Source organism: Anastrepha ludens, chromosome X, assembly GCF_028408465.1.
Source record: "Anastrepha ludens isolate Willacy chromosome X, idAnaLude1.1, whole genome shotgun sequence".
NCBI lineage: Eukaryota > Metazoa > Arthropoda > Insecta > Diptera > Tephritidae > Anastrepha > Anastrepha ludens.
Genome location: NC_071503.1, coordinates 9,297,981 through 9,370,069, shown reverse-complemented (window position 1 = coordinate 9,370,069; position 72,089 = coordinate 9,297,981). Strand labels below are relative to the sequence as shown.

Sequence of the window (72,089 nt, the reverse complement as noted above, 5' to 3'; positions counted from 1 at the left end):
AATTTGGTTTTGAAAAAATTTCATGCTTTCGAAATTTTTTTATTTTACTTTATTTCTTCAAAATTTTTGAAAACAATTTTTTTTATAATTTTTGAAAAACCCCCCTTTGAAAAAAACTTTTAGGATTATAGTCAAATACTTACAAATATCTACGCCTTCACAAATAGCAACAATAAACAAATTTCCTCAAAACCAAAAAATTTACTTGTTTTCTAAAAAAATACTAAACAAACAACGTAATAAATTTAGAATTTTGTGTTCACTTGTGTTCACGAAAAAATAGTATTGTTTTTATTGTATTAACTGAAAACCAAAATGTTGCAAAAAATCAAAACAAAACTAAATTATTTTTTTGTGTTCATTTGGTCCATATGTTCCATAAAAAGTTGATATGGTAAATAATATGCAGGGTCTGATACACGCAAATTTCCATTGACCATTATAGTGACACAATTATCGATCACCAATTCCAACAGGATTTCAAAAACAGAGTTGGAATGAGTTGTTGTGTGGTATACTTCTGAAAAAAATGAGAAATAAACAAAATAAATCTAAAAATTCGAATTCTAACTTTATCTTGTGTATAATCTTATTACCTTTGAATTTTTCCAATGAAGCACCATTCATTTTAAATTTTCCAAGAATTTTTTTTATCATTTCGCGTTTCTTTCCTTTTTCATTCGATTCCAACATTTGTTCATAGCCGAAAACATCGTTTGCAAACGCATTCATTTCCATATAGAATTGGTCAAGGAAAGCATTGCTAAATTGAATTGAAGCATTATTTTCATTCGAATCATTTGAAATTTCTGTATTCGACTCTTTAATTACAATACGACATAAATCGTTTCACAATAACGAAAAATTCAAAAAAAGTTATACACATAAAATGAATGTCGATTCGAAACTTACTATAATCTAAGAATCGAGCAAGTTTTATTTTGTAAAATATTTTGATTTTTTCTTTTTTTATATGAAGAAAATATTTAAAAAAAATTTTTTTTTTTGCTAAAAACCTTCCCCTAGTGGATCCCTATAATATGAAAAAAGAACGAATAAAATTGACCTCGTTTCGGCCCAAAAAATTGCGTACAAACGAACATCATTTCATTTTTATATATATAGATAAACTTATATCCTCTAGAAATCGTAAGAATACGAACTGGAACTTGTATAAGGATATACTATCAAAAACACCAATGATACCCCGGACTTGAAAAAGGGCTTGAATTGTTTGCAACTGCTCGAGTTAAAGCCTTCAAAAGATCCTGGTCCCCAACACGTAATAGACGCAAGGTGAAGCCTCCTTGGTGGAACAAGGAATTAGGAGCACAAAGGCGTAGAGTCCATGAATTCTGTATTATATAGCCAAAGTTGCTGGCAATGAATTCTGTTGGAAGGAGTATAAGGATCTATCGAAAGTATACATGAATGAAATACGTAGAGCCAAGAGAGAATCTTGGAAGTACTTCTGTAGCAGCATGGAAGACACTAATGAAGTGGCTACACTTAGGAAACTGTCCAAGAACCCGTCTATTCCAAGAACAATACCAAAAATTAATGGGGAGTGGGCTGACAGCTGCGAGGACTCTCTTGAAGACCTAGTCAGCACACATTTTCCTGGGTGTCCGGACACTATAGATCTCAAACCTACAAGAGATATTATGCACGACATCTCGACGAACGTAATTACGACCAACAAGATAGAATGGGCTATGCAAAGTTTGTTCACTTCCTTCCGTGGTTTGTTTTTTTGATTGGTTTGAAGACATTTCTAGTTTTTTGGGCCCCAACTCATAAGTCGTTATCCATATCCTGATGCGTAGTCACTTGTAAATGATTCCATGGTTATCTTTGCGAGCAGGGAGGCCATGCGAGGGTTGACAAAAGCTCCTTATGAGAGCTTAAGTTCAGAGCCGAATCAGTGTTAACTAGGAATGTTACATCTAGACCTACGCCGACACTTAATGGCGACAGGACATGGAGCGTTCTTAGAGACTTGCCATCATTTTAACGGGGCGGGGGCAACTGGATTATTAGCCTGAATGCCGTTTCAGCTAGATATCACTCCGCTTACTAGGGAAACAGAATAATACAGTCGTCAGCTCGTGGCAGTATGTCCTAACGTATTCCAGTATTCCATGATTAAGACCTTACTGGGGTCGGTCTTAATGTAGATCGTATTAAATTAACAGCCGCCCCTAACATGGAGGACAGACGCTGACCAGGGAGCCGCCCAATATGAGTCAGTCGCTTCTGGATTTTTGTATTTTTCACCATGCCTTTGCATGATGAGGGGGACACTTATTTTATTAAAGGCGGTGTCGTTTCGCCTTTGTCACAGGAACCTCTTCGGATTTGCTAGCTTTTAGACCGCTTCCTCCGTTTCTGCCGCTCATTGTCGGGGGCTGCTTATTTGTTAGAACTTATTCGCAACTAACCTGCTACTACAGGCCGTCCGGCTATCCGCAACCTGCCGACCCCCACGGTAGCTTAGAGCCCAGCTTAGTCGCCCGATCCTATGGGAGCGCGACCTCCGTTTCCTTTCGTTTTCATAGTAGACATTCGTATTCGTAGGTTTTTTATGACGCATTCCATAATAGCCCTGATTACAATTCACAAAAGCTGCCTAAGGAACTCAGCGCACATTCATAGGCACAGAATTCTGCCAAAAATTATGAATAATGAAGCGTTAACAACATTGCTCTACAATTTGCTTAAAGAACTTTTTAGGTCTTTACCAAGAAGTAGTACATTATTTTATTATTCGATATGTGAAGTTTAGCGGCCGCCGTAGCCGAATGGGTTGGTGCGTGACTACCTTTCGGAATTCACAGAGAGAACGTAGGTTCGAATCTCGGTGAAACACTAGAATTAAGAAAAACATTTTTCTAATAGCGGTCGCCCCTTGGCAGGCTATATATATATATGTGAATTTTAGTGTTCAATAGGAATAATAGTAATACATTTTAGAAATAAAAAGTGCATATTGATTGAAAAATTTAAATTTAAAAATTTGAGGCTTTGGTCTCTGTTGTTATAAACAAGTTTTAGCGATTTCTTCAATATTAAATATTTGGCACCATCGACTTCATCCAAAGGCTGAATGTATGTACAGTAACCTCCATGTAAGCCGCACTGTAGTTTCAGAGTAAGTTTCTAACTTTGCTGTTATATACATGCATATGTTTGTGTGCACTTTTTATCAATTGGACACCCCCATACGTAACTGAATATATTAATTTCATTATTAACTATTTACTATCAGAGAACAAAAAATAATTGTTTCGATGTCAATGTCCTGGGCAGAACTTTTTTATGAGCTACTTGTTGCTGTTTTCTGCACATTACTGTATGCTCATGCGCTCACTTGACGAACAGCAGCCGCGGCTGTCGAGGATTTAGGAGACATAATTACATACATACATACATATATGGCTGCAAACATATTATATACGGAGCCGCGACCATTCGGCACGACAAAAATTCATGATTTCTGTAGGAAATATTCCAGTATTAACTATTTTGATTTGATTCATTCAATCTTAGATGTAAAGTTTTGTCATCGTTGAGAAAAATTGGCATATGGGCTGCTCGTTTTATGAATAAAAGTATTTTGCTCTTAGAAATATAAGCTCCCACTCATCAATCAATTTGTTTATGTAGTGCTGCTTCAGTCCCATGGCAACTGGAATCATGGCCGCTACGGCTGCGCCTATTAATGCATTTTGTTCTTGTGGTCGCTAGGTATAGTATTTTAGCTTTGGACGACATACGCATTTATAAGAATGAAGTGAGTGCCCGGTGTGTGCGCTTATACAGTGAGTCAATAAAGTTTAAGTACACCTTGTTATTTCTTACAAACACTAAGAATTATCATAGTTATGTTAAAGAAAACTTCATGCAATATCTTTGTATCATTAAAAGAGTACATTGTTGTCATGAAAACCGGTTTTTTTGTTGTTCCCGTTATACATTTTAGATGCATACGTAAAATAACCCTCAATGAGCGCTAAAATTACGCAAAAAAAGTTTAAGTACAACACGCAAATATGTATTGTTGCGTTGTTGTTTTTGTAAAAATAACGTATTTAAATTTGTTTGGGTTTTAGCAAACAAGTGTAGAAATGCGTTTGAAGCATTTTATTATTGATAATTTGTACATTTGTATACAGGCGCTAGTTCAAAGTGGACGAAATGGGAAAAGGTAAAGAAATATCGATGGAAATAAGAAAACTGATCATCAAATTGTATTTGGAAAAAAAATTATTGCGTGAAATTGGAAGAATTGTTAGAAAAACACATTCTAGCGTACAAAATATTATTAACTTTCACAACAGCAATGGAAATGTGCAAAAGAAACCACGTTCTGGTCGTCCAAAAAAAATTTCCGAACGGGAAGAGAGATATATTTTGAATGCCATCAAAGCTGATCCCAAAAAATCTGTTCCAAAAATACGTGATGAATTGCTACAAGGAACTGCAACAAGCGTCAAACCTCAGACCATTAGAAATGTACTTCATAAAGCTGGTTACAATGGAAGAGTTCCACGTAGAAAACCTCTAATAGCGCCTATTAATAAAAAAACGTTTGGATTTTGCAAAGGAGCACTTAGAAAAGCCAGATTCCTTTTGGGATAACGTATTATTTAGCGATGAATCTAAATATAATATTTATGGACCGGATGGAGCGACAAAAATATGGAGAAAGGCTAATGAGGAGATGCAAATAAAAAATTTAATACCGACTGTCAAACACGGTGGCGGTAACATAATGATTTGGGGGTGTATGGGGGCAGCTGGTGTGGGTAAAATGGTCTTTATTGAAACTACTATGGATACGCATTCATATCTAAGCATTTTACGCAGCAACCTTAAGCAAAGTGCAACGCAATTGGGGCTCGATGAAAATACATTTCTTTTTCAGCAGGATAACGACCCCAAGCACACGTCATATTTAGTTAAGGAATGGCTCCTTTACAACTGCAAACAACTGCATACTCCCCCACAATCACCGGACCTAAATCCCATTGAACATGTCTGAGATTTGTTAGAAAAAAGAATTCGGAAACATAATATAACCTCAAAGGGATCGCTTAAAAATGCGTTATCAGAGGAGTGGGGCAAAATCGCAGAAAATGACACTAAAAGGTTAGTGAGAAGCATGCGTAGACGCTTACAATTGATGCTTTAAAACACGAAATCGAAGTTGCCATTCATGAAATTGGAGCCCAAACAATCGAAAATGTGCTTAAAAATTGGGTTGATCGAATGGCCTACTGTAAAGCCAGTCGTGGCAGTCATTTGAACGGTATTATTTTTCATTCATAAATGACAATGTTCAATCTTCCATAGAAAAAAAAAATTTTTGAAATAATATTGATTCGTTTGTTTTTTATTGCCGATTCAAAAAGCAAATTTTAAATGTCCCATCCTATACAAAAACCAAAATATAACAGTAAAATAAACAAGCAACACTACAATTCGACATACATACATGCATTGCGTTGTCAATTAATTCTTTGCAAAATGCAAACACAACTTGAAGTAAAACTGCGAATTTTTGTTGATATAAGACAAAGGAGTACACCTTGACATGGCAGAAAATACCAGAGTGTGCAGAAACGTGCGATTATATCGTAACACGCGATTATTTGCGCTCAAAATAAAAGTACCGTTAGCTAGCTTATATATATACTAGCGTACCCTCGCCCACTTCGCTAGGCGAAAAATTCAATGATTTGCTGAAAGAGAATAAAATTAATACGAAACAAAGCAAATTCTTTGATACAATTTCATTCGAACTTTATTGTAACACTTTTTGGTAGATAACGTTTTTGGTTTTTCCATCTTTCGTGTAAATGAATAATGACGATGGTTTGCTTACTCGTGAGCAAGCTACATACAATTGTCCATGAGAAAAAATTGGGTATTCTAAATTAATACCGCACATTTGTAGAGACTGTCCTTGCGCCTTATTAATTGTCATAGCGAAGGCAAGGCGAATAGGGAACTGCAAACGTTTGAAATTGAATGGTAAATCCGTCTGAATCAGTGGAATTCTGGGTATCAAAAGTCTTCTCCTTTGTACCTCCCTTTCAAAATTGTTGATTCGATAATGTTACCCATTAGCTTCTTCACAGCGAGTCTGGTACCGTTGCAAGGTCGTGGCACATTAATGTTGCGCAGCATAATAATCGGTGCTCCAATTTTTAATCGTAAATTATGAGGTGGTAGACCTGGCAAATCGAGTGAGTTTCTTTCTCTTTCGCTGAGCCAATCATGGTTTTTGTAATGTTGAACTATGTTTGGAAATACACTCTGTGTCAATGCCTCTTTAGACTGTGCAAAAGTGCAGAAATTGTTAGGCAATGTTATCATTCCTGTTGTTTTTGAAAAAAAGGTTTATTTTTTTGGTTAAAAAGTTTTTTTTTAAGTTTTGAAAAACACTTCGCTCTAACAAATTTCTTCTCAGTTAATTGCTGAAAATTAAATATTTTGAAAAAACTATTTTTTTTTAATTTAACGTTTTTGAGAAAATTTTGTTCTTGAAAAAATTTCATACTTTTGTAAAAGTTTAAATTGATTTGTTAAAAAAGATTTCTTTCCGCTCTGAAAAACACCCCCTCGAAAAAATGTATTCCCTATTAATAGTGGAATATGAAATGCTTTGAAAACACCATTTTTTTTTTAAATTTTGTTTGGTTTTCAGAAAATTTTGTTTTGAAAAAATTTCATACCTTTGAAAAAGTTTTATTTTATTTTATTTGTTTAAAATTTTTGAAATTTTTTTTTTTGTAATTTTAGAAAAACACCTCTTCGAAGAAATTTCTTTTATCTTTTTGAGGAAAATTTGGTTTTGAAAAAATTTCATGCTTTCGAAATTTTTTTATTTTACTTTATTTCTTCAAAATTTTTGAAAACAATTTTTTTTATAATTTTTGAAAAACCCCCCTTTGAAAAAAACTTTTAGGATTATAGTCAAATACTTACAAATATCTACGCCTTCACAAATAGCAACAATAAACAAATTTCCTCAAAACCAAAAAATTTACTTGTTTTCTAAAAAAATACTAAACAAACAACGTAATAAATTTAGAATTTTGTGTTCACTTGTGTTCACGAAAAAATAGTATTGTTTTTATTGTATTAACTGAAAACCAAAATGTTGCAAAAAATCAAAACAAAACTAAATTATTTTTTTGTGTTCATTTGGTCCATATGTTCCATAAAAAGTTGATATGGTAAATAATATGCAGGGTCTGATACACGCAAATTTCCATTGACCATTATAGTGACACAATTATCGATCACCAATTCCAACAGGATTTCAAAAACAGAGTTGGAATGAGTTGTTGTGTGGTATACTTCTGAAAAAAATGAGAAATAAACAAAATAAATCTAAAAATTCAAATTCTAACTTTATCTTGTGTATAATCTTATTACCTTTGAATTTTTCCAATGAAGCACCATTCATTTTAAATTTTCCAAGAATTTTTTTTATCATTTCGCGTTTCTTTCCTTTTTCATTCGATTCCAACATTTGTTCATAGCCGAAAACATCGTTTGCAAACGCATTCATTTCCATATAGAATTGGTCAAGGAAAGCATTGCTAAATTGAATTGAAGCATTATTTTCATTCGAATCATTTGAAATTTCTGTATTCGACTCTTTAATTACAATACGACATAAATCGTTTCACAATAACGAAAAATTCAAAAAAAGTTATACACATAAAATGAATGTCGATTCGAAACTTACTATAATCTAAGAATCGAGCAAGTTTTATTTTGTAAAATATTTTGATTTTTTCTTTTTTTATATGAAGAAAATATTTAAAAAAAATTTTTTTTTTTGCTAAAAACCTTCCCCTAGTGGATCCCTATAATATGAAAAAAGAACGAATAAAATTGACCTCGTTTCGGCCCAAAAAATTGCGTACAAACGAACATCATTTCATTTTTATATATATAGATAAACTTATATCCTCTAGAAATCGTAAGAATACGAACTGGAACTTGTATAAGGATATACTATCAAAAACACCAATGATACCCCGGACTTGAAAAAGGGCTTGAATTGTTTGCAACTGCTCGAGTTAAAGCCTTCAAAAGATCCTGGTCCCCAACACGTAATAGACGCAAGGTGAAGCCTCCTTGGTGGAACAAGGAATTAGGAGCACAAAGGCGTAGAGTCCATGAATTCTGTATTATATAGCCAAAGTTGCTGGCAATGAATTCTGTTGGAAGGAGTATAAGGATCTATCGAAAGTATACATGAATGAAATACGTAGAGCCAAGAGAGAATCTTGGAAGTACTTCTGTAGCAGCATGGAAGACACTAATGAAGTGGCTACACTTAGGAAACTGTCCAAGAACCCGTCTATTCCAAGAACAATACCAAAAATTAATGGGGAGTGGGCTGACAGCTGCGAGGACTCTCTTGAAGACCTAGTCAGCACACATTTTCCTGGGTGTCCGGACACTATAGATCTCAAACCTACAAGAGATATTATGCACGACATCTCGACGAACGTAATTACGACCAACAAGATAGAATGGGCTATGCAAAGTTTGTTCACTTCCTTCCGTGGTTTGTTTTTTTGATTGGTTTGAAGACATTTCTAGTTTTTTGGGCCCCAACTCATAAGTCGTTATCCATATCCTGATGCGTAGTCACTTGTAAATGATTCCATGGTTATCTTTGCGAGCAGGGAGGCCATGCGAGGGTTGACAAAAGCTCCTTATGAGAGCTTAAGTTCAGAGCCGAATCAGTGTTAACTAGGAATGTTACATCTAGACCTACGCCGACACTTAATGGCGACAGGATATGGAGCGTTCTTAGAGACTTGCCATCATTTTAACGGGGCGGGGGCAACTGGATTATTAGCCTGAATGCCGTTTCAGCTAGATATCACTCCGCTTACTAGGGAAACAGAATAATACAGTCGTCAGCTCGTGGCAGTATGTCCTAACGTATTCCAGTATTCCATGATTAAGACCTTACTGGGGTCGGTCTTAATGTAGATCGTATTAAATTAACAGCCGCCCCTAACATGGAGGACAGACGCTGACCAGGGAGCCGCCCAATATGAGTCAGTCGCTTCTGGATTTTTGTATTTTTCACCATGCCTTTGCATGATGAGGGGGACACTTATTTTATTAAAGGCGGTGTCGTTTCGCCTTTGTCACAGGAACCTCTTCGGATTTGCTAGCTTTTAGACCGCTTCCTCCGTTTCTGCCGCTCATTGTCGGGGGCTGCTTATTTGTTAGAACTTATTCGCAACTAACCTGCTACTACAGGCCGTCCGGCTATCCGCAACCTGCCGACCCCCACGGTAGCTTAGAGCCCAGCTTAGTCGCCCGATCCTATGGGAGCGCGACCTCCGTTTCCTTTCGTTTTCATAGTAGACATTCGTATTCGTAGGTTTTTTATGACGCATTCCATAATAGCCCTGATTACAATTCACAAAAGCTGCCTAAGGAACTCAGCGCACATTCATAGGCACAGAATTCTGCCAAAAATTATGAATAATGAAGCGTTAACAACATTGCTCTACAATTTGCTTAAAGAACTTTTTAGGTCTTTACCAAGAAGTAGTACATTATTTTATTATTCGATATGTGAAGTTTAGCGGCCGCCGTAGCCGAATGGGTTGGTGCGTGACTACCTTTCGGAATTCACAGAGAGAACGTAGGTTCGAATCTCGGTGAAACACCAGAATTAAGAAAAACATTTTTCTAATAGCGGTCGCCCCTTGGCAGGCTATATATATATATGTGAATTTTAGTGTTCAATAGGAATAATAGTAATACATTTTAGAAATAAAAAGTGCATATTGATTGAAAAATTTAAATTTAAAAATTTGAGGCTTTGGTCTCTGTTGTTATAAACAAGTTTTAGCGATTTCTTCAATATTAAATATTTGGCACCATCGACTTCATCCAAAGGCTGAATGTATGTACAGTAACCTCCATGTAAGCCGCACTGTAGTTTCAGAGTAAGTTTCTAACTTTGCTGTTATATACATGCATATGTTTGTGTGCACTTTTTATCAATTGGACACCCCCATACGTAACTGAATATATTAATTTCATTATTAACTATTTACTATCAGAGAACAAAAAATAATTGTTTCGATGTCAATGTCCTGGGCAGAACTTTTTTATGAGCTACTTGTTGCTGTTTTCTGCACATTACTGTATGCTCATGCGCTCACTTGACGAACAGCAGCCGCGGCTGTCGAGGATTTAGGAGACATAATTACATACATACATACATATATGGCTGCAAACATATTATATACGGAGCCGCGACCATTCGGCACGACAAAAATTCATGATTTCTGTAGGAAATATTCCAGTATTAACTATTTTGATTTGATTCATTCAATCTTAGATGTAAAGTTTTGTCATCGTTGAGAAAAATTGGCATATGGGCTGCTCGTTTTATGAATAAAAGTATTTTGCTCTTAGAAATATAAGCTCCCACTCATCAATCAATTTGTTTATGTAGTGCTGTACAATATTTGAAACTGTTCAGCGCCGCCGTGACTATTTTCGACTGTTCAGTCCCATGGCAACTGGAATCAAGGCCGCTACGGCTGCGCCTATTAATGCATTTTGTTCTTGTGGTCGCTAGGTATAGTATTTTAGCTTTGGACGACATACGCATTTATAAGAATGAAGTGAGTGCCCGGTGTGTGCGCTTATACAGTGAGTCAATAAAGTTTAAGTACACCTTGTTATTTCTTACAAACACTAAGAATTATCATAGTTATGTTAAAGAAAACTTCATGCAATATCTTTGTATCATTAAAAGAGTACATTGTTGTCATGAAAACCGGTTTTTTTGTTGTTCCCGTTATACATTTTAGATGCATACGTAAAATAACCCTCAATGAGCGCTAAAATTACGCAAAAAAAGTTTAAGTACAACACGCAAATACAGTGGCTCACAGCTTATTTCGTGTGCCCGTTTATCAAAATAAAAAAGTTTAATATTTTTGTATAAACTTTATTTAGAAAAAAAACTTAAACGTACATTCAAAGATAAATTATTTCTTGTTACAAACATACATAAATAAACTTAAATTATTTCTTCTTAAGTAATATATTTACAGCAAAATCAAAATTATAAGTAAATCCACGTCACACCTTATTTCGTGTGCTTAACCAAACTAGAAAAAACATGATTTTTTTTTTTAAATTTATTAAGTTTTTACTAATCTAATATTTTGTAGAGGTAGCCTTTTTGTTTTAATATAGCTTTTAACCGGGATTGCATGGAGCTAACAAGTTTTCCAGTGTATTCAGGAGATATTTTCTCCCACTCCACTTGCAATGCTGTTTTTAGATCTTGTTTGTTGCTTATGTTATGTTTTCTAATTTTTTGATCCAGAATATTCCATAAATTATCAATTACAATGAGAACAGGTGATTGTGCTGGCGTTTTTACCACATGAGGGCAATTCCATATAAGCCACCGTTGCACTAATTCCGACTTATGCTTCGGATCATTGCCCTGATAGAACCTGAACCTGTCCCGAATGCCTAATTTTTCAGCACTTTGTAGTAAATTATTTTTTAATAAATTCAAATAAACTGTTTCATCCATAATTTCGTCGATAAAAACCAAGTTTCCGACACCAGCTGTTGACATGCAGCCCCAAACCATTACATGGCCCCCACCGTGTTTTACTGTACCACGCAGATTCTTCGGGTCCAGCTCCGCGTTGGGCTTACGCCAAACGAAAGACTTTCCATCGGAACCAAAGAGGTTGAATTTGCTTTCGTCGGCGAAAATAACGTTATTCCAAAATGTTTGGTCTTTATTAACATGGTTTTCGGCAAACTCCACCCTTAATCTTCTGTTACGCTCATTAACAAACGGTTTGTTTCGAGCTGTACGACCGTGGAAATCAGCTTTGCGCAGAATTCTTCTTATTGTTTCAGGATTACATGACTTACCAAGTACTTTTTCAACCTCTTTTGTCAAAGCTGGCGCACTAACTCGTGGGTCTTTTTTAATTTTTCTTAATATCCACCTTTCATCAGCTTCTGTAAAAATTTTGTTTGGAGCTTGGCGGCCTTTGTCAACCACTCTTTTTTCACGAGAAAAGCGTTGAATAATGTACTGTACTGTGGAAGTACTCAAATTTACAATTTGAGCAATTTTTATCTTCGACTTTCCATTTTTGTAATGCGTAATCACTAGTTCGCGCCTTTCAATCGACGTACGACGACCCATCACGGTATTTTTAAATTAAGCTGGACAACCGACTACTTTCAATGTGTAAACTAAATAAGGATATAATCTAATATACTATGCAAAACAAATTTCTTATAATTGCTAACCGGTTTACTGGCGCCGATAACGGTAAAAGTGAACACACGAAATAAGCTGTGACGTCAATTTACCTAGTATTCTGTTTTTGTTGTAAATATTCTACTAAAGAAGAAAAAATTTGAATGCATTTATACATGTTTGTAATTAGAAATAATTTATCTTTGATTGTGCATTTAAATTTTTTTTTAAATAAATCAAATAAAAATAATTTTACAATTCTTTAGTTTAACATACAGCCACACGAAATCAGCTGTGAGCCACTGTATGTATTGTTGCGTTGTTGTTTTTGTAAAAATAACGTATTTAAATTTGTTTGGGTTTTAGCAAACAAGTGTAGAAATGCGTTTGAAGCATTTTATTATTGATAATTTGTACATTTGTATACAGGCGCTAGTTCAAAGTGGACGAAATGGGAAAAGGTAAAGAAATATCGATGGAAATAAGAAAACTGATCATCAAATTGTATTTGGAAAAAAAATTATTGCGTGAAATTGGAAGAATTGTTAGAAAAACACATTCTAGCGTACAAAATATTATTAACTTTCATAACAGCAATGGAAATGTGCAAAAGAAACCACGTTCTGGTCGTCCAAAAAAAATTTCCGAACGGGAAGAGAGATATATTTTGAATGCCATCAAAGCTGATCCCAAAAAATCTGTTCCAAAAATACGTGATGAATTGCTACAAGGAACTGCAACAAGCGTCAAACCTCAGACCATTAGAAATGTACTTCATAAAGCTGGTTACAATGGAAGAGTTCCACGTAGAAAACCTCTAATAGCGCCTATTAATAAAAAAACGTTTGGATTTTGCAAAGGAGCACTTAGAAAAGCCAGATTCCTTTTGGGATAACGTATTATTTAGCGATGAATCTAAATATAATATGTATGGACCGGATGGAGCGACAAAAATATGGAGAAAGGCTAATGAGGAGATGCAAATAAAAAATTTAATACCGACTGTCAAACACGGTGGCGGTAACATAATGATTTGGGGGTGTATGGGGGCAGCTGGTGTGGGTAAAATGGTCTTTATTGAAACTACTATGGATACGCATTCATATCTAAGCATTTTACGCAGCAACCTTAAGCAAAGTGCAACGCAATTGGGGCTCGATGAAAATACATTTCTTTTTCAGCAGGATAACGACCCCAAGCACACGTCATATTTAGTTAAGGAATGGCTCCTTTACAACTGCAAACAACTGCATACTCCCCCACAATCACCGGACCTAAATCCCATTGAACATGTCTGAGATTTGTTAGAAAAAAGAATTCGGAAACATAATATAACCTCAAAGGGATCGCTTAAAAATGCGTTATCAGAGGAGTGGGGCAAAATCGCAGAAAATGACACTAAAAGGTTAGTGAGAAGCATGCGTAGACGCTTACAATTGATGCTTTAAAACACGAAATCGAAGTTGCCATTCATGAAATTGGAGCCCAAACAATCGAAAATGTGCTTAAAAATTGGGTTGATCGAATGGCCTACTGTAAAGCCAGTCGTGGCAGTCATTTGAACGGTATTATTTTTCATTCATAAATGACAATGTTCAATCTTCCATAGAAAAAAAAAAATTTTGAAATAATATTGATTCGTTTGTTTTATATTGCCGATTCAAAAAGCAAATTTTAAATGTCCCATCCTATACAAAAACCAAAATATAACAGTAAAATAAACAAGCAACACTACAATTCGACATACATACATGCATTGCGTTGTCAATTAATTCTTTGCAAAATGCAAACACAACTTGAAGTAAAACTGCGAATTTTTGTTGATATAAGACAAAGGAGTACACCTTGACATGGCAGAAAATACCAGAGTGTGCAGAAACGTGCGATTATATCGTAACACGCGATTATTTGCGCTCAAAATAAAAGTACCGTTAGCTAGCTTATATATATACTAGCGTACCCTCGCCCACTTCGCTAGGCGAAAAATTCAATGATTTGCTGAAAGAGAATAAAATTAATACGAAACAAAGCAAATTCTTTGATACAATTTCCTTCGAACTTTATTGTAACACTTTTTGGTAGATAACGTTTTTGGTTTTTCCATCTTTCGCGTAAATGAATAATGACGATGGTTTGCTTACTCGTGAGCAAGCTACATACAATTGTCCATGAGAAAAAATTGGGTATTCTAAATTAATACCGCACATTTGTAGAGACTGTCCTTGCGCCTTATTAATTGTCATAGCGAAGGCAAGGCGAATAGGGAACTGCAAACGTTTCTTTCTCTTTCGCTGAGCCAATCATGGTTTTTGTAATGTTGAACTATGTTTGGAAATACACTCTGTGTCAATGCCTCTTTAGACTGTGCAAAAGTGCAGAAATTGTTAGGCAATGTTATCATTCCTGTTGTTTTGAAAAAAAAATTTATTTTTTTGGTTAAAAAGTGTTTTTTTAAGTTTTGAAAAACACTTCGCTCTAACAAATTTCTTCTCAGTTAATTGCTGAAAATTAAATATTTTGAAAAAACTATTTTTTTTTAATTTAACGTTTTTGAGAAAATTTTGTTCTTGAAAAAATTTCATACTTTTGTAAAAGTTTAAATTGATTTGTTAAAAAAGATTTTTTTCCGCTCTGAAAAACACCCCCTCGAAAAAATATATTCTCTATTAATAGTGGAATATGAAATGCTTTGAAAACACCATTTTTTTTTTAAATTTTGTTTGGTTTTCAGAAAATTTTGTTTTGAAAAAATTTCATACCTTTGAAAAAGTTTTATTTTATTTTATTTGTTTAAAATTTTTGAAATTTTTTTTTTTGTAATTTTAGAAAAACACCTCTTCGAAGAAATTTCTTTTATCTTTTTGAGGAAAATTTGGTTTTGAAAAAATTTCATGCTTTCGAAATTTTTTTATTTTACTTTATTTCTTCAAAATTTTTGAAAACAATTTTTTTTATAATTTTTGAAAAACCCCCCTTTGAAAAAAACTTTTAGGATTATAGTCAAATACTTACAAATATCTACGCCTTCACAAATAGCAACAATAAACAAATTTCCTCAAAACCAAAAAATTTACTTGTTTTCTAAAAAAATACTAAACAAACAACGTAATAAATTTAGAATTTTGTGTTCACTTGTGTTCACGAAAAAATAGTATTGTTTTTATTGTATTAACTGAAAACCAAAATGTTGCAAAAAATCAAAACAAAACTAAATTATTTTTTTGTGTTCATTTGGTCCATATGTTCCATAAAAAGTTGATATGGTAAATAATATGCAGGGTCTGATACACGCAAATTTCCATTGACCATTATAGTGACACAATTATCGATCACCAATTCCAACAGGATTTCAAAATCAGAGTTGGAATGAGTTGTTGTGTGGTATACTTCTGAAAAAATGAGAAATAAACAAAATAAATCTAAAAATTCAAATTCTAACTTTATCTTGTGTATAATCTTATTACCTTTGAATTTTTCCAATGAAGCACCATTCATTTTAAATTTTCCAAGAATTTTTTTTATCATTTCGCGTTTCTTTCCTTTTTCATTCGATTCCAACATTTGTTCATAGCCGAAAACATCGTTTGCAAACGCATTCATTTCCATATAGGATTGGTCAAGGAAAGCATTGCTAAATTGAATTGAAGCATTATTTTCATTCGAATCATTTGAAATTTCTGTATTCGACTCTTTAATTACAATACGACACAAATCGTTTCACAATAACGAAAGATTCAAAAAAAGTTGTACACATAAAATGAATGTCGATTCGAAACTTACTATAATCTAAGAATCGAGCAAGTTTTATTTTGTACAATATTTTGATTTTTTCTTTTTTTATATGAAGAAAATATTAAAAAAAATTTTTTTTTGCTAAAAACCTTCCCCTAGTGGATCCCTATAATATGAAAAAAAGAACGAATAAAATTGACCTCGTTTCGGCCCAAAAAATTGCGTACAAACGAACATCATTTCATTTTTATATATATAGATAAACTTATATCCTCTAGAAATCGTAAGAATACGAACTGGAACTTGTATAAGGATATACTATCAAAAACACCAATGATACCCCGGACTTGAAAAAGGGCTTGAATTGTTTGCAACTGCTCGAGTTAAAGCCTTCAAAAGATCCTGGTCCCCAACACGTAATAGACGCAAGGTGAAGCCTCCTTGGTGGAACAAGGAATTAGGAGCACAAAGGCGTAGAGTCCATGAATTCTGTATTATATAGCCAAAGTTGCTGGCAATGAATTCTGTTGGAAGGAGTATAAGGATCTATCGAAAGTATACATGAATGAAATACGTAGAGCCAAGAGAGAATCTTGGAAGTACTTCTGTAGCAGCATGGAAGACACTAATGAAGTGGCTACACTTAGGAAACTGTTCAAGAACCCGTCTATTCCAAGAACAATACCAAAAATTAATGGGGAGTGGGCTGACAGCTGCGAGGACTCTCTTGAAGACCTAGTCAGCACACATTTTCCTGGGTGTCCGGACACTATAGATCTCGAACCTACAAGAGATATTATGCACGACATCTCGACGAACGTAATTACGACCAACAAGATAGAATGGGCTATGCAAAGTTTGTTCACTTCCTTCCGTGGTTTGTTTTTTTGATTGGTTTGAAGACATTTCTAGTTTTTTGGGCCCCAACTCATAAGTCGTTATCCATATCCTGATGCGTAGTCACTTGTAAATGATTCCATGGTTATCTTTGCGAGCAGGGAGGCCATGCGAGGGTTGACAAAAGCTCCTTATGAGAGCTTAAGTTCAGAGCCGAATCAGTGTTAACTAGGAATGTTACATCTAGACCTACGCCGACACTTAATGGCGACAGGACATGGAGCGTTCTTAGAGACTTGCCATCATTTTAACGGGGCGGGGGCAACTGGATTATTAGCCTGAATGCCGTTTCAGCTAGATATCACTCCGCTTACTAGGGAAACAGAATAATACAGTCGTCAGCTCGTGGCAGTATGTCCTAACGTATTCCAGTATTCCATGATTAAGACCTTACTGGGGTCGGTCTTAATGTAGATCGTATTAAATTAACAGCCGCCCCTAACATGGAGGACAGTCGCTGACCAGGGAGCCGCCCAATATGAGTCAGTCGCTTCTGGATTTTTGTATTTTTCACCATGCCTTTGCATGATGAGGGGGACACTTATTTTATTAAAGGCGGTGTCGTTTCGCCTTTGTCACAGGAACCTCTTCGGATTTGCTAGCTTTTAGACCGCTTCCTCCGTTTCTGCCGCTCATTGTCGGGGGCTGCTTATTTGTTAGAACTTATTCGCAACTAACCTGCTACTACAGGCCGTCCGGCTATCCGCAACCTGCCGACCCCCACGGTAGCTTAGAGCCCAGCTTAGTCGCCCGATCCTATGGGAGCGCGACCTCCGTTTCCTTTCGTTTTCATAGTAGACATTCGTATTCGTAGGTTTTTTATGACGCATTCCATAATAGCCCTGATTACAATTCACAAAAGCTGCCTAAGGAACTCAGCGCACATTCATAGGCACAGAATTCTGCCAAAAATTATGAATAATGAAGCGTTAACAACATTGCTCTACAATTTGCTTAAAGAACTTTTTAGGTCTTTACCAAGAAGTAGTACATTATTTTATTATTCGATATGTGAAGTTTAGCGGCCGCCGTAGCCGAATGGGTTGGTGCGTGACTACCTTTCGGAATTCACAGAGAGAACGTAGGTTCGAATCTCGGTGAAACACCAGAATTAAGAAAAACATTTTTCTAATAGCGGTCGCCCCTTGACAGGCTATATATATATATGTGAATTTTAGTGTTCAAAAGGAATAATAGTAATACATTTTAGAAATAAAAAGTGCATATTGATTGAAAAATTTAAATTTAAAAATTTGAGGCTTTGGTCTCTGTTGTTATAAACAAGTTTTAGCGATTTCTTCAATATTAAATATTTGGCACCATCGACTTCATCCAAAGGCTGAATGTATGTACAGTAACCTCCATGTAAGCCGCACTGTAGTTTCAGAGTAAGTTTCTAACTTTGCTGTTATATACATGCATATGTTTGTGTGCACTTTTTATCAATTGGACACCCCCATACGTAACTGAATATATTAATTTCATTATTAACTATTTACTATCAGAGAACAAAAAATAATTGTTTCGATGTCAATGTCCTGGGCAGAACTTTTTTATGAGCTACTTGTTGCTGTTTTCTGCACATTACTGTATGCTCATGCGCTCACTTGACGAACAGCAGCCGCGGCTGTCGAGGATTTAGGAGACATAATTACATACATACATACATATATGGCTGCAAACATATTATATACGGAGCCGCGACCATTCGGCACGACAAAAATTCATGATTTCTGTAGGAAATATTCCAGTATTAACTATTTTGATTTGATTCATTCAATCTTAGATGTAAAGTTTTGTCATCGTTGAGAAAAATTGGCATATGGGCTGCTCGTTTTATGAATAAAAGTATTTTGCTCTAAGAAATATAAGCTCCCACTCATCAATCAATTTGTTTATGTAGTGCTGTACAATATTTGAAACTGTTCAGCGCCGCCGTGACTATTTTCGACTGTTCAGTCCCATGGCAACTGGAATCATGGCCGCTACGGCTGCGCCTATTAATGCATTTTGTTCTTGTGGTCGCTAGGTATAGTATTTTAGCTTTGGACGACATACGCATTTATAAGAATGAAGTGAGTGCCCGGTGTGTGCGCTTATACAGTGAGTCAATAAAGTTTAAGTACACCTTGTTATTTCTTACAAACACTAAGAATTATCATAGTTATGTTAAAGAAAACTTCATGCAATATCTTTGTATCATTAAAAGAGTACATTGTTGTCATGAAAACCGGTTTTTTTGTTGTTCCCGTTATACATTTTAGATGCATACGTAAAATAACCCTCAATGAGCGCTAAAATTACGCAAAAAAAGTTTAAGTACAACACGCAAATATGTATTGTTGCGTTGTTGTTTTTGTAAAAATAACGTATTTAAATTTGTTTGGGTTTTAGCAAACAAGTGTAGAAATGCGTTTGAAGCATTTTATTATTGATAATTTGTACATTTGTATACAGGCGCTAGTTCAAAGTGGACGAAATGGGAAAAGGTAAAGAAATATCGATGGAAATAAGAAAACTGATCATCAAATTGTATTTGGAAAAAAAATTATTGCGTGAAATTGGAAGAATTGTTGGAAAAACACATTCTAGCGTACAAAATATTATTAACTTTCACAACATCAATGGAAATGTGCAAAAGAAACCACGTTCTGGTCGTCCAAAATTCCGAACGGGAAGAGAGATATATTTTGAATGCCATCAAAGCTGATCCCAAAAAATCTGTTCCAAAAATACGTGATGAATTGCTACAAGGAACTGCAACAAGCGTCAAACCTCAGACCATTAGAAATGTACTTCATAAAGCTGGTTACAATGGAAGAGTTCCACGTAGAAAACCTCTAATAGCGCCTATTAATAAAAAAACGTTTGGATTTTGCAAAGCAGCACTTAGAAAAGCCAGATTCCTTTTGGGATAACGTATTATTTAGCGATGAATCTAAATATAATATTTATGGACCGGATGGAGCGACAAAAATATGGAGAAAGGCTAATGAGGAGATGCAAATAAAAAATTTAATACCGACTGTCAAACACGGTGGCGGTAACATAATGATTTGGGGGTGTATGGGGGCAGCTGGTGTGGTTAAAATGGTCTTTATTGAAACTACTATGGATACGCATTCATATCTAAGCATTTTACGCAGCAACCTTAAGCAAAGTGCAACGCAATTGGGGCTCGATGAAAATACATTTCTTTTTCAGCAGGATAACGACCCCAAGCACACGTCATATTTAGTTAAGGAATGGCTCCTTTACAACTGCAAACAACTGCATACTCCCCCACAATCACCGGACCTAAATCCCATTGAACATGTCTGAGATTTGTTAGAAAAAAGAATTCGGAAACATAATATAACCTCAAAGGGATCGCTTAAAAATGCGTTATCAGAGGAGTGGGGCAAAATCGCAGAAAATGACACTAAAAGGTTAGTGAGAAGCATGCGTAGACGCTTACAATTGATGCTTTAAAACACGAAATCGAAGTTGCCATTCATGAAGCTGGAGCCCAAACAATCGAAAATGTGCTTAAAAATTGGGTTAATCGAATGGCCTACTGTAAAGCCAGTCGTGGCAGTCATTTGAACGGTATTATTTTTCATTCATAAATGACAATGTTCAATCTTCCATAGAAAAAAAAAAATTTTGAAATAATATTGATTCGTTTGTTTTTTATTGCCGATTCAAAAAGCAAATTTTAAATGTCCCATCCTATACAAAAACCAAAATATAACAGTAAAATAAACAAGCAACACTACAATTCGACATACATACATGCATTGCGTTGTCAATTAATTCTTTGCAAAATGCAAACACAACTTGAAGTAAAACTGCGAATTTTTGTTGATATAAGACAAAGGAGTACACCTTGACATGGCAGAAAATACCAGAGTGTGCAGAAACGTGCGATTATATCGTAACACGCGATTATTTGCGCTCAAAATAAAAGTACCGTTAGCTAGCTTATATATATACTAGCGTACCCTCGCCCACTTCGCTAGGCGAAAAATTCAAAGATTTGCTGAAAGAGAATAAAATTAATACGAAACAAAGCAAATTCTTTGATACAATTTCATTCGAACTTTATTGTAACACTTTTTGGTAGATAACGTTTTTGGTTTTTCCATCTTTCGCGTAAATGAATAATGACGATGGTTTGCTTACTCGTGAGCAAGCTACATACAATTGTCCATGAGAAAAAATTGGGTATTCTAAATTAATACCGCACATTTGTAGAGACTGTCCTTGCGCCTTATTAATTGTCATAGCGAAGGCAAGGCGAATAGGGAACTGCAAACGTTTGAAATTGAATGGTAAATCCGTCTGAATCAGTGGAATTCTGGGTATCAAAAGTCTTCTCCTTTGTACCTCCCTTTCAAAATTGTTGATTCGATAATGTTACCCATTAGCTTCTTCACAGCGAGTCTGGTACCGTTGCAAGGTCGTGGCACATTAATGTTGCGCAGCATAATAATCGGTGCTCCAATTTTTAATCGTAAATTATGAGGTGGTAGACCTGGCAAATCGAGTGAGTTTCTTTCTCTTTCGCTGAGCCAATCATGGTTTTTGTAATGTTGAACTATGTTTGGAAATACACTCTGTGTCAATGCCTCTTTAGACTGTGCAAAAGTGCAGAAATTGTTAGGCAATGTTATCATTCCTGTTGTTTTGAAAAAAAGGTTTATTTTTTTGGTTAAAAAGTTTTTTTTTAAGTTTTGAAAAACACTTCGCTCTAACAAATTCTTCTCAGTTAATTGCTGAAAATTAAATATTTTGAAAAAACTATTTTTTTTTAATTTAACGTTTTTGAGAAAATTTTGTTCTTGAAAAAATTTCATACTTTTGTAAAAGTTTAAATTGATTTGTTAAAAAAGATTTTTTTCCGCTCTGAAAAACACCCCCTCGAAAAAATGTATTCTCTATTAATAGTGGAATATGAAATGCTTTGAAAACACCTTTTTTTTTTTAAATTTTGTTTGGTTTTCAGAAAATTTTGTTTTGAAAAAATTTCATACCTTTGAAAAAGTTTTATTTTATTTTATTTGTTTAAAATTTTTGAAATTTTTTTTTTTTGTAATTTTAGAAAAACACCTCTTCGAAGAAATTTCTTTTATCTTTTTGAGGAAAATTTGGTTTTGAAAAAATTTCATGCTTTCGAAATTTTTTTATTTTACTTTATTTCTTCAAAATTTTTGAAAACAATTTTTTTTTAAATTTTTGAAAAACCCCCCTTTGAAAAAAACTTTTAGGATTATAGTCAAATACTTACAAATATCTACGCCTTCACAAATAGCAACAATAAACAAATTTCCTCAAAACCAAAAAATTTACTTGTTTTCTAAAAAAATACTAAACAAACAACGTAATAAATTTAGAATTTTGTGTTCACTTGTGTTCACGAAAAAATAGTATTGTTTTTATTGTATTAACTGAAAACCAAAATGTTGCAAAAAATCAAAACAAAACTAAATTATTTTTTTGTGTTCATTTGGTCCATATGTTCCATAAAAAGTTGATATGGTAAATAATATGCAGGGTCTGATACACGCAAATTTCCATTGACCATTATAGTGACACAATTATCGATCACCAATTCCAACAGGATTTCAAAATCAGAGTTGGAATGAGTTGTTGTGTGGTATACTTCTGAAAAAATGAGAAATAAAAAAAATAAATCTAAAAATTCAAATTCTAACTTTATCTTGTGTATGTTCTTATTACCTTTGAATTTTTCCAATGAAGCACCATTCATTTTAAATTTTCCAAGAATTTTTTTTATCATTTCGCGTTTCTTTCCTTTTTCATTCGATTCCAACATTTGTTCATAGCCGAAAACATCGTTTGCAAACGCATTCATTTCCATATAGAATTGGTCAAGGAAAGCATTGCTAAATTGAATTGAAGCATTATTTTCATTCGAATCATTTGAAATTTCTGTATTCGACTCTTTAATTACAATACGACATAAATCGTTTCACAATAACGAAAAATTCAAAAAAAGTTGTACACATAAAATGAATGTCGATTCGAAACTTACTATAATCTAAGAATCGAGCAAGTTTTATTTTGTACAATATTTTGATTTTTTCTTTTTTTATATGAAGAAAATATTTAAAAAAATTTTTTTTTGCTAAAAACCTTCCCCTAGTGGATCCCTATAATATGAAAAAAAGAACGAATAAAATTGACCTCGTTTCGGCCCAAAAAATTGCGTACAAACGAACATCATTTCATTTTTATATATATAGATAAACTTATATCCTCTAGAAATCGTAAGAATACGAACTGGAACTTGTATAAGGATATACTATCAAAAACACCAATGATACCCCGGACTTGAAAAAGGGCTTGAATTGTTTGCAACTGCTCGAGTTAAAGCCTTCAAAAGATCCTGGTCCCCAACACGTAATAGACGCAAGGTGAAGCCTCCTTGGTGGAACAAGGAATTAGGAGCACAAAGGCGTAGAGTCCATGAATTCTGTATTATATAGCCAAAGTTGCTGGCAATGAATTCTGTTGGAAGGAGTATAAGGATCTATCGAAAGTATACATGAATGAAATACGTAGAGCCAAGAGAGAATCTTGGAAGTACTTCTGTAGCAGCATGGAAGACACTAATGAAGTGGCTACACTTAGGAAACTGTCCAAGAACCCGTCTATTCCAAGAACAATACGAAAAATTAATGGGGAGTGGGCTGACAGCTGCGAGGACTCTCTTGAAGACCTAGTCAGCACACATTTTCCTGGGTGTCCGGACACTATAGATCTCAAACCTACAAGAGATATTATGCACGACATCTCGACGAACGTAATTACGACCAACAAGATAGAATGGGCTATGCAAAGTTTGGGCCAATATATATCGCCAGGACTAGATGGAATCTTCCCAGCCATGCTCCAAAAGGTAAGCCATCTTGTGGTACTATGGTTAAGAACGATATTCAGGGGATGCTTGAGTTTCAGCTATGTTCCTGTATTGTGGAGAGAAGCGAGAGTTGTGTTTATTCCAAAAGCTGGGAAAAGCAACCCTCTCTACTGGAAGGAATACAAGCCCATTAGTTCGACCTCATTTCTCCTGAAAACGTTGGAGAAGATTCTAGACACATATATTAGAGACATAATTGACGAAGGATAAAATAGTATAGCGTCACTTAATGTGCAGCGCGCGATATATCTATGGATAAGGCAGCTGTTAGCAAAACTAGTGGCATATGCAGATGACATAGCTATAGTAGTTACGGGAAAGTACCTGGACACCATCAGTAATGTGATGAAAAACACACTTAATCCGGTACACCAATGGACGTCTCGCGTAGGGCTATGGATTAACGCCAGGAAAAACGGACATGGTACTTTTTACCAGGAAGTACAAGGTCCCGATGTGGAACCTTCCGAAGGTAGGCAACAACGAACTACTTCTCAAAGATCATGCAAGGTACCGCGGAGTTATACTAGACAGTAAATTGCTGTGGAAGCACATTGTTGAGGAAAGGGCGAAAAAGGCCAGTAATGCGTTGTAGGCATGTAAATGAATGCTGGGCGTTACTTGGGGTCTATAACCCTCTCTGATGTATTGGTGCAGTAGTTAGACCGATATTGTTATATGGGGCTGAGTATGGTGGACTGCTACAAAAAAACTGACAAACTTAATGCCACAGGAAAGGATTCAACGACTCGCTGCTCTGTACGTAACAGGAGCGATGAAAACCACTCCAGCGGCGGCGCTGAAAATGGTACTCAGCATGCCACCTATTGACCTTATGGCGGAAAACCTGACAGCGAAATCCGCTGGAGGTTAGTTGCTGCTGGGGTATTCACCTGCAGAACCTTCGGACACAGCTCAATAGGAAAGTGGAACTCAGTTTTTACAGACTACATGACTCCGCACTTTAATTGGGGAGAAGTTTTCGCACTACAATTGAAAAGGAGGTATGGCACAAAGGCATGAAGCCTGGCCATAGAACTTTTCACATCTATACAGACGGCTCCAAGACTTTAGACAGAGTGGCAGTGGGTATTTACCACTCAAAACTAGGAATAAGGCAGCCTATCAAGCTGCCAGACCACAGCAGTATTTTCTGCTGTGGAGAAAGCCGCGGAGCTAGCCTACACTAGAACAAGAAGGAACTCAACAATTAATATATACGTGGACAGTTAAGCAGCAATAAAGGCAACAAGCTCATATTGTATTAAGTCCAAAAATGTTCGACGGAGCAGGTAGCCCATAGAAAGGCTAGCCGCAAAAGTAGGCTGCATATCAACTGGGTACCTGCTCATAAAGGCATTATGGGGAACGAAATAGTAGATAAGATAGCAAAAAGTGCTGTTAGACTACCGTTTGAGCAAGAGAACGACATACCAAAAACCCTAAATGTAATATACAATAAAATGGACGGCCACTTGAAAAGGCGTGTGGAAGCAAGGTGGACTAGTCTGACCACATGCAAAACAGCAAAAGTTATGTGTAGAGTTAACTAAAAAAAATTGACTCCATTCGTACTCACACTCTCGCGAAACTTGAGGAAACTTTAGAACACCTTCTGTGCATCTGTCCGGCATAGTTGAAAACGCGTTTAAAATGCCTGGGAGCCTCATTGTTTGAGGGTCTGGAGGACGTCTCAAAAGCGGAGCCCCCAGCTCTGCTTAGATTCGCCAAAAGCGCTGACATCCTACATGATGTCTACTTCCGGTATTCATAGAGGTTGGTCTCCATCTGGTATCTCTAGGGACCAAAAGGTCTATGCGTGGTATATTGCCAACCAGGCTAACCTAACCTAACCTAGCTCCAGCTTATTCATGTTGTGTTTGCATTTTGCAAAGAATTAATTGACAACGCAATATATATATGTCGAATTGTAGTGTTGCTTGTTTATTTTACTGTTATATTTTGGTTTTTGTACATGTTGTACGTAAAACGTTTGACGAATATTGCCGTTAATAATATTGTAAAAAAAGGGCTAATAAAAGACATTTTACATAATAAATCGTAAGTCTAATTACTAAAATTTTTTCATTTTGCAAACAATTTGATGACATACTGTACATATGCGTATGCTAGTAAGCATAGTTTGGCTGGGAGTTGAGAATACAAATACGTACGTACTTATGACAGGGCAGCAAGTGTGCATACGCAAATACAAAAATATACATACATATGTGCATACATATGCAAAAGTGAGTTGTTTTAGCATTTGTTAGGCAGGAATTGGATTATTCGGGTATTTATTCCCCAATTATTGCATGCAGATGGTTGCTTCAGTGCACACATATGTAGGTGTGTAAACCTATATTTATTAAAGATGCAATTGAACTTAGTTTTCCCATATATGCAAACAGGTTTCTTTGAATTTTTCTATTATTTATTTTAAATGTCAAAGTTTTATACTATCGAGAAAATATATACATATGTAATAAAATGTAAATTGAATAAAATGTCGTTTCCCAAAGGAAGAAATAAATGCATATTCAAATGCCGCCGGCAATTTGATTTCATACAGAAGCTTAAAAACTACAGAGCCAGTGTACTTGTACAGAATTCACTGTAATCAGCTCTGGTAAGAACTTCCCGCTGCCAAGTTGGGCGAGGTTACACTTCTTTTTTGACAATTCACAATATTCGTAGCTCGTGAGACTTTTCAATATCATTAGCGTTCTCTGCAACTTAAACCCTAGAATTTAGTCGAAACGGAAAATGTGTAAGGTCTAATTTCGAAGGTGTGTGTAGAAAAAATTGTTTTCAATATACATACATACATATGTGTGTGTAAGTACGAGTGCAACCGTTGAGAAAATAATACGCAGCCCTGTGAATATGCCGAGAACTAATACGAAATTTTTGCAGGCCCAGACACAAGGTTGAATAGAGGATGATAGATTTATCAGGTTTATTAGCTATGGGGAAAAAAATAATTGTGTGAGCAGCTTCGGCTGCCATTTCACAGTGCCTTTCGGCAGCCGATTTCTGCCCGCTCGTTTCACCCGTATTCACACACTCGTCTATGGAGTCGTTGTTCATACGGCAGCGAAGTAACATGGTCGAAGACTGTGTTTTTTTTTCGTATATCACCAATACAATCTCAGTTGGGCACACCCGTAGAAATCTTTTCCCCATGAGGCAGAATAAATGTAACATTGTTACTACAAAAGATAACTCCATATATTAGATATAATGATTATTTAATATACTAGTATTAGTTTAACAATGCTTTACATTTAAACGAAGTTTAAACGGCCGATTCCCCGTGCTTAAGGTGAGTTTAAAAATTCACCACAGGTAAACTAGCAAACTTTGCCTAAATATATTGCTTGATCGTACTGACTTTGAACCTTTTAACACTGTTTTATACTTCGATTGAGGTACCTCCAAAATATATTCACCAAAACTTCGCAATTTTAATCCGGGTATGCAAACATCACAAATAATATTTGGATTTCAAAATATTTTGGCTTATGTCTCAGATACCAGATCTAATGTGGCAATATTATTTTTATCCGATCCGAAAATATAAATGAAGACCCTCGAGCAGCAAATAATTTCTCAGCTCAGTATTTAACAAGTATTATTTTAGCAGCGACCAAAGAGGAAAAAGACTCTCGAAATTTTAAGATATTGTAGTTCCTGAACTTTTAGGTATACTGAACTTTTGAGGCATATGTACATATACACATGTATGTAGACATTCTAAATACGTACCGCTCCTTTTGTTAATATATCACTTGAGCGACGGCGATAGTAATATTGTTGCTGTTGCTGCACCGATTCATATTGATTATCTTTACTACCGCCATCGGCACTTCGGTCATTCTCGTTGGTGACAATACACGGTATATCACTGCCGCCGACTAAATGGCTACTACTGAGGTCAATTCCTCCAACGCTGACACCAAAACTAGGACGGTCGGCCATATTGCTGCCACCCGAATTCGAATTGAAATTAGTACCGAAAACTTCCTCCACATTTAGAGAGGTTAATTCCGTCGGAAATACGTAGAATGTCACTAATAATACCGAATATATGAAAAAATGGAACAGGATGCAGGACCAGATAAGATTTATCTAAAAATTATGATTGGAATACAGAAAAATAGTTAATATGTAAATATTTATAAAGTAATCGTTAAAGATAAAGAAGAACAACAATGTGCAAGTAAAAAGAAGTAGAGATATATTGGTTAATGTTTAATAAGTTCGCGGAACAAGGTTCTTTTAAATGACTCAACATCTACTTAGGATAACAGTAGTTATATCATTCATGCGTAGAAAAAACAATGTTTTGTTTTTCTTTCTTAAAAGAATATAGTCTGGTCTAATGAGAGAATGACATTAATCGATTTTCTGCTTAAGATAGCTACAATAAAGCGCTGGTCTTTGCTATTGGGCCAGACAGTTGTGTAGAAGTGATATAATAAGTTAATTTGCCCTTATCAGGTTTGTCTCCATTCGGCAGGGGTGAGGCTCAAGTAGTTTAACCCTCATTTCGTGGGGGCTAACTTACCACGAACTACGAGGGAAGCTGCATGTGATGATTGGCTAATCATCCATCCGTGGAACGGCGGAAGTGACGGTTATTCAATCACCATGCGGAAATTACCGTACCAACGTCCTCCTGTTATTCCCTACCATGGTATTCTATCAAGTCCTCTGTTTGTCCCCCTATACTTTACATGGCAGTAGATATGAAATTAACTTTCTACTTTCTCACATGGCACGTTGACTATGTCAGGGGAGAGCCGAATGAATGAGAGAGATATACCGATTTCTACACCATACGACGCAACTGAACAAGCTGTGGAGGATGTGGAGATGTCGGAAAATCTCTCAATAGACTCAAACGAATCTCTGATACCGAGTAAGTCTCTGACAACGATTAAACCTGATGCGAATTAGGAGAAGGCTGAAGTTACTGAATGCAGATGTGGGTCTATACGAGAGGCAGATCAAACGGAGAATACAAAAGGCGAAGAAAGCCGAAGCATTAGAACAGACGGTTCTTCTGTAATATTGCAACCTTCCGGAAGCGAAACAGAGTCTGTGCCAGCGACCGCGAAGAAGAGATAGGCAAAGAAGAAGAAAGTCGCAAGTCTGAATTCGGAAATGCCTGCATCCTCGCCCTAATCGGAAGCAGATAAACCTGTACCTGACAAGGCAAAAGCTAAGGGATCTCAAATGTCGAATGACACTACTCCGTCAACGTCTGGCGAATCAATCGCGAGAGTGGCAGCAAAAGCAATGACGGTAGAGATAAGTACCTACCAAAGGCAACAAGACTATCTTTACAGCTATCTTTGAGAGTAGCACGGCACTTCTGTGCCGTAGGCATGCAAAACTGCAAACAAACCCACACATAATACTTATACAAGAACCATGACATACACAAGGAATCTGTGGTCTAGGTGATATGTCGTGGGGACAAATACTTCATTACGGAGGGAATGTGAGACCACGAGCATGTATTCTCATGCCAAAGTAGATCGATGTTAAAAAAACAAACGATGTATGTAAAAATCAAGTACTGAAATAGTGGGAAAGTGTCGGAGATATCATAGTTGCGGCCTACCTACCCTACCACTCTTAACATCTGCCCCATTTGAAAGAGCTAGAAGAAGTAGTCCAATATTCAGAATACAATAATCTGGGGCTAATAATGGGCTGTGACGCAAACTCTCAGAACATAGTATGGGAAAGCAGCAAATGAAATTCCAGAGTTTTCCAGTAACTGGATTTTATTCTGTTGACTGATTTGATTATTCAAAAAATTGGTAACAAACCAATTTTTGTTACCAAAAGAAGACAAAAGATGATTGATTTAATAATTGCCAACAGGTAAGTTGGCAATTAAATCAACCAATGGCTAATCTTGGAAGAAGACTCTCTTTCAGATTATCGTCTTATCGAATTCCGACTGGGAATTGATACTATATCAATACCTTCTGGTAGGAATCTTCGAAAGGTGGACTGGGACAAGTATGGTGAGCTTGGAACAGAGCGGATACCAAACCTGAAAAAACTCAAATCAATAGTTTGAAGATACTAGTATATTGGTAGTCAGAGGAATCGATAAACTTTTCCTTATCTTCCTTTGAAAATTGTAAGTCCCCTGGACCTGGTGGAATATATCCAGCAATACTAAAGAAAGGAGGTAATAGGTAGATTAAGGCCTTGAAAAGGATATTCACAGCCTGTCTTGCACTGGGTCACATACCATCTCAATGACGACGCGTAAGAATAGTATTTATTCCGAAAACAGGAAAAGATGACTTTTCCCTAGCTAAAAGTTTTAGATCAATCAGTTTGACATCATTCTTGTTGAAAAGACTACAACGAGAGGTAGAGAGACATATTCGAGTGGGGGTATTGCCGAGCAGCGCACTTAGTAGAAATCCACATGCTTACCAGAGTGGGAAATCATGTGAATCAGCGTTACACGATCTTGTCAGCAAGATTGAAGCCGAGCTTAAAGCTAACGAGTACACCATGGGCGTGTTCGTGGACTTTGAGGGAGCTTTTGATAATGCCACTTTTGGCTCAATCCTCTGTCTCTCTTGGTCTTTCCGATGAAGTTAAATATCTAGGAGTAATCTTGGATGAGAAGCTGAATTGGGAGACACATGTTTCACTGAAGGTGAATCGCACATTAAGGATTTTTTATCAATGCCGCAGAGCCTTTGGCAAAACCTGGAGTCTGAAACATGCTGTGATCTGGTGGGTATAAACGGCACTTATCAGACTAATAATCACTTATGCTTCTGTGGTTTGGTGGAGACGGACAATTGTTAAGTCAACACTTCGGAAACTATGAAGGCTGCAAACAAGTATATACAATACATATTTATGCATTACGGGTGTCATGAGTGCAACCTCCAGCGATGCCCTAAATGCTATGCTTGATTTACTCCCCTTGGATCTTAAGATACAAAACGAAACAATAAAAACAATGTGTAGGGATTCAGAGAAATCTTTAAGATGCTATCTGAGCAGTATCCACTGTTTTTGGCACCTAAGGACGACTTTATACCCATAGTTTAATTTGGAAAGAAATTTGATGTCAGAGGAATGCGAGAGCAATGGAGCAATCCAGAAAGTATTCAGGGAGGTTTGATGGATATCCTTCACCGATGGGTCCAAGAATGAAGTAGAGTCTGGAACTGGATGGTACTTAAACGATAGTAATAAGTATACTATGGGAGGAATGATAACTGTTTTCCAAACGGAAAGTTTTGGCATTCTGAAAGTAGCAGAATGGATAATTGAGAAAAGAAGGAGTGGGAAACAGATTGGAGATCTTTAGTGACAGTCAGGCTGCGCTAAAGGCTTTGAAAAACGTAAAGCAAACCTCAAAGATTGTTCAAGAATGTAAGAAGAAGCTTAATTCTGTCGCAAGACAGAACAGGTTCGTACTTATGTGGGTTTCAGGACACTGCGGGATTCAAAATTTCCGATGAATTGGCCAACTATGGATCAGCAGTTCATCTACTGGGATCAGAGCCATTAATCGGAATCAATTCTGCAGGAATCTAGAAATGGATCAGCGATTATGGATGCAATTTACATAAAGAGCGATGGTCCGGTCTGGAACACTGGAGAACTGCAAAGTATTTTGTGACAAGCCTGAACAGAAAACTGTCGGACTTTCTTCTAAAACTTGGAAGAAAAGACGTTCGGCTGATGGTCGGCATTATTACGGGACACAATCCATGGAGTTAACATGTGACCACCATTAGAATCATTGAGGGCCCTATATCCCTGTTTTGCTTAGGAACTAAGCATTTTCTCTGTGAGTGTCCCACATTTGCTAGAGCTAGGCTACGCATTTTAGGTTCCGATGTCATGAGAACAAGTAAAATTGGGAGGAGATTTTCAGATTTGTCTTCTTTTCCTCTATTCCTGTTTTCTATCCTTCCTTTCGCTACTTTTCTCCTTGAGTATCTACTTTTCATTTTCCAGAGCTTTAAATACAATGGGCTTTTTAACCTGAGTGTTTTCGGAGTTACCAAATATCTCGGTGCTTCTTGGCTCGAGCTTTCAAATTTCAATTTCAATTTCGATATAATATTGTAAGTTGGTGGTTTTTATGAGGGATTACGATAGTTAACGTTCAACTTAAAAACGATTTGCGGAAAAATACATTAATTTTATTTGGAAAAAACCATGATTTTCATATACTTATAGTGCACTCCATTTCATTTCATATAAACAATTTATATTTACATTGAACATTTTTAGAATAGGAAATAAAAAAATAAATAAATTCGGAAAACTATAGCAAAACGAATAATCGTACTAAAATAGGATGATATGGATGACGTAAAATTTGATAAAAGGTGTTACGCTTTAATGTGCTGCAAGTTTTGAACAACATAAGGAAAACAGACAGCTAAAGAGGAACGCTGGCTGATTTTTAAATTGCAGGAAGAGGTAAACACTTTCAGAGGGTTCAGCAATTTAATTGACAAAACTCATACAATACAACCATATTTAGAACATACAAAAAGTAAGAAATGTAATGATCAAAGAGCGCATGATTTTAAATGAAGTTAAAAACAAACCCTTTGTATAAGCCGTAGAACTTAGTTAAATTGGTAAAGTATCATTGTGTTGAAACAGATCGAAATATCGGAATGTGTCGCGAACTGTGCGGAAGAAGTACTTTATTACTCTGCCACCCCAAGATCTCTTCTGCAAATACTCAGCGGCCTGACCTGAAGACTGTCACACATGGACATTCAACAATATTAGAAGCCTATATGGATATACCCAGTGGTTGTGATTATCTTATGCTGGGTTCCAGGCTACAGAGATATACCAGGGAACTGTAGGGCTACCCATTTTGCAAGAGAAGGTACCTGTATGCCAATCATAAATAATTTTATGGAGGTACCTCTCGCAACTTGTAAGCTTCTTGTTATTGACGAACTAATCAGTTCTGTGAATCAAAGATGAATTAGTGCCAATACCTGTGAAATTGCTAGGCAAACATGACAAAGATTTAGCCGTCTGTCCAAGAATATTATAAAATTGAGTAGACTTCAAATTAGGACCTTAGTAGAGGCCGTCAGAGGACATTGTGTCATAGGAAATCACGCAAGGAGATTAGGCGTTTACATGCGTGATTTCTGTCGTAATTGTAGGAATGTGGAAGAGTTGGAAACAATTCAACATGCCAGGCTCTAGCCAGAAACAAGAAGCTATATTTAAGATCATACTTCTTAATCACTATAGATATTCTATACACTTTAGGTATCAACAACCTTTTACGCTTTGTCCAATGCTCAGGATGGTTTAATCGGGCAGGAAAAATGTAGCTCAATCCGTGCTGCTCACAACGGACCCATTTCGAGGTCTAAGTGGCATCGCTCTCTCTATGTACCAAACGACTGCCAATTTTAACCTAACCTAAAATTAAGAGCGTTCGTATGGAAAACGGCAAAATATAACTAAATAACTACTTTTTGTACTTATAGGGTTTAAAGTATTATATACAGCTGAAAGCAAATATCATATAATTTAAATGGGTCGGATGGAAGGTGATATGTCTGCGGAAAGCCCAATACTGAATTTGAATCGAAGAATAAAAATGGTGTTGGGAAGCATGGGGATGGTTCTGTGATGGTGGGGGGGGGGGGGTGCCTTTCAAGAGAAGGTATCAAAATAATCATTTTGTAGAAGACAATAAGGATAAATTTCAATATTTGAACAACCATAAAGATAATGACGAACGGTTGCCAATATGGGATTCATCTACAACTGCTTTGAATACTCCAAGCATCCGCTCAATCGATCTCAATATAATCAACCATCTTTGGGAGGAATTGACCAGAATCCTGAAAATAAAGTTTTTCGGAATACAAACGAACTGAAGTCAGCTCTGAAAACGGTGTGGTACAATATTTCACCAGTCATATTTTAAAATTTGGTAGAATCTATTCCAATATATTTCAATGCAGTACTATCATTCGTTTGGACATGAATTCTATGGTTTTGCTTATTTTTATTTCTCAGTAGAAATGTTGAATGCAAATATTTACAATTTTTTTATGTGAATAAATGGCGTAGACCCTGAATAAATGGCGTTTTTTTCGAAAAATTGTTAATTTTCAATTTCGAAATTCTGTTTTATACTTGAACAGTGAGTATCTGCGATTAAGCGTTATTGCCATTATATACTCGTATACACACAAGTATTTGGCGCCACACCCTTTTTTTGCGGCTTTGGCCTAACTCCTCTTCCCATTTGTGGTGTACGTCATAATGATTTTCCGTAAGCTTAAAGTTGTATGCCATCTCCGAACGGCAGATGGTGTTTTTATAAAGAAGTTTTTCATATCAGAAATACACTCGTAGGTTTTGTCGGCCGAGGGGCGACCACTATCAGAAAAAGCATTTTCTATCATTCGGTGTCTCATGCCGAGTACAATGATACCAAAGCATTCGACTAAGGCGGTTGTCATTACTTACATTAAAAATTCGCAACAGGGCTCGGGGGGAGGTGACAATATGTAATAATTGAAAAGGACAAATAAAGGAATATAGTTTTATTTGAGGGAGACTGTATAAAGATAATAAATACACAATACACCGCCTAACTTTTCATTGGTCAGACGCCCATCGTACGAGCGTCATTTCCGAACAAGCTTTTCTCTCACGCAAATTTCTTTTTCAGAACTAGTTAAAATATAAATACCTAATTTGGCGAGTTCATCGTTGGTTATATGTTTTGCAGATTTCTTCCTCCAATTTAACTTCTTTACGTTGTTCTACTAATGACGAAACCACCAGTTTGTTCCTTCTCCGAACAGCAGGCTTGAATTGCCTGCCATGGGTCAATCGCTTTTAGAATTTATCTAACTCTAGGTTTCCGGAACATACCGAATAATAGTCACGCAAAAATACATCTGACTACTGCGGCCGCAGTTGATGGTTTATTAAATGCGAATGAGCCTGATAATGGCTCTTTGAAGTGAGAACAACAAAAAAAACAAAGGTTAATTTTAAACAAAGGCGGCCGCCGTAGCCGAATGGGTTGGTGCGTGATTACCATTCGGAATTCACAGAGAGATCGTTGGTTCGAATCTCGGTGAAAGCAAAATTAATAAAAACATTTTTCTAATAGCGGTTGCCCCGCGGCAGGCAATGGCAAACCTCCGAGTGTATTTCTGCCATGAAAAAGCTCCTCATCTGCCTTTCGGAGTCGGCTTGAAACTGTAGGTCCCTCCATTTGTGGAACAACATCAAGACGCACAACACAAATAGGAGGAGGAGCTCGGCCAAACACCTAACAGAAGTATACGCGCCAATTATTTATTTTTTATTTTTTTTAATTTTAAACAATAAAGGTGCTTCCCAAAGTAAGTAGTAGTACTTTAAAAAAGTCTGGCTGTCTCTTGCAAATTACGTGAATAGAATACATTTTTTACTGACCTGGTGTAAAAATTGTATGGCTTTGGATAAATAATGACAGTCTCGTTAAGACGGCTTATTTTGAATTTAGGGTAATTTTTTTGTATTGGCCGTTAAACATTTGGTGGAAATAATTTTAAATGAATTTTCATAGCTTCACTTTTAAGTTTAAAAAATAATATTTTGTGCGTACTGAAGTTTTAGTTACTGTTTGCATTTTGTAATAATACACTTGAACCAGAGTTCTTTGAATTAAAAATGCAGAAAATGGGCCATCATATACTTATTTTAAATTATTCCGGCAGACAACATATCAATATTATAGTCATACGTTCTACAAGCAATAAGTACCCATTGTATATATAAATTATAAAATATTTATTTGTTAATCAAAAGAATTTACAATAATATTGTTGGCCCCTTTCCACTCAAACATGCTGCGGTGCAAATACAGCATATTTAGAGGCCCGTTGATGTTTTTTTTTTTTTTGATAATTTTTTTTTCTTTTATAAAATAAAAATATAAACGTTACTTTTAATTATATTATTATACTATTTATTAAAATATACGAATTTATGTAGATCACATACATATATATATGTATACATATATGTATATACGAGCATGTACGTACCTATATATAGCTAACTTCGCCATATAGAATTGTTCCGAATTTGGCAAATGGTGAAATTTTTTCTGTGGTGAGTGCGTGCCCGTGCATACATATATACAGGGTCCGATACTCGAGCTGTTACCAACTTCAGACCGCTCGCACGCTGATGCATAGGCAACAGCTGTCTGTTAGTTGGCTCAAAAACAGTCCAGAGTATTGTTTACAAGCGCGCAGAAGCATTTTGCCGAGAATAAATGCGAAAAAAGAAAATCAGTCATGGATTTCTAACGTAATAGTGTGATTGCATTATATTTGGCAAGAAAATCGCAACCAACGATTGTTTGTGAGCTCGAGTACCTTAAAGTAAATAAAATTTTTGTTTATCGCACCATTACTCGTTACAATGATACTGGTAGTACCGCGAAACGTAATGAAGATGGTCATCAAAAGACTGCAACGTCATGTGAAATGCAAACAAAGCAGCTACAAGTCAGACTTGAAAGAGTGAAAGAGTTGTTTCGCTTGTCCGAAAGCGGTGAATTTCCAAACATTGTGTTTTCTGACGAGAAATTTTTCAAATTGAGCAACTCGTAAACTCCTAAAACGATAGGGTTTATTTGACCGACCGTTCATACGAGAATTTGAGTCATCGATTCTACACCAGAAACCAGCACCAGCCACGGGTAATGCTTTGGGCCAATGTAACCGCAGATTGGCGCTCTCCAATCATTTTCATCGAGCCCGGCATCAAGGTAAATGCGAAATATTTTCGGAAAAGTATTCTGGAGCTTGCTTTGAAGCCGCGTGCAGACAAACATTTCAGTGGCAGACCATGGCCGTTTCAACAGAACCTGGCACCGTTTCACAAAGCTCAAGTAAGCCAATAATGGCTAACAAACAACGTTCCGAACTTCATAACGTCCACACAATGGCTCTGAAATTCACCAGACGCGAATCCGACGGATTATTCTGTTTAGATCATTTTGGAGAGCAAGGTCCGAACTAAAAAATTCACCGGTCTCGAGGCGCTGAAAAAAGCCATTGTCCGCGAGTGGGCCAAAATACCTGTAAGTCACATTTGGGCAGCTTGTGATTCGTTTCGGGACCGTCTCAAGGCCATAGTCCAGGCAAAATGTGGTTATATCGAGCAAAAGTAAGTTGGTCCTTAATTTTGTATTATTTTCACACATTTTTGAATTTGAATTGAATAAAAGTAATTTCCCAAACTAAATTTAGGGCCTTTTTAATTGGTTACACACTTTGAGTTCCGGACCCTCTATGTATGCCGACTTACATGCTCGTACATATACAGGGTGAACGATATGAAGTGTTACCTATTCAAAACACCATAGCTTCTTTTTGTGAAATTAGTTTTTATGGACTTTAAAGACAAAATTGTTCAAAAATGATTACAATTTCAGCGTATATTCACTTTAGCTCGATATGACCACCTTTTACCTTGACTATAGCCTTCAAACGGTCAAAAAATGAGTTGCATGCTGCACGAATGTGATTTTGAGGTGTTTCGGCCCATTCTCGTATAATCGCTTTTTTCAGCGCATCCATACTGGCATATTTTTTAGTCCTCACCTTGCCCTCCAAAATGGACCAGATGGAATAGTCCATCGGATTTGCGTCTGGCGAATTCGAAAGCCATTGTGTGGACGAAATGAAGTGTCGAACATGATTTTTTAACCATTCTTGGTTCACACGAGCTTTATGAGACGGTGCCGAGTCCTGTTGGAACGTCCACTCTAAAGCAACTTCTAAACCATTTTCCCGATAATAAGTCGCATTCACTTTGACACCAGGCTCGATAAAAACGATTGGAGAGCGTCCATGAGCGGTCACTGCGGCCCAAACCATTACTTGCGATGGGAAATTGCTTCGAGTGGCCATACGTAGACTCAAATTCTCGTATGAGCGTTCGGTCAAGTAAACTCGATCGTTTTGAGTGTTAATGAACTGCTCAATTGAGAAATTATTTTCATCAGAAAATGCAATATTAGGAAATTCCCCACGTTCGTGCAAGCGCAACAACTCCTTTGCTCTTTCGCACCGAAGTTTGTTTTGCTGGGGTGAAAGATCGTGTGCTTTTTGGAACTTGTAAGCCTTGTCTTGCGATATTTTCAGTTCTTTGGCCATTTTTCTTCCACTTCGACGTGGACTTCGTTCAAGTGGAGCCTTCACTTTACGAACCATTTCTGGCGTCGTTGCGGTTTTTTTTGGTCCACCTCCATAGCGTTTTGCAATGCTACCAGTATTATTGTAACGTTTTATAGTGCGATACACAAACATTTTATTCCCTTTGAGGTGACTGAGCTCACGAACAATGGTTGGTTGTGATTTTCCAGCCAAATTTAACGCAATCACAATATTACGTTTGAATTCCATCACAGAGAAAAAAAATTCAACAAAACTGAGACGCAAATGTTTTTGATGGCTTATAAACAATATATTGAACTGTCATTGGAACAAATTTGACGTTGATGTCATGAGCTGTTTTACAGATACAAGCAGTGTAAAGTTGGTAACACTTCATATCGCCCTGTATGATATGCATGGAATTCCAATGCTAACCATAACATTTGTAGAAATTAAAGAAAATAGGTACTGAGCAAACACTTATATAATTGATTTTGTTTAAACACATGGTTTGATTAAGTTCTGTATGTGCGTTTATTTTGCTAAAGGTCAGCCAAGGCCCGTTAGATGTCTTAGGTATGTCGTCCCAAATGCTTACGGTATTATTCAAAGATAGGCGGCCGCCGTAGCCGAATGGGTTGGTGCGTGATTACCATTCGGAATTCACAGAGAGGTCGTTGGTTCGAATCTCGGTGAAAGCAAAATTAATAAAAACATTTTTCTAATAGCGGTCGCCCCTCGGCAGGCAATGGCAAACCTCCGAGTGTATTTCTGCCATGAAAAAGCTCCTCATAAAAATATTTGCCGTTCGGAGTCGGCTTGAAACTGTAGGTCCCTCCATTTGTGGAACAACATCAAGACGCACACCACAAATAGGAGGAGGAGCTCGGCCAAACACCTAACAGAAGTGTACGCGCCAATTATTTATTTATTTTTTATTTTATTATTCAAAGATTCATACAGCAAACGGGATTTCTGCATTTGCGTCGCTTCATCCAACACCGTCCAATGTAAAACAAAGTGAAAAACGTGGTTCTTTTTTATGTCTTCTACACCATTGACGTCCGCAGACATTATTAAGGTTGTATATTTTAAATTCCAAGATTTTACTATACGAATACGTAATTTTTTACGAAATTCTTTTTTTTTAATACAATTGAGGCTTTAAATTTTTAGCAAGCCCCAAGTTAAGCGCCAATTATAAAATATTTATTTCTTAATCAAAAGAATTTACACTAATATTGTAAGCTAGCTTGGTGTTACATATATACATATATATATATTAGGGTGGTCCAAAAATGCATGGGAAAAAATTTATATTAAAATTTTTATGCTGCCGCCCCCCATAATGGTAAAGAATGAAAAATAAAAAGACCCGTATTTTTTTTTTTTTTTAATCAGACCATATTTAATGGTGCCGCCGGGGCTTTGAAATATCCCATGTATTTTGCATGGGAAAAAAATACTTTTTCGTAGATTTCATGTAAAAACCTGGAAAATGAATATATTTTAACCGGATACCTCAGTTTCTCTTCATAATTGGTCAGGGAATAACAACCAATTATGAAATAATTAATTTTTTTGTATTAACTATTTTTTATAGAACCCCAAAAAGCCCCCATAAAACGAAAATCTAAGAAAAAATCGAAAAACAATATTTTATATTACTTTTATGATATTTTTTTGTGAGATTTTGGAAAAATATCCCTGACCAATTATGAAGAGAAACTGAGTTATCCGGTTAAAATATATTCATTTTCCAGGTTTTTACATGAAATCTACGAAAAAGTATTTTTTTCCCATGCAAAATACATGGGATATTTCAAAGCCCCGGCGGCACCATTAAATATGGTCTGATTAAAAAAAAAAAAAATACGGGTCTTTTTATTTTTCATTCTTTACTATTTTGGGGGGCGGCAGCATACAAATTTTTTTTGGACCACCCTAATATATATGTACATATAATTGGCGCGTACACCCTTATTGGGTGTTTGGCCGAGCTCCTCCTCCTATTTGTGGCGTGCGCCTTGATGTTGTTCCACAAATGGGGAGACCTAGAGTTTCAAACCGACTCCGAACGGCAGATATTTTTTATGAGCAGCGTTTTCATGGCAGAAATACACTCGGAGGTTTGTCATAGCCTGCCGAGGGGCGACCGCTACTAGAAAAAATTTGTTCTTCTTTTTAGTGTTTCACCGAGATTCGAACCTACGTTCTTTCTGAATTCCGATTGGTAGTTACGCACCAAGCCATTCGGCTATGGCGGCTGCCATATATCTTACATAATTATCTTTTTAAAATAGAGAACATAGCAAACAACTTTTGATGTTTGTTGTATGCAAACAAAGCAGTCATTTTAATGGGGAGTTTCAATTAGTCCGACATTGACAGAGAAATTAAGGAAATATACGACCAAAGTAATGGAAGATATGCTGAGGCAATTTATTAGTGTTACTGATTAATCGAATTTTTTTCAAGAGTGGTCCTTTAACTACGCGAAAACTACTATGATGCACAATTGATTGGACAATATTTCGGGAATGCTGAGATTTAATGGACGTTATGCCAAATGTCATAAAAAAATGTCGTTAAAATTTAAATGTACATGTTAACTTGTCAACTTTGCCTTTATATCACCGTGCGACATGTATATTTTCGGAAATCCAACAGGCTTGTGCCGACTTCCTCATGGTTATCTCCGCCGGGATTCTAAAATACGTACTCATTCGACATGCTACCAGTTTTTGGTTAAAAGTTCTTTTCTACTTTGGAAAGCACCTTTTATGTTGTACACTTGCAGGCCCCATTAGGCAGCACTGCCAGAATAATTATTCCTTTCCATTAAGCGATATTCGAAGCATAAACTATACTTAAGTAAATACATATACGAGCAATAATATGGAAACCTTTGCTTTTCGTCCGTATTTGGTGATGGTGACAAACGGCACCAATGCGATAGTTAAGAAGATCCCGCAAAATGTACCTGCCAACAGGCCTGCAAAGTTCAATTGCCACGGAAGTGTACCAATTCCGAAAAGGAGTGCTGCTGTGCATATCAGTTTGAATAGAGCTATATGAGGTTTGCGCATTTGTTTCCAGTGAGTTAGTATAAGCAGAACAACCAGTGAGGCAACCACCCCAGACAATGATGCGAATGGTCCAACCTATGTAGAACGCAATTAAAATAAGTAAGCCATAGGCTGGTTTTAATAATATGACAGTGCTATTAAGTTTACCTCTGGCTTGTATGGCACTAATACAGCGCTGGTCAAGTTGCCTGCCAAACCGGAACCAATGTATACAATAGCGGTTCGAATTGGCCCGATTAAACGTTCCAGGTCGGCTAGAAAAATGTGTTGAAAAGCGATTGTAATGGCCAGATGAAGTATACCGGCATGCAAACAAAGCGACGTGAATAGACGATAAAATTGGTCAGGCACCTCAACAGAAAGGAACGGGAGCATACCGCACACGTTATTTAAGCAGGATATCTGGAATGATTAATATTATATGTTAATTAATACTAGAGTCGCCGTGCGAAGTAGTTGGTGGGTTTTCGTCTCCATGAATTTTGTAAAATTAATGTTAAAATAGGTGAACAAAGTTCCCGAAAATGTAAACAAATCGTTAAAATAACAGCGTGTGCGAAATTGTGGATATTTTTAGGTAAAGGGGTTTTTCAATTGGAGCTGGTAGATTTTGGCGCCCTGTGGCAGCCATTTTGTTTTGGTGACATCTGTCAAATCTTTTGTTTATTATTCAGTTGTTTATGCCAAATCATCATGGCAAGTTACACGATTGAACAGCACGTTCAAATGATAAAACTTTATTATCAAAATGAGTGTTCATTAACGCAAACGTTTTTCAATTGGCGCGGGTCGATTTTGGCGCCCTGTGGCAGCCATTTCGTTTTGGTGACATCTGTCAAATCTCTTGTTTATTATTCAGTTGTTTATGCCAAATCATCATGGCAAGTTACACGATTGAACAGCACGTTCAAATGATAAAACTTTATTATCAAAATGAGTGTTCATTAACGCAAGCGTTGCGCGCATTGCTCCCATTTTTCGGTAGACGTGGTGGCCCTTCCAATTTCTTATGGCCCATATTGAACCATATGGACCTAGACGACATGTGGTTCCAGCAGGACGGTGCTACGTGCCACACAGCAAACGCCATTTTATTCCATTTCAACATCTACCCGCCCTTATTGAAAAACCCTTTACTTGAACAACCGGCAATTGTGTTTTTCGGCTCAAAATCGATTTTTTTAATTATATAGGAAACTTGTTTTTAATTGCTCAAAACTTAGTCAAAAATGAACCGAATATTATACTGATTCTGGGTTCAAAACGAGTATTACTTGCACGAGCGACTTCATAAACAAACAATAGCAAAAAAGTAGTTGAAAATTTTTTATTTAGCAAAAAAAAGGGCGAAATTTTTTCGAAATTCAATAATCCAAAAAGTGAATTTTTTTTTTAACTTTTTCCAGATCAAGAGGATACCTCGAACTTCAATTGAGCTGAATGCCCTAAAACCTCCGTAAGCGACAGGTGTGACAACCTGGTGTCCTCTTGGAGTCTGTTTTTATAGTTTCACTAGCGGACCCTCACCCGCTTCGCTAGGTGAAAGAAAAATATAAATGAAAATTGTGTTTTTTGTTTTTTTCTTGTTTCATCATTTAATTCATGCTCGGCCATTATTTTGTGACTTATTCTAATAACAATGTTTTATTTATTTTAGTGACTTACTCTAATGATTGTAAACTAACAACTTATTCTAAAGCCTTCTGATACACAAAATTTTTGGTTTTATTTTCATGCGGTGTATAAATATAAAGTAACGATGGTTTCCCTACTCGAGAACATCCTACATACAGTTGCCCATGTCCAAAGCATGGATAAGTTAGGTCAATTCCACATAATTGAAGTGTTTGACCTTGAGACTTATTGATTGTAATAGCAAAAGCAAGGCGAATGGGGAATTGAGGTCGCTTAAAATCAAAAAGTTGAAATCATTGGAATGCGCGGAATCAAAACATCTTCACCTTTAAATTTGCCTTTCAAAATTGTTGCTTCAATTACATTGTTCATTGTCCGTTTCACTGCTAATCTTGTCCCATTGCATAGTTTCGGCTGATTGATATTTCGCAACATAATGATCACTGCGCCGACTTTCAATTGCAAACGATGTGGTGGCAAGCCAGGCAAATTATGTGAATTCAATTGGATAATTCACTACATCGTCGGGATTAGTGATTGAATCAATTGATTTATAGGTGACAACTTCACCTGGAATTTGAGTCAAAATACTGGCATTGATTTCATTGACATCGACATTTTTGGCAGCTAATATAGCTCTCTCGCTTAGCTAATCTTGATTTCGATAGTTTTGTGCAGTATTTGGGAATACATTTTGCACTAATTGTACTCTTGATTCTGTTACGGTACAAAAATTAGTTGGAAGTGTGATCATGCCGTACTTGATGTAGGATATCTTCTGTCATGTATTCTTGGTAAGTACTCCACAATTCTTTTGGGTTTGCTGGGAAACATGTTGCAATAATGATGGCAAATAGTGTTCTTATTTGGTGTGGAGAATTTGTTACACATTCATCCATAAGAGTTGCATTCCACTGATTATCATTTTCAAGCAAATTCAATTCTTTGCATGCTTGCTGATAAGTACAACAAAGATGGCCATTAACTCGTTTCAAACTTTCGAATGATCTTGGGCCGGGAATATCAAGTAAGAGTAAACGTAAATAGAAACATTCCACTTTACTTGGATGCACAGTGTAAAGTCGTCCGATTGCATCACCCAAATGAACACCTGGTTATCCATCCACAGGTATTCCTCGTTGCCTTCGTACCCAGGACCTTGATGATGCATTCCAAGTATAATATTTAGGAACATTTGAATAAAGCAATGTTCTTGCAAATGAATCTGTTTCACATAAGTTGAAAAATGCAGTTAGTGTTGTTGCTGGTGGTCGTTCGGCCATTTGTTGAGCAGTATTTTCAGTGAAATAAACACTTTGTTCATTTTCTAAATCGACTGACAAATGAATAACAGCTGGATGGCGATCATGAATCGGAAATGATAATATTCTCCAAACTGCATCGTTGCTAATAAAGTATCTTCCAATTTGGTAATTAGTAATTTCATCATTTCGATTTACAACTCCAAATACTGCCATGTCACTTCCTTTATTGATATATTTGCATATGTATTTGATGGATTTTACGGAGTTACAATATTCAACATTTATATGTGCGTTAAATGTTTTCGATAATAATTTGGAATACGGAACTATCCAACGGTTATCGATCTCCACATCTTGATTATTTATTTTCACAGTGACTGTTTATCCATTATCTTCTGGTGATCTTCTACGGTACAATAGATATCCATCATTTCCAGTAATTGTTTCAGCAATTAATTGTTTTGTGTAGTTTTTTGAACATTTACCATCAACCATACATGGAGAATTTTGATTTAACGTACCACACGGTCCATGAATCTTGTTTTTGGTTACAGTAGTATGTAATTCTGGATCTTCATTTATATCTGGAATTTCAGCACATATAATATGATCAATTTTATCTGTGGTTAGTTTTTGTTTTAACCAAATCAAAATATGCGCATGAGGCAAGCCTCTTTTTTGCCATTCCACAGAATACATGAAACATTGTAAAAAAAAAAAATAAATAATTGGCGCGTATACTTCTGTTAGGTGTTTGGCCGAGCTCCTCCTCCTATTTGTGGTGTGCGTCTTGATATTGTTCCACAAATGGAGGGACCTACAGTTTCAAGCCGACTCCGAACGGCAGATATTTTTAGGAGGAGCTTTTTCATGGCAGAAATACACTCGGAGGTTTGCTATTGCCTGCCGAGGGGCGACCGCTATTAGAAAAATGTTTTCATTAATTTTGCTTTCACCGAGATTCGAACCAACGACCTCTCTGTGAACAACTCAATCGGCTGCGGCGGCCGAAACTTTATGTTTTACAATGAAATCCATTAGAGACTGTAGCTTTCTTCTAAACACTCTTGTAGTAATGTCATGCCTATCAGTAGCTGATTGCCCAGTATATAAATGGTTCTTAATATCATTCCATTTCGGATTGCATGTGAAAGTTATGAATAAGTCGGGTCGACCATAATTTCTGACAGAACACATTGCATCTTGGGCGTATTCATGCATATGCCTTGGACTGCCTGTATACGATGAAGGTAATATTACCATTTGACCAATGTTATTAACGTTGGTAGGAAATTTTTTCAAGAAAATGTTTGGAATCGGGTGATGTTCCCGATAATAATGTAGCTAATGGTTCGGGCGGATAATATATGTCTGGTAAACGAACTTTTCCTGCAGCGCAACACATGCCTGGTGTTTCAGTTTTGAACTTCAATGCTTGACAAAATCCGCAAATTTTATCCTTACTTCCAATGACAACGTATTTGTGAGATGAATAATCAAGTTGTGGATTATATTGAAATGCTGCACCATTCAAATTGACAGAATTGATATTTATTGGCCGATTTTGAGAACGTGACCTAGTACGATCTCTTTGTTGACTTAATCTATCAGCATGATTTTCCTCACTTTCATTTTGTCTGTGATTTTGCACATTTCTATTGTGACGTGTGACGTAATGTCCAATGTTAGCATGTCTTCTACCTCTTGGCATTTCTTTTACCGAATCAAAGTGGTCTTTTTTATGTCACTCTGAGCTCTTGATTGCTACTTTTCTTGTGGAATTCAAATTAACATACTGTTAGCGCCATCTTTTAAAAATATAATTGAACTGTGAGCACGCGTTGATATGAAAATTACACAGAACAGAAATGGCAAATGATCAGCAAAAATAATATATATTATATTTCTGAAATTTTTCTTGAAAATAATTACGGAAAGTGTGAAAACAATCTCTTTTCTTAAATATCTTTAGTAAAAACTTCTACAATATTAATTATTTTTGCCGATTTCTGTAGTGTGTATTTTTCACACCATTTATTCACTGTTTCACTTGATATCAATCATTTGCAAAATTAATATATATTTTGTAAATTTTTCGTGAAAATATCGTTGGAAAATGTGAAAAGAATCTCTTCTCTTAAATATTTCTGACGCACTTTTTTTATCTCTTTGGTTGATGCCTGGAAACTGCTTCACTGGAACACTTTACCAAATAAAACACTTTCTTGTTAGTTTTAACACTTACTTTCACTATGCACTATTACTGATAACCTTTGGTAATCTTCTAAGAAAACGGCCTTGCTTAAGTACTTTTTTAGCGACGACCTGTTCAGGTTCGTTGAGCTAATGGTTTTGCTTCGGTTATCCCGAAGTGTGGGTGTAAAGAAGAAGTATTTAAGCAAAGTGTTAAGTTAGTCACAGCAGCATTGTGTTACGATTAATTATTGCAGGCATACTGCGTTAACTTGTACATATGTGAGTAAAATGTACGCTCCATGCAACCGTTTACAATAACAACCACACGCGTAAAAAGAACGTTGCCTCGTGTATACTGTGTGTTGACGAAGAAGTAAAGGAGATTTTAACCAAACATAGTTGCAAACCTTTTCCACATGTGTCTCTTCAATGTGGCAAGGTTTGGTTAAAATCGGTTGAGCCATTGCTGAATTTTTATATATATAGATTGCCTTACAGACTCGATGACATCAAGCATAACCTTCGAGTATTGATTGACATCGTAAACTATGTTTTGATATACTTTTTCCAATGTATTTACGTCGACAAAAAATAATCCTCAAAGTCATTGTAACGACTTTATAATGACAACTTTTCCGCAACAGCTCGCTATTTATTTTTGACATCTTTTAACATTAAAAAAAAAATTAATTACCTAACAGCCAATGTAGTACATCGGATCTTTCTGAATTGACGTAAACGCTTGTATTTCGGATTCACGCTATAATCGATATTGAGATGTCAGCCAACACATATTTTCAAAAACATAGAAAACTTGTTTACGAGAAAACAAAAAATCAATTCAAGAAAGTGGGGAGTATGGCGCAAGAATTGCAATCATTGTTCCCGAATACACATGTCGACTCTGAAGACAAAATTTGCAATTAATGCTTCTCTAAGTTGCAGGACAAAATTGAACAAAATAAAGTAGAAAAACTACAACCGCAACCATCCGAAGACTTGTCACCATCTGTGCTAGCGCAGAACATTGGCTCGACGTTATTCAGCAGCAACACATCTGACGTATCGTATGTCCCTCAGGCAGACATACCTACAAGACGTAGAGAAATTAAATCCTGAACTTTACATTCATAAATCACCTCTGAAAAACCCGAAGTGGACATTGGGTGTCGTTTAAACTATGTGGCAAGAAAACACACGGAAATAGCGGAAATACAAAATTCACGGCTTTTATGTAAATTAAAAAAATTGTATGACGAGCAGAAAATGAAAAAAATGAGTTCTCGACGTTGCAGGTTCTAGAGTCTAGACTGTCAACATTGTGTGAAACGGTTCGAGAATTTTTGTTCAAGTCTCGAAAATTGTTTGTCATACTTGGAAAAGGTTAGACTGTTGTCAATGTTTATTTGCCAAATTCCTAAGACACTGTTTCTATCGAAACGGCCCCAGGTCACTGATTATATGCTAAGAAAAACAAAGAAAATTGTCGATGACAAAGGGAATTATAAATTACCTAATCCATATTTGGGGCATGCAATTGATGAAAATGCACGAAAAGTAGCGGTTGACTATTATTTGAATGATGATCTTGACTGCTCCACTCAAAGTCCGTATAAAAATGAAGCAATTAATTTCTATGAAGATTGTGAAAAAGATGCGAAGGTAAAACGTTACATGTCTCGTACTCTGAATGAAGCGTATCAATTGTTCCAGCGCGACAATCCGGACTTTAAAATCGGCCATTCCAAATTTAACATTCTCCGACAAAAAATGTGTTGTCCTTTCACCTATGAAACAAGTTTGTTTGTGCATTTATTGCACTAATTTTGAATAACTATTAGCGGGCCTGAAGAATTGCTTAAATAGGTATGGTGTCGAAGTTAGTTAAAGACTTGCTTGTCTTTGGAAAAATATAAAAAATATTTTTATGTATTTTATTTTTTGAGTAGTTCTTAACACTATGTTAATACTGGACTGACCGCTAACATATTTTACAGTCGTATTTATACTTATACCTCATCTTACTGTTTTAGGTACACGACTTGTATATTAGTTCCTTTGTCTTCTTCTTCTTAATTGACACGATAACCGCTTACGCGATTTTGGCCGAGTTTAACATAGCGCGCCAATCGTTTCTTTCTCGTGCTAACCGGCGCCAATTGGACACACCAAGTGAAGCCAAGTCCTTCTCCACCTAGTCTTTCCAACGCAGAGGAGGCCGTCCTCTTCATCTGCTACGACCAGCTGGTACCGCATCAAACACTTTCAAAGCCGGAGCGTTTGTAACCATTCGGACGACATGACCCAGCCAACGTAGCCGCTGTATCTTTATTCGCTGCGCTATGTCTACGTCGTCGTACAGCTCATACAGCTCATCGTGCCATCGCCTGTGATATTCGCCATTGCCAACGTGCAAAGGTCCAAAAATCTTCAACAAAATCTTTTTCTCAAACTCTCCAAGCGTCGCTTCATCGGATGTTGTCATCGCCCAAGCTTCTGCGCCATACGTTAGGACGGGCATGATGAGAACCTTGTAGAGTGTTAGCTTTGTTCGTCGAGAGAGGACTTTACTACTCATTTGCCTACTTAGTCCAAAGCAGAGATGTTAAATAATGATTAGATAATGCTAATGATTGCTAATTAACCTTCTTTTGTGAAATTCTCTAATTCATTAAACAATTAGAATTAGCTCAACTAATTCCCATTACATAATTGAAATTTTTATTCCAATGGTAAAACTAATTCCAATTAGTTGCCATTAGCAGAAAAAATTGGTTTACCTTTACAATTAGAAATCTAATTGACTTCTGCTAATGCAATTAGATATTCAATTAGCTCGAATTAGAATCAATTATTTTGATATTTTGAAAAACAAAAAAAAAACTGAAATATTCATAATATGAATTTCACACATATCTTATATATAAAATAAAGTCAACTTTTTGTGTGTCTTCGCTAACCGGCCGTGTCTTTGCACCGAATTAAACCAAACTTACACACATTGTTAAGTAGGTATTGAAGATGGTTTACATATAGTTTGGATCCCTATTGGTGGATAGGGCTCGAGATATAGGTCAAAACGTGGATCCGGGTAACCTTCGGATGTGTATGTACAATATGGGTATCAAATGGAAGCTGTTGGTGAATGCTTTAGTTCAGAGTATCTCTCATGCCGCTCCGTGACTAGGGTCTAGAGATAGAGACCAAAACGTGGAGCCTAGAATGTGTTTGTACAATATGGATATCAAATTAAAGCTGTTGGTGAATGCTTTAGTACAGAGTAATTTTCATGCCGCTCCGTGACTGGGGTCTCGAGATATAGTTCAAAACGTGGACCCGGGTAACCTTCGGATGTGTATGTACAATATGGGTATCAAATGGAAGCTGTTGGTGAATGCTTTAGTTCAGAGTATTTTTCATGCCGCTCAGTGACTAGGGTCTAGAGATATAGACCAAAACGTGGAGCCTAGAATGTGTTTGTACAATATGGATATCAAATTAAAGCTGTTGGTAAATGCTTTAGTACAGAGTATTTTTCATGCCGCTCCGTGACTGGGGTCTCGAGATATAGATCAAAACGTGGACCCGGGTAACCTTCGGATGTGTATGTACAATATGGGTATCAAATGGAAGCTGTTGGTGAATGCTTTAGTTCAGAGTATCTTTCATGCCGCTCCGTGACTAGGGTCTAGAGATAGAGACCAAAACGTGGAGCCTAGAATGTGTTTGTACAATATGGATATCAAATTAAAGCTGTTGGTGAATGCTTTAGTACAGAGTAATTTTCATGCCGCTCCGTGACTGGGGTCTCGAGATATAGTTCAAAACGTGGACCCGGGTAACCTTCGGATGTGTATGTACAATATGGGTATCAAATGGAAGCTGTTGGTGAATGCTTTAGTTCAGAGTACTAGGGTCTCGAGATAGAGACCAAAACGTGGACCCGCCGTGTCTTTGCAGCGAATTAAACCAAACTTACACACATTGTTAAGAAGGTATTGAGGATGGTTTCCGTATAGTTTGGATACCTATTGGTGGATAGGGTTCGAGATATAGGTCAAAACGTGGATCCGGGTAACCTTCGGATGTGTTGAAGCTGTTGGTGAATGCTTTAGTACAGAGTATTTTTCATGCCGCTCCGTGACTAGGGTCTCGAGATATAGGTCAAACCGTGGACCCGGGTAACCTTCGGATGTGTATGTACAATATGGGTATCAAATGAAGACTGTTGGTGAATGCTTTAGTTCAGAGTATTTTTCATGCCGCTCCGTGACTGGGGTCTCGAGATAGAGGTCAAAACGTGGACCCGGGTAACCTTTGGTTGGGTATGTACAATATGGGTATCAAATGGAAGCTGTTGGTGAATGCTTTAGTTCAGAGTATTTTTCATGCCGCTCCGTGACTAGGGTCTCGAGATAGAGACCAAAACGTGGACCCTAGAATGTGTTTGTACTATATGGATATCAAATGGAAGCTGTTGGTGAATGCTTTAGTTCAGAGTATTTTTCATGCCGCTCCGTGACTGGGGTCTCGAGATAGAGGTCAAAATGTGGACCCGGCTAACCTTTGGTTGTGTGATGTACAATATGGGTATCAAATGAAAGCTGTTGATAAGTGCTTTAATACGGGATAACTTGACTGATTTTCAATTTATATTTTATATTTACATTTCTATAAACAAATAGAAAAACAAAAAATATTGTTTATGCCAAAGCGCTTGAATAAAGAGTAAAGAAATAAATAATATGGAAACCATATATTTTCTGTTCTAAATTATATCTATTCTATTTTAGTGTGCCCAGGGAAGCTTGCCGGGTTTGCTAGTATATTATATATTACTTATGTACTTAATATGTACTACGTATATTACATACATGAACATCTATTTAACGTATGTACTAACTGTTTATTAACTAGAATGGCCGGGTATATTCGTTTTCAGCAATACGAGCTTTTCAAAAGAAAATCAGTCAAGCGACTCCGCCTTGGACTATTAATAATGCCCGCAAAGGAAAATAGTCGCTCCACAGGGCCTGAAAACGTAAGCGGCGTGTTGCAAAACAGTACTATGTCCTTTAATGTGGGATATTTGGACCATATATTGGAAGTTTTATCATCATCATTCAAATATTGATGCATCATATTCGAAATTAAATGCATGCTTTCACCCTCCTCCAGTGACTTACATGATGTAAGTTACATCATTATTCGTTCACTTTAATAATTCTTTGCAAAAAATTTATTTTTATCAAAATAATTAATTCTAATTCGAGCTGATTAAATAACTAATTGCATTAGCAGAAGTCAATTAGATTTCTAATTGTAAAGGTAAACCAATTTTTTTGCTAATGGCAACTAATTGCAATTAGTTTTACCATTGGAATAAAAATGTCAATTATCTAATGGGAATTAGTTGAACTAATTCTAATTGCTTGATGAATTAGAGAATATAAACCAATCGCATCAATTGCTAATTCTAATTGGAATTTTACATGTTTGGTCCAAAGTAGCACTTGTTGGCAAGATAGAGTCTACGTTGGATTTCAAGGCTGACATTGTTATCGGTGTTAATGCTGGTTCCTAAATATACGAAGTCTCTAACAACCTCGAAATCATAACTGTCCACAGGGACGTGGGTGCCGATACGCGATTGCACCGACTGTTTGTTTGATGACAGGAGGCACTTCGTTTTGTCTTCGCTGACCACCAGACCCATTCGCTTTGCCTCTTTATCCAGTTTGGAGAAGGCAGAACTAACAGCGCGGTTGTTAAGGCCTATGATGTCAATAAGATCGGCATACGTCACCAATTGTACGCTCTTATAAAATATTGTGTCTGAGCGATTAAGTTCTGCGGCTCGTACGACGCTGTCCAACGTCAGGTTAAAAAAGTCACACGAAAGCGAGTCACCCTGTCTGAAACTTCGTTTGGTATCAAACGGCTCGGAGAGGTCTTTCCCAATTCTGACGGCGCTGTTGGTGTTGAGCAACGTCATCTTGCAAAGCCGTACTAGTTTTCTGGGGATACCAAATTCAGACATCGCGGCATACAGATAACTCCTTCTTGTGCTGTCGAATGCAGCTTTGAAATCGACGAAAAGATGATCTGTGTCGATTCTCCTTTCATAGGTCTTTTCCAAGATTTGGCGAATTGTAAATATTTGGTCGATGGTAGACTTTCCACGTCTAAACCCACACTGATAAGATCCAATCAGTTGGTTGGCGGTGGGCTTCAGCCTTTCACCCAATACACTCCCTAGAACCTCATGGCCGATATTTAGAAGACTAATCCCGCGGTAGTCGAATGGCCGCCGTAGCCGAATGGGTTGGTGCGTAACTATCATTCGGGATTCACAGAGAGAACGTGGGTTCAAATCTCAAACACCAATATTAAGAGAAATATTTTTCTAATAGCGGTCACCCTTCGCTAGGCAGTGGCAAACCTCCGAGTGTTATTCTGCCATGAAAAAGCTCCTCATAAAAATAATTGAAACTGTACTTCCCTCTAGGACGCACACCACATATAAGAGGAGGAGCTCGGCCAAATACCAAAAAGGGTGTACGCGCCAATTATAGAAATATATATATATAATTCCGCGGTAATTGGCACAGATTGCAGGATCGTCCTTCTTATGGACTGGGCAGAGCACACTTAAACTCCAATCGGCAGGCATGCTTTCATCCAACCATATTTTGCATAGAAGCTGATGTATGCACCTTACCAGCTCCTAGCCTTTGTTGTTCTTTAGCCGCGTTATGACTATTCTCGCCCCGTCGTGTTCGGGTGGCGGAACGACAATTCCGTCGACATCGATTTGGGTATCGAACTCTTCACATTCTCTGTGACGTGCGCAGATACCACTATTTAACAGTTTCGAGAAGTGTTCCCGTCATAATTTAAGCATGCTCTGTACGTCAGTCACCAGTTTGACGTCTTTGTTCTTACAGGAAAACGCCCCGGTCTTGAAACCTTCTGTAAGCCGCCGAACTTTCTGGTAGAGTTTTCGAGCGTTGTTCCTGTCGGCCAGCATCTCAAGCTCTTCGCACTTACGTATTTCGACCTCTCGTTTCTTCTTTCGGACAATACGTCTCTCTTCCGTTTTTAGTGATCCCACATAGCTCGCGTTGCGCCCGATCGCAGCGTGGCTCTATAGGCGGCATCCTTTCTTACTGCGGCAGCATGACATTCCTCGTCGTACCAATTGTTTTTTCGGGCTCGCCGGAATCCGGTTTCTTCTTCGGCGGCGGTACGTAGGGAACGAGCAATGTTGCTCGTGCATGCCGGCTTGTTGGGCAGTGGTCTCTGAGAGCAGGAGTGAGAATCGAGCGGCGAATCTTCTCGCTGTCTGTTGTGATTGCAGCTTTGCGATGTTGAATATTCTTTGCGTAAGTAGATGCCCGTTTCTGGTTTCGCGTTTTTCGATCAGGAGACAGTCAGGTAGCTTGGTGTATCTTTTTATTCTGGAATCTGGTGCTGCAGACCACCATGTTTCGGGCCTCGGTGAAATCGATCAGCCTCTGTCAGTTACTGGATGTTTCGTTGTGCAGGCGGAATTTTTCGACTGTGGAACCAAAAATTCCCTCCTTGCTCACCCTGGCGTTGAAGACGCCAATCACGATTTATGTGTCGTGGCGGGGGCAGCGCTCATAGGAACGTTCCAAGCGCTCATAGAAGGAATCTTTGGTCGCATCGTCCTTCTCTTCCGTCGGAGCGTGGGCGCAAATGAGCGATATGTTAAAAAATCTCATTTTGATGTGGATTATTGCGACACGCTCGTCCACCGGAGTGAACGACAGTACTTGGCGACGAAGTCTCTCTCCCACAACAAATTCAACACCGAATTTGCGCTCCTTTACATGGAAGCTGTAGTAGACGTCGGAAGGTCCTATAATTTCTTGCCGTGCTGCTGTTTAGGAAAAACATGTTTATCTTTTGTTGTTTTTAAAATACGTATATTTATGTTTTGTTATTCTTAACACATGTTTTTTTTTGGTATTCTTAAAATACGTTTGGATTTGTTCAGCTCTGCATGATTATACTTAGAATTTTCTTAGCTATTTTTATTTATTATTTGTGACTGAAATCATTCCTTATCTCTCCCCTTCCTAAATTAAATCGTCCCGATTTATACCGTATTAATGTTACTTCCTTGCTCTTGCCTAAATAATTTTTTATAGTTATTCGCTCTAGTGTAAATATTGTTGCAAAGGGCAATTTCCTTATCGGGTAACATTTTTACATACTTATTTCTAAGTGGTGTGAATTTAAATAGTTTAGAATGATTAATTATGATAGGATATTTGTTAATAGGACTTTTATTTCTTATTAAATATTTGTTCGTGTGATGTGGTAATTTTTTGTCGATTTCCTTATTTACGAATTCTACGTCATTTATATTACTTGTATATTGTTTGATCCGTATGCTAGCTTCAATCCTTGTAGTGAAGGGTAACAGTCCTATGACATTATTCTCCTTCATTAACCTATCGATTTCTGCTCTATATGTGTCTGTCCCTATAGTGTAATTTGCATAAATTCTTCACTAATTTCCAACTTTGTTAACACCTCCACTGTCATCTTGTTCAAATTTATAAACCTAATAAATTGTGATTTTTTAAGAGCTATAGGAAAGTTTTTCAAAAAAACAAACGTAAAATTCAGAAAAATGCATGAGATTTTTTTTAAATCGATAGTACAGTCCATATAACGTAATGCTTGAAGATTCTTTCATGCAAATGTTGACCGCGACTGCGCCTCAAATGGTCCATCCGCTTAGTCCAATTTTGGTATACTCTTTCAAATGTTTCGGTCGGTATCTCACATATAAATGCTTTAGTGTTGTCTTCCAATGCGTAAATTGAAGCAGGCTTGTCTGAATAGACATAAGCTTTAACATAGCCCCACAAAAAATAATCTAAAGGCGTTATATCGCACGATCTGGGTGGCCAATTGACAGGTCCCGAACGTGAAATAAAATGTTCACCGAACTAGTCTCTCAACAAGTCCATTGTTAGGCGTGCTGTGTGGCATGTGGCACCGTCTTGCTGAAACCACATGCCATGCAAGTCAAGCTCTCGCATTTTGGGCAAAAGTTGGATATCATTTCACGGTAGTGCTCACTATTCACAGTTACGTTACGATTCGCAGCATCTTTGAAGAAGACCGGTCTAATGATACCTCCAGCCCATAAACCACACCAAACTGTGACCTTTTCTGGATACATTGGTAGCTCTTGCAATTTTTTTGGCTGATCTTCACTCCAAAATCGACAATTCTGCTTATTTACGTACTCATTGATCCAAAAATGAGCTTCGTCGCTGAACACAATATTTCGATAAAAAAATGGATCTTCGGCCAACTTTACAAGAGCCCATTCACCAAAAATTTTGCGTTGCGGTAGGTCTTTCGGCTTCAATTCTTGCACCCGGCAAGCTTCCCTGGGCACACTAAAATAGAATAGATATAATTTAGAACAGAAAATATATGGTTTCCATATTATTTATTTCTTTACTCTTTATTCAAGCGCTTTGGCATAAACAATATTTTTTGTTTTTCTATTTGTTTATAGAAATGTAAATATAAAATATAAATTGAAAATCAGTCACGTTATCCCGTATTAAAGCACTTATCAACAGCTTTCATTTGATACCCATATTGTACATCACACAACCAAAGGTTAGCCGGGTCCACATTTTGACCTCTATCTCGAGACCCCAGTCACGGAGCGGCATGAAAAATACTCTGAACTAAAGCATTCACCAACAGCTTCCATTTGATATCCATATAGTACAAACACATTCTAGGGTCCACGTTTTGGTCTCTATCTCGAGACCCTAGTCACGGAGCGGCATGAAAAATACTCTGAACTAAAGCATTCACCAACAGCTTCCATTTGATACCCATATTGTACATACCCAACCAAAGGTTACCCGGGTCCACGTTTTGACCTCTATCTCGAGACCCCAGTCACGGAGCGGCATGAAAAATACTCTGAACTAAAGCATTCACCAACAGTCTTCATTTGATACCCATATTGTACATACACATCCGAAGGTTACCCGGGTCCACGGTTTGACCTATATCTCGAGACCCTAGTCACGGAGCGGCATGAAAAATACTCTGTACTAAAGCATTCACCAACAGCTTCAACACATCCGAAGGTTACCCGGATCCACGTTTTGACCTATATCTCGAACCCTATCCACCAATAGGTATCCAAACTATACGGAAACCATCCTCAATACCTTCTTAACAATGTGTGTAAGTTTGGTTTAATTCGCTGCAAAGACACGGCGGGTCCACGTTTTGGTCTCTATCTCGAGACCCTAGTCACGGAGCGGCATGAAAAATACTCTGAACTAAAGCATTCACCAACAGCTTCCATTTGATACCCATATTGTACATACACATCCGAAGGTTACCCGGGTCCACGTTTTGAACTATATCTCGAGACCCCAGTCACGGAGCGGCATGAAAATTACTCTGTACTAAAGCATTCACCAACAGCTTTAATTTGATATCCATATTGTACAAACACATTCTAGGCTCCACGTTTTGGTCTCTATCTCTAGACCCTAGTCACGGAGCGGCATGAAAGATACTCTAAACTAAAGCATTCACCAACAGCTTCCATTTGATACCCATATTGTACATACACATCCGAAGGTTACCCGGGTCCACGTTTTGAACTATATCTCGAGACCCCACTCACGGAGCGGCATGAAAAATACTCTGTACTAAAGCATTTACCAACAGCTTTAATTTGATATCCATATTGTACAAACACATTCTAGGCTCCACGTTTTGGTCTCTATCTCTAGACCCTAGTCACGGAGCGGCATGAAAGATACCCTAAACTAAAGCATTCACCAACAGCTTCCATTTGATACCCATATTGTACATACACATCCGAAGGTTACCCGGGTCCACGTTTTGAACTATATCTCGAGACCCCAGTCACGGAGCGGCATGAAAAATACTCTGTACTAAAGCATTTACCAACAGCTTTAATTTGATATCCATATTGTACAAACACATTCTAGGCTCCACGTTTTGGTCTATATCTCTAGACCCTAGTCACTGAGCGGCATGAAAAATACTCTGAACTAAAGCATTCACCAACAGCTTCCATTTGATACCCATATTGTACATACACATCCGAAGGTTACCCGGGTCCACGTTTTGAACTATATCTCGAGACCCCAGTCACGGAGCGGCATGAAAATTACTCTGTACTAAAGCATTCACCAACAGCTTTAATTTGATATCCATATTGTACAAACACATTCTAGGCTCCACGTTTTGGTCTCTATCTCTAGACCCTAGTCACGGAGCGGCATGAGAGATACTCTGAACTAAAGCATTCACCAACAGCTTCCATTTGATACCCATATTGTACATACACATCCGAAGGTTACCCGGATCCACGTTTTGACCTATATCTCGAGCCCTATCCACCAATAGGGATCCAAACTATATGTAAACCATCTTCAATACCTACTTAACAATGTGTGTAAGTTTGGTTTAATTCGGTGCAAAGACACGGCCGGTTAGCGAACACACACAAAAAGTTGACTTTATTTTATATATTATATATTACTTATGTACTTAATATGTACTACGTATATTACATACATGAACATCTATTTAACGTATGTACTAACTGTTTATTAACTAGAATGGCCGGGTATATTCGTTTTCAGCAATACGAGCTTTTCAAAAGAAAATCAGTCAAGCGACTCCGCCTTGGACTATTAATAATGCCCGCAAAGGAAAATAGTCGCTCCACAGGGCCTGAAAACGTAAGCGGCGTGTTGCAAAACAGTACTATGTCCTTTAATGTGGGATATTTGGACCATATATTGGAAGTTTTATCATCATCATTCAAATATTGATGCATCATATTCGAAATAAAATGCATGCTTTCACCCTCCTCCAGTGACTTACATGATGTAAGTTACATCATTATTCGTTCACTTTAATAATTCTTTGCAAAAAATTTATTTTTATCAAAATAATTAATTCTAATTCGAGCTGATTAAATAACTAATTGCATTAGCAGAAGTCAATTAGATTTCTAATTGTAAAGGTAAACCAATTTTTTTGCTAATGGCAACTAATTGCAATTAGTTTTACCATTGGAATAAAAATGTCAATTATCTAATGGGAATTAGTTGAACTAATTCTAATTGCTTGATGAATTAGAGAATATAAACCAATCGCATCAATTGCTAATTCTAATTGGAATTTTACATGTTTGGTCCAAAGTAGCACTTGTTGGCAAGATAGAGTCTACGTTGGATTTCAAGGCTGACATTGTTATCGGTGTTAATGCTGGTTCCTAAATATACGAAGTCTCTAACAACCTCGAAATCATAACTGTCCACAGGGACGTGGGTGCCGATACGCGATTGCACCGACTGTTTGTTTGATGACAGGAGGCACTTCGTTTTGTCTTCGCTGACCACCAGACCCATTCGCTTTGCCTCTTTATCCAGTTTGGAGAAGGCAGAACTAACAGCGCGGTTGTTAAGGCCTATGATGTCAATATCATCGGCATACGTCACCAATTGTACGCTCTTATAAAATATTGTGTCTGAGCGATTAAGTTCTGCGGCTCGTACGACGCTGTCCAACGTCAGGTTAAAAAAGTCACACGAAAGCGAGTCACCCTGTCTGAAACTTCGTTTGGTATCAAACGGCTCGGAGAGGTCTTTCCCAATTCTGACGGCGCTGTTGGTGTTGAGCAACGTCATCTTGCAAAGCCGTACTAGTTTTCTGGGGATACCAAATTCAGACATCGCGGCATACAGATAACTCCTTCTTGTGCTGTCGAATGCAGCTTTGAAATCGACGAAAAGATGATCTGTGTCGATTCTCCTTTCATAGGTCTTTTCCAAGATTTGGCGAATTGTAAATATTTGGTCGATGGTAGACTTTCCACGTCTAAACCCACACTGATAAGATCCAATCAGTTGGTTGGCGGTGGGCTTCAGCCTTTCACCCAATACACTCCCTAGAACCTCATAGCCGATATTTAGAAGACTAATCCCGCGGTAGTCGAATGGCCGCCGTAGCCGAATGGGTTGGTGCGTAACTATCATTCGGGATTCACAGAGAGAACGTGGGTTCAAATCTCAAACACCAATATTAAGAGAAATATTTTTCTAATAGCGGTCACCCTTCGCTAGGCAGTGGCAAACCTCCGAGTGTTATTCTGCCATGAAAAAGCTCCTCATAAAAATAATTGAAACTGTACTTCCCTCTAGGACGCACACCACATATAAGAGGAGGAGCTCGGCCAAATACCAAAAAGGGTGTACGCGCCAATTATAGAAATATATATATATAATTCCGCGGTAATTGGCACAGATTGCAGGATCGTCCTTCTTATGGACTGGGCAGAGCACACTTAAACTCCAATCGGCAGGCATGCTTTCATCCAACCATATTTTGCATAGAAGCTGATGTATGCACCTTACCAGCTCCTAGCCTTTGTTGTTCTTTAGCCGCGTTATGACTATTCTCGCCCCGTCGTGTTCGGGTGGCGGAACGACAATTCCGTCGACATCGATTTGGGTATCGAACTCTTCACATTCTCTGTGACGTGCGCAGATACCACTATTTAACAGTTTCGAGAAGTGTTCCCGTCATAATTTAAGCATGCTCTGTACGTCAGTCACCAGTTTGACGTCTTTGTTCTTACAGGAAAACGCCCCGGTCTTGAAACCTTCTGTAAGCCGCCGAACTTTCTGGTAGAGTTTTCGAGCGTTGTTCCTGTCGGCCAGCATCTCAAGCTCTTCGCACTTACGTATTTCGACCTCTCGTTTCTTCTTTCGGACAATACGTCTCTCTTCCGTTTTTAGTGATCCCACATAGCTCGCGTTGCGCCCGATCGCAGCGTGGCTCTATAGGCGGCATCCTTTCTTACTGCGGCAGCATGACATTCCTCGTCGTACCAATTGTTCTTTCGGGCTCGCCGGAATCCGGTTTCTTCTTCGGCGGCGGTACGTAGGGAACGAGCAATGTTGCTCGTGCATCCCGGTTTGTTGGGCAGTGGTCTCTGAGAGCAGGAGTGAGAATCGAGCGGCGAATCTTCTCGCTGTCTGTCCATATTGTACAAACACATTCTAGGCTCCACGTTTTGAACTATATCTCGAGACCCCAGTCACGGAGCGGCATGAAAAATACTCTGAACTAAAGCATTCACCAACAGTCTTCATTTGATACCCATATTGTACATACACATCCGAAGGTTACCCGGGTCCACGGTTTGACCTATATCTCGAGACCCTAGTCACGGAGCGGCATGAAAAATACTCTGTACTAAAGCATTCACCAACAGCTTCAACACATCCGAAGGTTACCCGGATCCACGTTTTGACCTATATCTCGAACCCTATCCACCAATAGGTATCCAAACTATACGGAAACCATCCTCAATACCTTCTTAACAATGTGTGTAAGTTTGGTTTAATTCGCTGCAAAGACACGGCGGGTCCACGTTTTGGTCTCTATCTCGAGACCCTAGTCACGGAGCGGCATGAAAAATACTCTGAACTAAAGCATTCACCAACAGCTTCCATTTGATACCCATATTGTACATACACATCCGAAGGTTACCCGGGTCCACGTTTTGAACTATATCTCGAGACCCCAGTCACGGAGCGGCATGAAAATTACTCTGTACTAAAGCATTCACCAACAGCTTTAATTTGATATCCATATTGTACAAACACATTCTAGGCTCCACGTTTTGGTCTCTATCTCTAGACCCTAGTCACGGAGCGGCATGAAAGATACCCTAAACTAAAGCATTCACCAACAGCTTCCATTTGATACCCATATTGTACATACACATCCGAAGGTTACCCGGGTCCACGTTTTGAACTATATCTCGAGACCCCAGTCACGGAGCGGCATGAAAATTACTCTGTACTAAAGCATTCACCAACAGCTTTAATTTGATATCCATATTGTACAAACACATTCTAGGCTCCACGTTTTGGTCTCTATCTCTAGACCCTAGTCACGGAGCGGCATGAAAGATACCCTAAACTAAAGCATTCACCAACAGCTTCCATTTGATACCCATATTGTACATACACATCCGAAGGTTACCCGGGTCCACGTTTTGAACTATATCTCGAGACCCCAGTCACGGAGCGGCATGAAAAATACTCTGTACTAAAGCATTTACCAACAGCTTCCATTTGATACCCATATTGTACATACCCAACCAAAGGTTACCCGGGTCCAAGTTTTGACCTATATCTCGAGACCCCAGTCACGGAGCGGCATGAAAAATACTCTGTACTAAAGCATTTACCAACAGCTTCCATTTGATACCCATATTGTACATACCCAACCAAAGGTTACCCGGGTCCACGTTTTGAACTATATCTCGAGACCCCAGTCACGGAGCGGCATGAAAAATACTCTGTACTAAAGCATTTACCAACAGCTTCCATTTGATACCCATATTGTACATACCCAACCAAAGGTTACCCGGGTCCAAGTTTTGACCTATATCTCGAGACCCTAGTCACGGAGCGGCATGAAAAATACTCTGTACTAAAGCATTCACCAACAGCTTCAACACATCCGAAGGTTACCCGGATCCACGTTTTGACCTATATCTCGAACCCTATCCACCAATAGGTATCCAAACTATACGGAAACCATCCTCAATACCTTCTTAACAATGTGTGTAAGTTTGGTTTAATTCGCTGCAAAGACACGGCGGGTCCACGTTTTGGTCTCTATCTCGAGACCCTAGTCACGGAGCGGCATGAAAAATACTCTGAACTAAAGCATTCACCAACAGCTTCCATTTGATACCCATATTGTACATACACATCCGAAGGTTACCCGGGTCCACGTTTTGAACTATATCTCGAGACCCCAGTCACGGAGCGGCATGAAAATTACTCTGTACTAAAGCATTCACCAACAGCTTTAATTTGATATCCATATTGTACAAACACATTCTAGGCTCCACGTTTTGGTCTCTATCTCTAGACCCTAGTCACGGAGCGGCATGAAAGATACCCTAAACTAAAGCATTCACCAACAGCTTCCATTTGATACCCATATTGTACATACACATCCGAAGGTTACCCGGGTCCACGTTTTGAACTATATCTCGAGACCCCAGTCACGGAGCGGCATGAAAAATACTCTGTACTAAAGCATTTACCAACAGCTTTAATTTGATATCCATATTGTACAAACACATTCTAGGCTCCACGTTTTGGTCTATATCTCTAGACCCTAGTCACTGAGCGGCATGAAAAATACTCTGAACTAAAGCATTCACCAACAGCTTCCATTTGATACCCATATTGTACATACACATCCGAAGGTTACCCGGGTCCACGTTTTGAACTATATCTCGAGACCCCAGTCACGGAGCGGCATGAAAATTACTCTGTACTAAAGCATTCACCAACAGCTTTAATTTGATATCCATATTGTACAAACACATTCTAGGCTCCACGTTTTGGTCTCTATCTCTAGACCCTAGTCACGGAGCGGCATGAGAGATACTCTGAACTAAAGCATTCACCAACAGCTTCCATTTGATACCCATATTGTACATACACATCCGAAGGTTACCCGGATCCACGTTTTGACCTATATCTCGAGCCCTATCCACCAATAGGGATCCAAACTATATGTAAACCATCTTCAATACCTACTTAACAATGTGTGTAAGTTTGGTTTAATTCGGTGCAAAGACACGGCCGGTTAGCGAACACACACAAAAAGTTGACTTTATTTTATATATTATATATTACTTATGTACTTAATATGTACTACGTATATTACATACATGAACATCTATTTAACGTATGTACTAACTGTTTATTAACTAGAATGGCCGGGTATATTCGTTTTCAGCAATACGAGCTTTTCAAAAGAAAATCAGTCAAGCGACTCCGCCTTGGACTATTAATAATGCCCGCAAAGGAAAATAGTCGCTCCACAGGGCCTGAAAACGTAAGCGGCGTGTTGCAAAACAGTACTATGTCCTTTAATGTGGGATATTTGGACCATATATTGGAAGTTTTATCATCATCATTCAAATATTGATGCATCATATTCGAAATAAAATGCATGCTTTCACCCTCCTCCAGTGACTTACATGATGTAAGTTACATCATTATTCGTTCACTTTAATAATTCTTTGCAAAAAATTTATTTTTATCAAAATAATTAATTCTAATTCGAGCTGATTAAATAACTAATTGCATTAGCAGAAGTCAATTAGATTTCTAATTGTAAAGGTAAACCAATTTTTTTGCTAATGGCAACTAATTGCAATTAGTTTTACCATTGGAATAAAAATGTCAATTATCTAATGGGAATTAGTTGAACTAATTCTAATTGCTTGATGAATTAGAGAATATAAACCAATCGCATCAATTGCTAATTCTAATTGGAATTTTACATGTTTGGTCCAAAGTAGCACTTGTTGGCAAGATAGAGTCTACGTTGGATTTCAAGGCTGACATTGTTATCGGTGTTAATGCTGGTTCCTAAATATACGAAGTCTCTAACAACCTCGAAATCATAACTGTCCACAGGGACGTGGGTGCCGATACGCGATTGCACCGACTGTTTGTTTGATGACAGGAGGCACTTCGTTTTGTCTTCGCTGACCACCAGACCCATTCGCTTTGCCTCTTTATCCAGTTTGGAGAAGGCAGAACTAACAGCGCGGTTGTTAAGGCCTATGATGTCAATATCATCGGCATACGTCACCAATTGTACGCTCTTATAAAATATTGTGCCTGAGCGATTAAGTTCTGCGGCTCGTACGACGCTGTCCAACGTCAGGTTAAAAAAGTCACACGAAAGCGAGTCACCCTGTCTGAAACTTCGTTTGGTATCAAACGGCTCGGAGAGGTCTTTCCCAATTCTGACGGCGCTGTTGGTGTTGAGCAACGTCATCTTGCAAAGCCGTACTAGTTTTCTGGGGATACCAAATTCAGACATCGCGGCATACAGATAACTCCTTCTTGTGCTGTCGAATGCAGCTTTGAAATCGACGAAAAGATGATCTGTGTCGATTCTCCTTTCATAGGTCTTTTCCAAGATTTGGCGAATTGTAAATATTTGGTCGATGGTAGACTTTCCACGTCTAAACCCACACTGATAAGATCCAATCAGTTGGTTGGCGGTGGGCTTCAGCCTTTCACCCAATACACTCCCTAGAACCTCATAGCCGATATTTAGAAGACTAATCCCGCGGTAGTCGAATGGCCGCCGTAGCCGAATGGGTTGGTGCGTAACTATCATTCGGGATTCACAGAGAGAACGTGGGTTCAAATCTCAAACACCAATATTAAGAGAAATATTTTTCTAATAGCGGTCACCCTTCGCTAGGCAGTGGCAAACCTCCGAGTGTTATTCTGCCATGAAAAAGCTCCTCATAAAAATAATTGAAACTGTACTTCCCTCTAGGACGCACACCACATATAAGAGGAGGAGCTCGGCCAAATACCAAAAAGGGTGTACGCGCCAATTATAGAAATATATATATATAATTCCGCGGTAATTGGCACAGATTGCAGGATCGTCCTTCTTATGGACTGGGCAGAGCACACTTAAACTCCAATCGGCAGGCATGCTTTCATCCAACCATATTTTGCATAGAAGCTGATGTATGCACCTTACCAGCTCCTAGCCTTTGTTGTTCTTTAGCCGCGTTATGACTATTCTCGCCCCGTCGTGTTCGGGTGGCGGAACGACAATTCCGTCGACATCGATTTGGGTATCGAACTCTTCACATTCTCTGTGACGTGCGCAGATACCACTATTTAACAGTTTCGAGAAGTGTTCCCGTCATAATTTAAGCATGCTCTGTACGTCAGTCACCAGTTTGACGTCTTTGTTCTTACAGGAAAACGCCCCGGTCTTGAAACCTTCTGTAAGCCGCCGAACTTTCTGGTAGAGTTTTCGAGCGTTGTTCCTGTCGGCCAGCATCTCAAGCTCTTCGCACTTACGTATTTCGACCTCTCGTTTCTTCTTTCGGACAATACGTCTCTCTTCCGTTTTTAGTGATCCCACATAGCTCGCGTTGCGCCCGATCGCAGCGTGGCTCTATAGGCGGCATCCTTTCTTACTGCGGCAGCATGACATTCCTCGTCGTACCAATTGTTTTTTCGGGCTCGCCGGAATCCGGTTTCTTCTTCGGCGGCGGTACGTAGGGAACGAGCAATGTTTCTCGTGCATGCCGGTTTGTTGGGCAGTGGTCTCTGAGAGCAGGAGTGAGAATCGAGCGGCGAATCTTCTCGCTGTCTGTTGTGATTGCAGCTTTGCGATGTTGAACATTCTTTGCGTAAGTAGATGCCCGTTTCTGGTTTCGCGTTTTTCGATCAGGAGACAGTCAGTTAGCTTGGTGTATCTTTTTATTCTGGAATCTGGTGCTGCAGACCACCATGTTTCGGGCCTCGGTGAAATCGATCAGCCTCTGTCAGTTACTGGATGTTTCGTTGTGCAGGCGGAATTTTTCGACTGTGGAACCAAAAATTCCCTCCTTGCTCACCCTGGCGTTGAAGACGCCAATCACGATTTATGTGTCGTGGCGGGGGCAGCGCTCATAGGAACGTTCCAAGCGCTCATAGAAGGAATCTTTGGTCGCATCGTCCTTCTCTTCCGTCGGAGCGTGGGCGCAAATGAGCGATATGTTAAAAAATCTCATTTTGATGTGGATTATTGCGACACGCTCGTCCACCGGAGTGAACGACAGTACTTGGCGACGAAGTCTCTCTCCCACAACAAATTCAACACCGAATTTGCGCTCCTTTACATGGAAGCTGTAGTAGACGTCGGAAGGTCCTATAATTTCTTGCCGTGCTGCTGTTTAGGAAAAACATGTTTATCTTTTGTTGTTTTTAAAATACGTATATTTATGTTTTGTTATTCTTAACACATGTTTTTTTTTGGTATTCTTAAAATACGTTTGGATTTGTTCAGCTCTGCATGATTATACTTAGAATTTTCTTAGCTATTTTTATTTATTATTTGTGACTGAAATCATTCCTTATCTCTCCCCTTCCTAAATTAAATCGTCCCGATTTATACCGTATTAATGTTACTTCCTTGCTCTTGCCTAAATAATTTTTTATAGTTATTCGCTCTAGTGTAAATATTGTTGCAAAGGGCAATTTCCTTATCGGGTAACATTTTTACATACTTATTTCTAAGTGGTGTGAATTTAAATAGTTTAGAATGATTAATTATGATAGGATATTTGTTAATAGGACTTTTATTTCTTATTAAATATTTGTTCGTGTGATGTGGTAATTTTTTGTCGATTTCCTTATTTACGAATTCTACGTCATTTATATTACTTGTATATTGTTTGATCCGTATGCTAGCTTCAATCCTTGTAGTGAAGGGTAACAGTCCTATGACATTATTCTCCTTCATTAACCTATCGATTTCTGCTCTATATGTGTCTGTCCCTATAGTGTAATTTGCATAAATTCTTCACTAATTTCCAACTTTGTTAACACCTCCACTGTCATCTTGTTCAAATTTATAAACCTAATAAATTGTGATTTTTTAAGAGCTATAGGAAAGTTTTTCAAAAAAACAAACGTAAAATTCAGAAAAATGCATGAGATTTTTTTTAAATCGATAGTACAGTCCATATAACGTAATGCTTGAAGATTCTTTCATGCAAATGTTGACCGCGACTGCGCCTCAAATGGTCCATCCGCTTAGTCCAATTTTGGTATACTCTTTCAAATGTTTCGGTCGGTATCTCACATATAAATGCTTTAGTGTTGTCTTCCAATGCGTAAATTGAAGCAGGCTTGTCTGAATAGACATAAGCTTTAACATAGCCCCACAAAAAATAATCTAAAGGCGTTATATCGCACGATCTGGGTGGCCAATTGACAGGTCCCGAACGTGAAATAAAATGTTCACCGAACTAGTCTCTCAACAAGTCCATTGTTAGGCGTGCTGTGTGGCATGTGGCACCGTCTTGCTGAAACCACATGCCATGCAAGTCAAGCTCTCGCATTTTGGGCAAAAAAAGTTGGATATCATTTCACGGTAGTGCTCACCATTCACAGTTACGTTACGATTCGCAGCATCTTTGAAGAAGACCGGTCTAATGATACCTCCAGCCCATAAACCACACCAAACTGTGACCTTTTCTGGATACATTGGTAGCTCTTGCAATTTTTTTGGCTGATCTTCACTCCAAAATCGACAATTCTGCTTATTTACGTACTCATTGATCCAAAAATGAGCTTCGTCGCTGAACACAATATTTCGATAAAAAAATGGATCTTCGGCCAACTTTACAAGAGCCCATTCACCAAAAATTTTGCGTTGCGGTAGGTCTTTCGGCTTCAATTCTTGCACCAACTTCACACCAAAACCTTTTCGCAAAATTTTCCACGTTTTTTTTAATTGATGGTCATCATTAACATTGGCCGATACAGCTGCGATATTTTCTTCAGTTCGCACTCTATGTAAGCGTGTTGGTGGATTGATGTCCAATAATGTAAATTTGGTTCTAAATTTAGTCACAATTACGTTTATTAGTTTTAAATACTTAATTACTAAATGATTTTGGGTACCTGTCGCTACAATTGTTACGCATGAGTTTTGGTTAAAAATACCTTCGCACCATATAGTAACCGTCGCTACTACGTGTGTGGTGATTCCACTAAAAATTTCCCTCCTCTTCTCTTGGATTTTTCCCTGCGCCCCGGGACTGCTTCCTCGTTGCTTCGAGGTAGAGGGCCAAGACGGCATCCTAAGAAGGACACTTGCTTTTTCAACCTGCGTCCAGGTCCGCTTGTTTTGAGAAACCTACGCTCAGTGTTCTTCAGTATAACTTTCCATTTCCTCTCTCATTTAAAGAAGGTGTGCTCCGCATCATCATACTCAATATCTCCATATATGCAGTTTGGTTGGCTCACTTTTCCCATTCGCCACAAATACTTGCAAAAGGACCCATGCCTGGACATAAATTGCGTGAGGTAATAGTTATCTTCAGTGCTTTCTTTCTACCCAGTTTTTTAAATCGGATATTAGTCTCGCTGTCCTTCCACCCTACCGTTCAGAGTTCCATCTTGCCTGCCAAAGTGTGAGTGTTTGAACTGTAATATCGGAGAAGCGTGGTACTGGGATTCCTGTGTTTTTTGCCTCCCATCTCCGTTTGTGTTCTTGTGCTAGAATATCTATAGGGATGGTTCCGCTGATAACTAACACCGCTGCTTCAGATACTGTTCTGTATGACAAAGCCACTCTAGCAGCGCAGGTGCGTTGCACAGATTGCAGAGTTTTCCGCCGGCATTGCACCCTTAGCGAATCTGCCCATGTTTCTCATCCGTATAAGAGAATCGAGTTCGTCGTGTCCATTAAAAGTTTTCGCTTGTTCTACGTTGGCCCTCCAAGGTTTGCCATGAGCTTACTTAACATGCCGCTTACTTCGGCAGCTCTTGTGGCAGGATGGTTTATATGCGCCCAGTAAGTTAGCCTTGTGTCTAATTGCACCCCTAGGTACTTGACCACTCTTTTTGTCGATGAAGTGGCATCGAGTACTTGTATGTCTACTTCTAATGGGTTACGTCTGTTCGTTAGAAGGATTAGCTCTGTTTCCTCTGTGGCCAGCTTTAATCAATGGTTTTCTAGCCATGTCTGAACTTGGATCATCACCTGATTTAACTTCCTTTTGGCTTCGTCGGCGTTTCGGGCGATGATTGCAGCTGCAATGTCATCTGCGTATCCCACTAAATGCACATCCTCAGGCATCTCTATTCGAAGGATTTCATCGTAGCTTATATTCCAGAGTTCTGGTCGCAGTATTGATCCTTGGGCCGCACCTGCTGTTATTTGTTTAGTCTTACACCCTTCTCCCGTTTCGTATAAGAGCACGCGATTGCTTAGATAGCTACGAATAATCTTCAATAGATAATTCGGGATATTGAATTTTACCTTTAAGGCTTCATTTACGTCGTCCGAACTTAAATTGTTGAAAACATTTCTAATATCCAGTGTGGCTAGTAATACTAAGCGTTTGGAGTATCGATTATCTGCCGGGGCATGTTCTACGCTAGCTATTACATCTTGGATGGCTCCTAAGGTAGATCTGCCACTTCTAAAACCATGCTGCCTGTCATAGAGGCCGCCACTGTTCTCCACGGCTTCGCTAAGCCTATGCTTCATCAGTTTCTCAAAGAATTTTCCTACGCTATCCAGCCTGCATAACGGTCTGTAAGCGGACGCTAATGTTGGGTCTCCCTTTCCCTTACTGATAAGCACTAGTTTTGGTTGTTTCATTATTTCTGGAAAAATTCCTTCTTTTAGGAATGCATGTTGTACATGTTTAGCAGCAAAAGAAGGCGTTCTATTGCCAATAGTTTCAATATTTCTGCAACTATGCCAGCAGGTCCTGGCGCTTTATTGCATTTCATTGCTTTTGCAGCATCCATAAGTTCTTCTTCGGTAAATGGAACAGGTTCCGTTGCTTCATGCTCAGCAAGGGATTTGGTAGCCCAACCCCCATGGGTTATTGTTATGATCGTGTCGTAGCTCTTCCCATTTGTCTTTTTTGCTTTGGCTTATAGCTTTCCTCAATTCTTTTCTGCTCTTTTTGTATTCTTCGGATTCCGTTATCACCGGGCCCAATCTTCTGACTCTAGCATACTTTCAACGCTTATGGATGCACATATCTCTAAGTTCTGCGAACTCATGCGTCCACCAGTTCACAACATTTCTGTTTTTGTTCTTATCTATTTTAGGCATAGATGCATTGCAACCTATCGTAATGCATTGCATTGTTGTCTTGACGAGTGCTTTTGCTGTACTATTCGTAAAGATCGTCGTTTTATTTTCGTCAATAGTTGCTAGGAGCGTCGCTGGGTTTAGCTTGTTTATGTTCCATTTGTGTGTACTTTTATTTCGATTTTCACGCACTCTTTGGTTTTCCATTTCAATGCAAAACGTGATGTATTGATGGTCACTCCCATTGTAATCTTCCAGGACTCTCCAGTCTTTAGTAAAGGTGACTATGCTTTCCGATGCTAGGGGTATGTCGGGTGTTGTGCTTTCGCAACCTGGCTTTCGGTACGTAGTCGTTCCTGTATTGAGAACCACTAAACCTAGTCTGGCTACCATGTCCAGCACTACCTCTTGAGTTCGTTGTCGCCGAGCCCCATTCGGTTGCTTTTGAGATGAAGTCTCCCGCTATTATTAATCGTCCCTCTAAACTAAGGGCTTTGTCTTCAATACTTTCCAGTTTCCGGATGAATTCATCTATATTGTCGTTCGATGTAAGATAACAGCTTATCATTGTGAATTGGCTGTTTTGAATGTAGACGAAACCATCGCCTGATCCTTTTGCGGTTATTACGAAATTTGTGCCCCTAGGCAGCCAGATGGTGGCAGTTCCCGACTCGTCTTCGATCCAAGCTTTCTCGGATTGAGCACATTGTTCGCTTACCAACACTGCTTGAACTCCTTTTTCTAAGACCATCTGCTCCATTAGCAGGTCTGCATTTTTACTCCTGTGCATATTTGCTTGAAGTATAATCATATTTTATCTTATCTTGGCATGTTTTTTTGTCATCGGGCATTTGCCAGAGCCTGGTATATGCTTTGTCTCGGTGCAATTGACATCAATACATCGGCAGCATTTGGGCTCTTTGGTGCACTCTTTCATTTTGTGCCTAGCTTTTCCATATCGGATGCATATACCTTTTCCGCTTCTGTCTGGTCCTTTGCAGTTTGATTGAAGGTGTCCGACACCGAAGCACCGGTAGCACCGCTTCAGAGATGTGCTAGCTCTCATCCAGCTTTTCTGCGCTTTCAATAGCGAGAGTAACATAAGCCCGTACTTGTTGTCGTTGATTAGGTTTTGTGATCCTAACATCGATATTTGCATTAGTGCCAGCTAGCATTTTTCTCACAGCGTCATCAACTATCTTCTTCTCCGTGACGGCATCCAAGTCTCTGATCTCTACAGTTGAAGTTGGTCTGAGGGTTGTAATGGAACCGACCGCTTTTACGGTTTCTTCTAATTGTTTCAAAAACTCAGCGTTAACTGTTTTCCCCTTTTCTAATTAAAGTAAAAGAGCGCCAGTTTTGGTTCTTCTTATGCCTTTTACCGTTGTGGTTTCGTTTGGGATAGTCTTTTCTCGGATGTTTTTGAGGATTTCAGTATAGCTGTGGCCCTCTACCGATTTTACCAACACAGCCTCCGATTTTGGTTTTGATATTCGTTCATTCTTCTTTTGGTTCGCTTTAGCCTTCCTTGCTCCATCGTTTTGCGCTCCATCACTTCTTTTGGCACGGTATTGGGCCTAGATTTATGCCGGCTTACCACTTGCCATTTCTCAGGCTCTCGAACTCCTAATTTCTTCGAAAAGTCGGGTGCGGCAGGACTTGGTGCATTCCGTTTTGCGGTTAAAGGAGTACTCTTCTGGACAACACCTGTTTTCTAAGCCGTTGCGGGGGTGTCACCTCCGATTTCTTTCGATGATGTGCCCGGCAAGAGACGACTTTTACCGGCTTTCTCAGCTCGAATTCAACCTCTTCTGCAGTTTTTCATGACGACAAATAGTTCGTCAAGCTCTGAGACTCCGGTATTTATTTCCGTGGAAGTATTCCTACTCTTAAATATAGCTGCTTTCATCTTCCTAAGCACTCTCAAACATTTCTCTACGTCTTCCTCTTCTTCAGCTCGCATTTTGACATTAAACTCTTGTCGCGGAGATGCGGTGGTTTCCCGTTCTGTGTTTGCGTCCTTATACAGGGGTATGCGACGGCGCATTTGCAGTA

The 72,089-nt window shown here is 38.0% G+C and overlaps 1 protein-coding gene across 1 annotated transcript; it reads right to left on the bottom strand.

Annotated features, from left to right (window-relative positions):
• Positions 1–22,176: 22,176 nt before the first annotated feature.
• LOC128869399 (inactive rhomboid protein 1-like) lies at positions 22,177–41,604 on the bottom strand. The gene is made up of 5 exons (XM_054111950.1): positions 41,329–41,604; positions 40,999–41,256; positions 27,630–27,992; positions 22,658–22,824; positions 22,177–22,582 (listed from the first exon to the last, which is right to left on the bottom strand). Exons 1-4 carry the CDS (start codon positions 41,554–41,556, stop codon positions 22,810–22,812), a joined length of 864 nt encoding a protein of 287 aa, XP_053967925.1. The 5' UTR covers positions 41,557–41,604; the 3' UTR covers positions 22,177–22,582; positions 22,658–22,809.
• Between the last annotated feature and the right edge of the window lie 30,485 nt (positions 41,605–72,089).

Bases quoted from the DNA above. Each gene is read 5' to 3' on its own strand.
- LOC128869399 (XM_054111950.1), bottom strand. From the start codon at position 41,556: ATGCTCCCGTTCCTTTCTGTTGAGGTGCCTGACCAATTTTATCGTCTA. The intron at 41,257-41,328 runs GTAAACTTAATA...CGTTCTACATAG, and splicing joins TAGTGCCATACAAGCCAGAG to GTTGGACCATTCGCATCATT. The intron at 27,993-40,998 runs GTTTCCATATTA...CATAATTTTTAG, and splicing joins AATACGGACGAAAAGCAAAG to ATAAATCTTATCTGGTCCTG.